This window comes from Hemiscyllium ocellatum, chromosome 3 (genome assembly GCF_020745735.1).
Source record: "Hemiscyllium ocellatum isolate sHemOce1 chromosome 3, sHemOce1.pat.X.cur, whole genome shotgun sequence".
Lineage (NCBI taxonomy): Eukaryota > Metazoa > Chordata > Chondrichthyes > Orectolobiformes > Hemiscylliidae > Hemiscyllium > Hemiscyllium ocellatum.
In genome coordinates this window covers 78,135,787-78,207,875 of record NC_083403.1, presented here as the reverse complement: position 1 = coordinate 78,207,875, position 72,089 = coordinate 78,135,787, and positions in this window count along the sequence as shown.

The following is a 72,089-nucleotide window of genomic DNA, read 5'->3' as shown; positions in this document are numbered from 1 at the left end:
GGCCATTCTGCCCTTCCAGCCAGCACCACCATTCATTATGATCATGGCTGATCATCCTCAATCAGTATCCTGTTCCCACCTTATCCCCATAACTCTTGATTCCACTGTCCTTAAGAGCCCTATCCAGCTCTTTCTTGAAAGCATCCAGAGACTTGGCCTCCACAGCCTTCTGGGGCAGAGCATTCCATACAACCAACACTCTCTGGGTGAAGAAGTTTCTCCTCATCTTTGATCTAAGTGGCCTACCCCATTATTTCTAAACTGTGTCCTCTGGTTCGGGACTCATCCATCAGCGGAAACATGCTTCCTGCCTCCAGAGTGTCCAATCCTTTAATAATCTTATATGTCTCAATCAGATCCCCTCTCAGCCTTCTAAACTCAAGTGTATACAAGCCCAGTCACTCTAATCTTTCAGCGTAAGATAGTCCCACCTTTCCGGGAATTGACCTTGTGAACCTAAGCTGCACTCCTTCAATAGTCTTTCCACAAATTTGGAGACCAAAACTGTGCACAATATTCAAGATGTGGTCTCGCCAAGGCCCTGCACAGCTGCAGAAGGACTTCTTTGCTTCTATACTCAGTCCCTCTTGTTATGAAGGCCAGCATTCTATTAGCTATTAGCTTTCTTCACTGCCTGCTGTACCTGCATGCTTGCTTTCATTGACTGACATACAAGAACACCTAGATCTCGTTGTACTGCCCCTAACTTGACTCCATTTAGGTAGTAATCTGCCTTCCTGTTCTTGCCACCAAAGTGGATAACCACACATTTATCCACATTAAACTGCATCTGCCATGCATCTGTCCACTCACCTAGCCTGTCCAGGTCACCCTGTATTCTCCTAACATCCTCCTCACATTTCACCCTACCACCCAGCTTTGTGTCATCAGCAAATTTGTTAATATTACTTTTAATACCTTCATCCATATGATTAATGTACATTGTAACCAGCTGTGGTCCCAGCACTGAACCCTATGGCACACCACTGGTCACTGCCTGCCATTCCGAAAGGGGGCCGTTTATCACTACTCTTTGTTTCCTGTCAGCCAACCAATCTTCAATTCATGTCAGTATTTTGCCACTAATACCATGTGCCCTAATTTTGCTCACTAAGGGGAGCAAATGTTAAGGGGCGATAGTTCTATTCTGTCTTGTCGGAGATGGTTATTGACTAGAGTGTGTGTGTGTGTGTGTGTGTGTGGTAGAATTGTTAGTTCCCACATCTGACAAAACTTGAATGTTGTCCAGTTTTAACTCAATCAGCATTCATGACTGGATGCAGCAGAACTATAGAACACTAAACCGATTGTAGAATTATTGGTTGTAGAATTGCATGGCTGTAGCTTTGATTGGCATACAAGTAGTCCTTTATTGTCACTCCTTCACTTTGCATTTTATGTTTATATATGCCTGGTACTGATCCTGGAATTCCTCATGAATCAAGATTTGTTTTCTCTGCTGCTTGTATGGTACAAAAATAATGTCACATCAACCCAAGTCTGAATGTTGTCCAGATTTTATTGCGTATTGGCAGGAACTGCTTCAGTAGCCTAGTATTTGGGACCGCTACTGAATACTGTGCTGTCATTAGTGAATGTCCCACTTTTAACCTGGTGTTAGCGGGAGGTCATGATAATGTGGCAAATTCAACCTGGTGTATAGAGAGTGGTGCTGCATGACAGAAACTTCCTATAGGAGAAGCTGGCTGCCAGGCGTGCATTTTACACTCTATGAACATACAAGGAAGGAGGAGGAGTAGACCATTCAGCCCCTCAAACCTGCTCCTTCGTTTACTGAATTATAACTGATCAGATCCACATTCCTACTGACTCCAAAAAATCTTCACCCAAAGCTCATCAAGGAACTATCTATCGTTTTTTCAAGAAGAGACTTCCAAGATTTACTGCATTCTGGTTTAAATGGACAACTTCTAATCTTTAGATAGTGACCAACCTATTGCCATGAGGTAACCCATCGATTTCCATGTATTAGTCTGGTAAACCTTCTCTGAACTATTTCCAGCATATTTGCATCCTTCCTTAAATATGGTGACCAATCCAGTTCATAGTACACAGGAAGGATGTTCCCAGTAATTGGTCAGTCCAGAATTAGGGTTCACAGTTTAAAGATATGGGAAGGCCATTTAAGAATGCGATGAGGTGAAATTTCTACACCCAGATAAAGTGCAATGTGGAATTATTTGTCATTTGAAATAGTGAGGCCAAAATATGGAATGTTTTTAAGAATCAGTTAGATATAGTCCTTGAAAGGATCAAACAGTATAGGCAGAAAGTGAGATCAGGGTCCTGAGTTGGATGATTAACCATGATCATGTTGAATGGTAGAACAGGATTAAAGGGCTGAATGGCCTACTTTTGCTCCTATTTTCTATATTCCAGTGTACTCCAAATGTGTTCTTCCAGTGCCCTATATGAATAAGCATATGTTTGCATTCCAATCCCCCTGCAATAAATGATAATGTTTTATTAGCTGTCCTGATTACTTGCTGTACCTGCATACTAGCTTTTTGCTCATGTTTAAGGACAGCTGATCCTTCTGTATCTCAGACCTTTGTAATCTCTAGCTATTTAAAAAATTACTTTTATTATTTTTCATATTGAACGGAACAGTTACACGTACATTAAACACCACTTACCAAATCTTTACCCACTCACTTAAACTATTAGTATCCTCTTTTCACAATGCACAAATCAAGTTGACTCTGGTCAAGATATTGCCCTGAGAAATGAATTAGTGAATGACTGTCACCTAGTTTATTGAGTTGTACTGGAATGTGCATGTTCTTTTTGTCTATGTATTAATATTTTAGCTTCCATTACATGCAAGGGCACCAAACTATAAGCTCAAATGCCAGTCCGAATCATGGTTGTCAGTGTAGTTCTTCATACACTCTGGATTATCCAGCAACTGCTGTCCAGTTGCATAATCATATCTAATATTAGACATTGTGCTGTGAGTTTAGAAAATGCAGGCTGCTTTGGTACAGTCAGTATATTTCTTGTTTATCACGAGCTAAAGTGATATGTTGTTTGATACCAGCAACCTCATAAATAGGCCACTCTTTGGGATGTCTTTGGGATCACACCAGAGCTGAAATTAAACACCACATTACTCATGTGTGTGTGTTAGGCAGAACACCATTTTAGCTTAAGGACCACATTCCATTTACGGCTAAGACTACTGACATTGCTACTGTCTAGGACACTCTCAAGGCTTTAGGCGATTCATAAGTCTGTGTAATATGCAGTGAGAAATGATCTGATCAGGGTAACTATTATCCTACAGGATGACTTTGATGTACTGTATTTCCGCATCAACTTTACAGGGTGATCAAATGGCTCAGGCCCTATTGATGAGTTTGCTGGTAAGACCAATTTTATAGCACACGGAACTGTAGTAATCTCTGATCAGACCATTGTTGATCCTCCTACTGGGCTTTCAACCAGTCAGAAGGATATCCTGAATTACTTTAGATGAGAAAAAAAATGCAAACTTCATGCCTTAATGGTACAATGTGAAGAGTATGCATTGTAAGCCCATATGAAAACTGGACCATATCCATTTCTCCATATTGTCTCTGGCCTCCATCTTCTGCCTTTACACAATGTTTGGGAATTCAATATAAAAAGGATATTATATGCAAAACCTGTTTGCTACAGTAGCACAGCTAGATTGAAAGTCTCCACTTGTTAGAATCATACCAGGTGCACAGGAAGATGGAGGTCAGCCATCTCAGTCCCAGAACATTTCTGCAGGATTCCTCAGGTAGAAATTTTAGGCCCAATCATCATCAGCTGCTTTTTCAATGACCTTCTCTCCACATAAGATCAGAAGTGGGGACATTTGCGGATGAGTGCACAATGTTCAGCATTGTTTGTGAAGCCTCAAATTATGAAGCAATCCATGTCCTAATGCAGCAAGAACTGGACAACATAGAGACTTTGGACTGATAAGTAGCAAATACAATTCATACAACACAAGTGCTAAGTAATGACTATTTCCAGCAAAATAGAATCTAACCATCCTCCCTTGCTATACAAGGTAGTACCATCACTGAATCCCCCATTATCAACATTCTAGGTGTGGCCATTGACCAGAAACTGATCTGAACTAGTCATATAAATACTATAGCTACAAGAGCAGGTCAGAGGCTAGGAATCCTGCAGAAAGTAACTCACCTTCTAATTCCCCAAAGTTGTTCACCATCTACTTGGTAAAATGAATACTCCTGCTGCAAATGTGTTGCTGGTCAAAGCACAGCAGGTTAGGCAGCATCTCAGGAATAGAGAAAGGGCTTATGCTCGAAACGTCGAATTCTCTATTCCTGAGATGCTGCCTAACCTGCTGTGCTTTGACCAGCAACACATTTGCAGCTGTGATCTCCAGCATCTGCAGACCTCATTTTTTACTAAAATGAATACTCCCACTTGCTTGGATGAGTGCAATTCCAACAACAAATAAAATGTTTGACACCATCTATGATAAAGGAACCCACTTGATTGACAGCAGTGTGTACCATCTAGAAGATGCACTGTAGATATTCACCAAGCTTCCTTGCACAGCACCTTCCAAACCCACAACCAGTTTCATATGGAAGAAAAAGGGCAGCATATGTTTGGTGACATCACCAGCAGCAAGTTTACCTCCAAACCACTGACTTGGAAATAGATTGTGTTCCTTCAATGTTGCTGGATCTAACAGTGTTGTGGGTTTGTGTACAGTAAATGGAGTGCAGCAATTTAAGAATGCAGCTCAACACCATCTTCTCAAAGGCAACGAGGAATCTTCATAAATTTTGGCCCAGCCAGCGACTACTATATCCCATGAGTGACCTTTTTTTTTAACAAACTCTTAAGTGATAGCTAATTGGCCATCTAAAGGTCTCAATTGGCTAAAGGCTGATTGGGCTGTTGATTCCTTTCCGAAGTCTGTAATGTTAGTGACAAGTCAGGGTGAATGGGCAAAAATATGGGCTGGCCATCTGGTTTATTTTAAGAGCACCTACCTAAAACATGACAGTGGCCAGTCTCTAAATTTCAGCCCATTCTATTGTAAAGGTCCTTCATGCCACCAATAGATTCAAATATGAATTTTCATGGTCTATGAGAAAAGCTGGTGTCATTGACTTTTGAATTCATAATTCAGGTTAATACCTGGAACTTCCAAGAACTGAAATTATTTCAAGAGAAAAGACAAAAATATTGACTTAAGATGGCCATAACAATCACTTGACCATACAGATATGCCAAATTTCGTGAACTAAAATGTACTAAACAATCTGGACTTAAACAAGAACTTTATCCATGCAGTGGTAGAATTGAAAATAATACCTTCAAACCAGATAATTAATAGTTAATTATTAATGGACATGACAGCAAGTAATTAAATAAACTGGAAAAGTATGTGGAAAACAGGCCTAATGCAAAAACAGCCTGTTCTGACTAAGGTGACTACACGACACTAAATTATCCATGAGAACTGTCCTGTTGAGTCATCACACAGAGCCACATGGAGATGTCTTTCTGGATAATGGAATGGTCTTGAAAAATATTGAAAGTACCATGGAATGGGGGTACAGCAAGTCATTTTAGATTTAGAGTAGTACTAATATCAGGGACATAGCCCGATTCAGTGGACTTCACCTTGGGCTGGCTTCCACAACTATAAGAAAACACTACCAACTTAAGGCGTGTGTTACTTATTTTCAGCCATCATCCCGGACTAGGATTGTGAATGGTGTTAGGAACCCTGAGTTCTCCTCAATGGCTGTTGTATATGGGGATCCCCAAAGGGCAGAAGGGCGAGAGACTCATTATCAATAAACATTAACTGTTTTACATAATTACTGCTATATCTATATATGCTTCATATATATTTGTACTTGTTTATATATAGTTTTACTGTTTAACATATATTTACTACTTAATATGCAAATTTATTGCTTAATATTTATTGATGTTTAATATATGTATATATTACCAATAATCAATGTGTTAATTTGGATTACTTAACCTATAGAGTATTTTGTTACATCCCACTGAATTCAAAGGCAAGGAATCCAGGCAAATGTTTCCAGAAAAGCATGAAAGCGTCCTCACCTCCTCTTTTGATTTACACCTTTATGAGAATGTTTACATGTTGGAGATTTACATACCTCCAACAATAAATATATCTTGAGATAATGATCTCAAAATTACTGTAGTAGATATAAAAACAAACATCAGAACACTAAGAACTTGAAGGATAATTGCAGTTTTATCTGCTGTTGACAGTCTAAAGCTGAATAACCATGGATTCAGGTTCTGAAACTATGTCTCAAGAACAGCAAAAACTCTCAAATGTATATTTTATCTTCTTTACGTATTTAATGTTATTCCTTTTTAACAATGTGATTGTGGTTGTGTATGTGTGTGAAAGAGAAAACGACTGCCTGAAAACAGTGTGCTTGACATCACACACTTATTATTGTTTCTCAAGGTTAGGAAGAAGACAGTAAAACTTACAAAACTTGATGCATATAAGTCTGACTCATCTTGTATATTGCAGAATGGACCTCCAGTACAAACAATATATTAATTTTCAAATATCACCAATATTTCCCTCTGGTTAGCACTCAAGAAATTGGCTTCTTACTGCCACAGTAGAAATTAGTTAACTACATTTTAATTGGTTCAATACGGCCTTGTGGTAAAAAGGTCATATATTTTTGTTGTGGCCAACTAAAGAGGATGGAAAGTGAAGAGACAATTCACCGTCCTCAGCTGATCACAGCAATAGATAAAAGCCCCAATCAGTAGATTGGTCATGTAAAATTACACTGCTATGAAAAACATCATGAAGCCAATGACTTTATTCAGAAAATATTCTCAGTTAAATTAATTTAAATTTGAAGAGAACACATTTTGATCTTTATTTTACAAACCACGTTTTAAATTGCTGCCAATATATTCCAATCTAATTTGTATCTGGTCAACTATAGTTGGAGCAGTATGGATAAAGCATGAAGTATTCTCTTGCTTATAAAAACATTTATCAAAACAAAGTATTCAAGTAAACCCAGCCCAAGAACTGAGTCCTTGTTTAAAAATAGATTATTTCAATTTTTAAACATACAGGCATAAGTTACACTGCACAACATTCTTCAAAATGGTGTTCATGCATACTTGTGAAATTCTTTCCTACAAAGTCATAAGCAGTGTCATAAAATCATACATCACAGAAACAGACCCTTCAGTCCAAATTACCCACGCTGACCAGATATCCTAAATTGAACTAGTCCTATTTACATGTGTTTGTCCCATATGCCTCTTAATCTTTCCTATTCCATGTATCTATCTAAATGTCTTTTAAACTCGTTAATTGTACCCACTTCTACCACTTCCTCTGATGCTCATTCCATAACTCACCACCTTCTGTATGGAAAAGCTGCCACTCAGATCCCTTTTAAATGTGTCAACTTGATAGAAATGGTGGTGAGCTCTTAGGCAAAAGTTCATGAGTTCAAGTTCATTTGTGAGCTTGAGCTTGTTAACTAGTGCAACACTAGTGAAGCAACGTGTCGTTGATATCCTTTGGACAAGCTTTTAAATCAATCATTCAGATGATGCTAAAAGTTCCATGGCAACTTTTGAAGAAGAATAATTAAACTGCTCCGGTTTACATTTTTTCCTCAACAAATGACATGGCTGTTGGTTAGAATTGGTCACTTTACTTAAATAATTAATTGTTTGAATTTTAAACATTTCAATAGCATTTATTGAGTTCTTCAAGTTTGAGTATTCCTTTCTTTATAATTAATTTAAAGATTATCCCTAACAATATGAATAATGTAAAAGGTAAGAAACAAAAGCAGGAGTAAGCTGTACACGCTGTGGCAGAGCATCATTGTTGATCTGATTGTTGATCCTTAACTCCACTTCCTACACATCCCCATTGACCTTTGACTCCTTTGTTGATCAGAAATCTAACTAATTCAGCCTTGAATATATTCAATTGCCCAACCTGCACTCAGTGTTTGCTCTAGTTTTCTTACTGATTGCACAGGTCTCTGAGGCCTAAGCACGGCAGAGATTTTTAGAACCAAAAATCAATGCAGTAACTGATGTGCAGGCATCAGTCACCGCCATGCTCAGAACGTTAGAGTGACTATGCACGTGCCCAGCTGCACAACTTAGTCGAGATGTTGCTTTCACTGCTCTCTTGGGTAATATAATTCAAAGATTATTGACCCTCAGAGAAGAAATACCCCCGATTTCTGTTTTAAATGGAATGTTTTAAATATTAAATCTGTATACTTTAGTTCCAGATTCTATCATAAAGGGAAACATCCTCTCAGCATCTAAGATCTTTCAGAATAGTTGATGTTCCCAAAGGATTGCCTCTCATTCTTCCAAATTCCAACAAATATATGTTCAGTCTGCTCAACCTTTCTTCATAAAACAACCCTGTTATCCCAAGAATTAATCTAGTGAACTTTCACTGAACCAGCGTCCTTTAGGTGAGGACCCTAAAATGTATGCAGTACTATAGATGTGGGCTCAACAATATCTTGTGCAATTTAAATAAGAGTTTACTACTTTTATAGTCTATTCCCCCTTGCAATAAAGCATTGCTATACATTGCTGTTTTGACTTGTAGACATTAATCCACTTTAGACAGATAAACAATGTTTAATCCCATTCCAGTCCACCAGGAATTTGTAAATTGTGATAAGCCACTCCTTAACATATTGCTTACGGTAAGTTAAGATATTCAATCAGAATTATTCAGAATTATTCATACAGTCTCCAGAATGAGACATGTTACATATGCTATTGCAGGCTAACAAGTGGTAATGACAGTTAATGAATGCAACATAACACATTGGTGATGCTTAAGCTGCAAAATAGAATAGAGATAACAGAGAAAAGCATGTTTGGCTTAATTAAAATTATTCATATTATTCAAACACTTTATGAATTTTGGACAGTTTCTTGAAGTCATAATCTTTAAGACACAATACAGAAAGGCAACTAGTTTAATCTTGAAACAAAATCTGGTCCTCTCAAATCATGGCCGCTAGCTGTTAAAAATTCATGTGAACAATAACACTCATATTTGCATTTAATTTGACCCTTTATCACATCAGAGTGTCACAAAGCTTTTCTTGTAGAATTAAATCTTGAATAGAAATTTATTACTTCCTTGGAAAAAGCTGAATTGGTGACAGCAGAAGACATCAGTTTACTGGCCTCATACTGCTTTCAGTCAGTCATAGTTTCAATAATATCTGAAACATCGCCATCTCTTTGTCAAATCATTTGTTTTTTTTAATTTGGTGACTAGGGCTCAGCTTTGGTGTTAGAGTATTCATAAGGCCAGTTGATCAATTTGATAATTTCAGGGTGGGATCTGTAAAGGTACATTCTAATTCCACGCAGTGCAGAAAGGAGGAACATTGAGAAGCATGAAAAACAGTACAGAAGAAGAAAAGAAGAATAATGACTTGAATTTGGGGGACAAAAACAAAATAGAAATGTAAAGGATATCACTCATCAACTAACAGTAAGATCAAGATCTGAGGTTGATAATGAGATTAATGCCAGATACTATCTGCCTGTGACCTCCAGCATTGATGTATTATAATACTACAGATCAGTATCTGTGCTAGTGCAAGTACTTGGTAGGCATGTGTCATGCTGGAGAAAGTATGAGTTACAATGAACAGTGTTGAAAAATGTGATGCTGGAAAAACACAGCAAGCCAGGCAGCATCCGAGGAGCAGGAGAATCGACGTTTCAGGCATAAGCCCTTCTTCCTGAAACGTCGATTCTCCTGCTTCTCGGATACTGCCTGGCCTGCTGTGTTTTTCCAGCATCACATTTTTCAACTCTAGTCTCCAGCATCTGCAGTCCCTCAAGTTCTCCTTACAATGAACAGTGCCAGGTTGAAGGAGAGATGATGCTGGAACTTCTCAGAAAAAAAAGGAACATTCACTTTCTAGCCAAAAATAAAATTTGGCAGTTTTTAAAAAAAAATCCATTAGTATATTCCATTCCTTTTTCCCAGAGTTGAAATGTCTCATGCTAGGTGCATGCATTTAAGGTGGAAGGGTGGAAAGTTCAAAGGAGATGGGAGAGGCACATTCTTTGGCCAGAGAGTGGTAGGAGTCTGGAACGCGCTGCTGGTTTGGTGTTAGAGGCAGATACAATGGGGTATTTAAGGGACTTTTAGCTAAGCACATGAATATGCAAGAAATGGATCAGGAGCAGGCAGAAAGGTTTAGTTTAATTTGGCGTCTTGTTCGGTACAACATTGCAGGCTAAAGGGCCCATCCCTCTGCTGTACTGTTCTATACTATACTGGCTGCCAAAACTCTGCCCAGTCAGGGTTAGTAAATTCATACTTTCATATGCACTTCCTATACCTCTGATATTGTTTGGGTGGATGGAGAATCCACCTTCAATTATGGCCAATAGCAAATCAGGAAAGAGACTGGAACTTGACAGCCTCTGTTGCAGGCCTTTCTCTGCACATCTTCACTGTCATTGGGTCAAAATCCTGGCATTCTCTCCCTAATGGCATTGTTGGTTAACCCACACCAGGTCGACTGCGGTGGTTCAAGAATGCAGCTCACTGTCACTTCTCAAGGGCAACTAGGATGAGCAATAAAATGCTAAATCCAACATCCAGAGCCGTTGCCCACATCCAATGAATGAATAAAAAGAATCTTGCCAAAGGTACATCAGAGATGTACCAACAGAACCACATATTATCGTCCTCATTACTGTATTTGAAAAAATATATGTCTGAAAAATTGCTGTAAATTTGTTTTCTTTTTGAGCTGGGTTTTTGCCTACATTTTGTATTATTATCCATTATGTAGAACTCTCTCCTTCATGGAATGTGGGCTTATTTTCTCTCCATCTCCTGACACATCTCCTCTCCCAAAATTTCGTTCTTACTATTTGGGGAGCACTTGGGCATCTGGTGGTCATTAATTTCTGTGCACTGTAGGATATGTGTTCTCTACTCTCTCCACAGCATTAACACAAAACTAGATTAGTCAAATCAATGGAGAAGAGAGAATTAATATATAAAGTACCTTATTGGTTGCAAAGTATAGACAATTAAAACAAGATGCCAGTAGCTGATTTTTCTGAAATACCAATATTGAAAGGATTCACATATTTTAAATACATTTACGAATCCATTTTACTTTGTCTCAGCCCAACAATAAATTAGGAGGTTCTGGATACTATAATTTGAACTTTAGATTGCTTCACTATGATCAAACCATTAATTAGATAAATCCAGTCATGATTTATTGATGTTAGGTCAACTTAGTAACCTCTGCTGAATGATCAGAAGCTCTCCAAGCTTGCTAGTCATAAATTAGCTTCTCATGTAAAGTGTTGCATCAGTAAAAGCTGTTAGGACAAAGTGGATGTATGATATATATTTTATTAAACTCAGTGTTTGCATTCATATATATTCTAGTGATTTGAGATTTGGAAAACATTATACAATGTATTTTAATCTGTAAAGTATAATAGGAATTGTCTTCAGATTAAATTAACAACTGCAATATATTCCAGGAAGCTTGATGAAATAAGTACAATATCAAAAAATGATCTTTGATCAGAAGAATTAGAATCCATATAGAGTCATAGAGTTATACAGCATAGAAACAGACCCCTCGGTCTAACTCATCTATGCCAACCAGATATCCCAGTCTGACCTCGTCCTATTTGCTACCATTTTGCCCATATCATTGTAAACCCTACCTATTCATATACCCATCTAGATCCCTTTTAAATGTTGTAATTGTACCTGCCTCTGCTACTTCCTCTGACAGCTCATTCTAAACATGCACCATCCTATGCATGTAAAAGTTACCCCTCAGGTCCTTTTTAAATCTTTCCCCTCTCACCTTAAACCAATGTCCTCTAGTTTTAGACTCTACCACCGAGGAAAACAACCTTAGCTATTCATCCTAACCATGTCCCATATGATTTTTAAAACTTCGATAGAGTCACCCCTCAGTCTACGATGCTCCGGGAAAAAAGCCCCAGCCTATTCAGCCTCTCACTACAACTCAAAGCTTCCAGACCCAGCAACATCTTTTTGAATCTTTTCAGCATCCTCTCAAATTTAACAACATCCTTTCTCTAAAATATTAACTAGAAATGTACACAGTATTCAAAAAGTGGCATAACCAATATCCTGTACATGTGTATGTTTTAAGATCTCCAACATCTCTGCTTCTGTACTATTAACTCTTCTCAAGACATCAGTATTTATTTCCCCAAGTATTCCATGTCCTTCTTCACTGTAATTTCTGATGCAAAATATTCATTTAACATCTCATTCATCTCTTTTGGTTCCATGCATAGATGGCAATGTTGATCTTCATGGAAGTAAAAACCGAAACAACTGCGGATGCTGTAAATAAGAAATAAAAACAGAAATTGCTGGAAAAGCTCAGTATGTCTGGCAGCAACTGTGAAGAAAAGTCAGTTAACTTTTCGGGTCTGATGACCCACTCCTCAGAATTAGGCAGTCACTGAGGAATGTGATATGGCTGTGGAAATGGGTTTTAGCAAATACCTGGTCAAACACCAGGAGTGACAGTGAAATTAATGTCAGTGGGCAAGACAAAAAATTGGAAACAAAATCCTATCGGACAGAGGGGAGCAGAACTTCTTCAAGTTGGGCATGTCTCGAAGAGATGTGGCAGTGAGTTAAATACTAAATGAAAAAACAAAAGAACTGCAGATGTTGTAAATCAGAAACAAAAACAGAAGTTGCTGGAAAAGCTCAGCAGGTGTGAGGTTCTCAGGAAGATTCTCAGGAAGGTCACTTGACCCAAAACATTAACTTTGATTTCTCTTCACAGATGCTGTCAGACCTGCTGAGCTTTACCAGCAATTTCTGTTCTTGTTTTTGATCTTTAAGGGACCCTGTTCTCTCCCTAGTTACTCATTTGCCCTGAATGTACCTATAGAATCTATTTGGATTCTCATCAACTCTATTTGCCAATGAATGGGGGAAAGAAATAACAAGGGGAAGAAGACATTGGTGGGAGTATTCCATAACAATAGCCATTCAGGTGTACAGAGAATGGGTCAAGAGATAATGAAGACATGTAACAAAGACAGTGCATTCATCATGGGTAACTTTAATCCTGATCTAGACTGGAAAGATCAAGTTGGCAGAGGTAACTATGAAGAAGAATTTATACAGTGTATTGGGGCAAAATGTTAAAGACCAAACCAGGGTTCTGGTTATTTTAGATCTGTTAATGTGTAATAAACCAGGATTAATAAATGATCTCAGAATAAACGATCCCTAGGAGCAGTGATCATAAAATAGTAGAATTTAGCATTCACTTTGACAGTGAGAAACTTGGCTTTAAAATAGTGGTGCTGAAATTAAATATGGGTGATGACAAAAAAATGAGGTCAGAGTTGGCTGGAATGGACTCGGAAAGGAGTTTAGCTGAACAGACAGTGATGAATATTGGTGGAAGTTTAAGAAAATAATTTACGAGTTCATGACTCATATCAAAGATATATCCCAGTGAGAATGAAGGATTCTGGGAAGGGGATAAAATAGCCATGAAAATTAACCAAGGAAGGTAAGGATTGTATCAAATCAAAAGTATGTAAAAGTGCATTATGTAACAAAGGTTAGTGGTAAGCTGAAAGATTGGGAAAGTTCTAAAAAATAACAAAATATGCGCAAAAAAATAATAAAGGGAGAAAATAAGCCTTGACGGGGTACTGGCAAGAAACATGAAAGGCAGTATTAAGAGTGTCTTTAAATATATAAAAATGAAGAGAGAGGCAAAATGGTCATAGGCAGATTAGGAAATAAATGCATTAACTATCACTAGAGAAAAAGTGCTCGAGAAACTAATAGGACTAAAGGCTAATAAGTCCTGGGTCCTGAAAGGTTGTTTCCTGGGATGTTAAAAAAAAGACAGCTACCAAGATACTGGATGCACTAATAATAATTTTCCAAGAATCCTTGGATTTTGAGCAGTCCCACAGAATTGGAAAGGTGCCAATTCAGCAGCTTTATTCAAAAAGGCATGGAGATTGCAGCTAACCAAAAGGTTACAGTTGGTATCTAACTGATCATTGACCACTCATGATATTGTTATTGGACCAACATTTTTAATTCAATGACATTCATTCCGATGAATGGAATGATCAGACTGACGTGATGCTTGCTTTTGATTGCTTTTGCTGATTGTGTATTCACTTAAGACTGAGGGTGTTAGAAAATTTTTCCGATTACCTTCTTTGAATTCTTCATGCTCATCAGAAAACTGGAAAACTTACAATTTTAGGGAAAGTCTGATTTGGCACTTTAAATCAAAGCTGGATCCAGTGAAATGCTTTCTCAGAAATATTAAGCTGTGTCATATGTGTAGTACAGAAACTGCCCACATAAGCCACCACCCACCCTTCTTCATCTAACCTTATTATATTCTGTAAGCATTCTGTATCACTTCCATCAGCTCTCATTAAATATCCCTCTGCTATTTACTCAACACTCGTTGAGGTAGTGTGTTCCACATTCCAACCTCTAGCTAAGAAGGTTTCTTCAGGACCTCTAATTTGTTTTTATTTATAACTGCTGGTTTTGTTCTCCTGCAACAAGTGAAAAGATATTCTAGTACATTTTTTTTAGATTAGATTCCCTACAGTGTGGAAACAGACCCTTAGGCCCAACCAGTCCACACCGACCCTCCAAAGAGTAACCCACCCAGACCCATTTCCTTCTAACTAATGCACCTAACACTATGGGCAATTTAGCATGGCCAATTTACCTGACCTGCACGTCTTTGGACTGTGGGAGGAAACCGGAGCACCCGGAGGAAACCCACGCAGACACAGGGAGAATGCGCAAACTCTGCACAGTCGCCCGAGACTGGAATCTGACCTATTGACTCCTTTCATTACTTCAATAGGAAGGATGTTGTTAAACTTGAGAGTGTTCAGAAAAGACTTACAAGGATGTTTCCTGGACTGGAGGGTTTGGGCTATTGAGAGTTGCTGAATAGACTGGTGCATTTTTCTAGGCGAAAGTGAGAACTGCAGATGCTGGATATTAGAGTGGAGAGTGTGATGCTGGAAAAGCACAGCAGGTCAAGCAGCATCCGAGGAGCAGGAAAATCGACATTTCGGGCAAAATCATTCTGAGAAAGCATTCCTGATAAAAAGCTTTTGCCAAAAACGTCAATTTTCCTGCTTCTCCTGCTGCCAAATTGGAGCGTTTTCTCTCGAGTGTCAGAGGTGCATGTGTGGGATCTGGAATTCCTTGACTTCAGGATAATGAATCTAAGGAATCAAGGCTGTTTCGTTAAGTATATTCAAGGCCGATGTGTGATTTTTAATTAGTTATGGTATCATGGGCTATATGGATAAGGCAGGAAAAGTGAAGTTGAAGATTATCAGATCAGTCATGATCTCATTGAATGGCAGAACAGACTTGATGGGATGAATGTTCTACTTATGCTCCAGGCCTTTGTGTCAACCATTTCTACTGTCTGCACTTTGTTTCCCACACTTTAGTTGGACTGGTTCCACCTCCCATGACTTGATTTGCTAGCTACTTTTTGATTGTAGGTGAAAGTGAGGACTGCAGATGCTGGAGATTAGAGTCAAAAGTGTGGTGCTGGAAAAGCACAGCAGGTCAGGCAGCATCTGAGGAGCAGGAAAATCAACATTTCAGGCAAAAGCCCTTCATCAAGAATGAGATTGTGAGCTGAGGGAATGGTGAGATAAATGGGAGGGTGGTGGGGCCAGGGGAAGGTAGCTGAGAGTGTGATAGATGGATGGAGGTGGGGTTAATGGCAATAGGTCCGAGAGTAGGGTGGTGCAGATAGGGGGGAAGGAAAATGGACAAGTAGGGCAGGTCATGAGGGAGATGCTGAGTTGGAAAGTTAGAACTGGGATAAGGTGGGGGGAGAGGAAATGAGGAAACTGGTGAAATTCACATTGATGTATTGGGGTTGGAGGTCCCAAGGCAGAAAATGAAGCGTTCTTCCTCCAGGCATCGGGTGTTTAGGGAGTGGTGATAGAGGGGGCCCAGGACTTGCATATATTTGGCAGAGTGAGAGAGAGAGTTGAAGTGTTTGGTCATGGGGCGGTGGGGTTGGTTGGTGCGGGTGTCCCGGAGATGTTCTCTGAAACGCTCTGCAAGTAGGCATCCTGTCTCTCCAGTGTAGAGGAGACCACATGTTTGGCTGTGAGGTCCTTAAATAAGATCCTCTGTGCCACTACCAGGACCGATGACATCTATATAAAATGTAGCCCTTGTGTTGTCATATTTTTCTAAATACCAATAGTAAGATTTAGAATCTAGCTATACGTTACACATAGTTTGTATTTAGGTCTTTGACCTTTTCAAATAAGTCGTTGGCTTGTACAGAGATGATAAATTCACTGCATGTGTTCACATTAATAACCCTGTATCTGGCAGAGATCACTGCATGCAAAAAAACACAGTGGGCTGTTGGGTGAGGGTGCCACACAGTCAGAGTTATCTGCTGGAGCCTGTTTATGATCATTATTGAAGAGGAATAATCTGAAATTCCTTTGACCCATCAATTTGTCAAAAGACTTTTTAGGAACTCCCAGGAGATTATAAGGGTCTAATTCTCCAGCCCACTTGCAGCATGTTGAATGGGGTGGACTTTTCTCTCTATTTATTATTACAATATTAAGATAAAATGGAAATGAATAAATTCTGAAAATATGAAATGAAATGAGTAGAGAAAGTACAAGAAATAAACCCTGGACTCTTCAGCATGTGTAAAGAGAATATATAGAGTGATCTTTTGGGTAGATCCTGATTGACATGTCCATTGTGTATTTGCAGCATTTTTTGATACAATACACAACTGTGAATCAAATAGCAAAAGAAAATTCAAGACTGCAGTAGATAAAGCACAGTATCTCTACACACCTCAGAGCAAATAAATGATGTCAGGCAATGAGGATTACGATTGATGCTTTATGTGGCCGCACTGAAATGTAAACCTGAACTGAAAATATAATTCGTTCCTTCATTGCAGTGCAGATTTAGTATTTAACAATGTTAGTCAGCACCAAAAATTCACAGCTTACATTTCAGCATTCACTTTTGGGCTGTGTTTCACATGAATAAGGTCATCCTTTCCATTTAGACCATTCTAATAAACTTTGTTAATATTTTGCTAAAAATTACCAAAACTGTGAAACGTTGATTAATGTCATGGACTAGGACATCCCGAGGAGCTGACTTCGCTCTGCTATGGTAACTTTGCTGGAAGAGTGACAGCATTTTCAATCTAATGGCTGGAAAAATGCACTTGCTTAAATCTTGCAACTTGTTGGATTGTAATTGGCCATTTGTTTCAATGGATAACTAGTGACAATAATCATGAAAGGATTGAGAATGAGAGGTCACACATTTAAAGTAATTAGCATACAAGTACAAGTAATATGAGAAAAATCCTTTTCACTCAAAGAACTGGAATGCACTGCCTGAGAGTGTGATGGAAGCATACTCAATTGATGGCTTCAATTCAAGAAAGAGTTAGATGTGTATTTGCAAAGGAACAATATGCAGGTTGACAGGGAGAGGGCAGAAGAATGGTACTAAAATGGACATATGGTATAACATTGTAAAAAGAACTTAAGGAGTGTTAGTATCCTTAAAAAAACAAAACCAACTCAAAAATGGCTGAAATGCTTTGATCCTGAAAGAGACAGAGAAACCACTGGAACCTCTACATGTATCAAAGGAATGTACACTCAAGAAGGGCAAAGGGAGATTGTACCAGATCAAATCATCAACTTTAGAAATAAAATTGAATAAGATTGAGGAGAGTTATAAAATCATCTTAAAAACTGCCTAAAATAATTGAGACTTCACAGATAGGTTGGGGATGAAATAACTCCACAGGGGTCTGTATCCTGTCACCAATTCTCCCTTTATTTACACATGTAACATCCTTGACACTGATCTCCCTTAGACCCAGCTCTCAGAGTGAACAGAACCTCTGACACTCCCATTTATGTGTGTCAGACAGGGCTCCATGATTGGATCAGATTAACAGCCCCAATCAGGATAATCATATTCTATGAGTCCACCTGACTAACCCCATCACAATCATCACAAACTTTTTTTATTGTTCATAACTAATTCTCATTTTTCAGTCTCTTTAACAGGTACTACGAATAAAGTATCATCAATTGATTGACATTTTCTTTAGATGTACTTAATAGTTGAGCTATATCTCTTCAAATGAATTTTGAAGAACTGAATGCCAAGAACAAAAACAAACTGTATAGAAATATGAGTAGATCATTTGGCCTTTTGAGTCTGCTCTGCTATTCACTTTGATTATGGCTGATCATCCAACTCAGTATCCTGTTTCTCTTTTCCCTCTCTTTTCCCTCTTTATTTCCTCTAGCTCCAAGAACTATATCTATCTCCTTCTTGAAAACATTTGGTGTTTTACCTCAATCAATTTGGGTGGCAGAGAATTCCTCAGACACACCACTTTCAGGTTGAAGAGATTTCTCCTCATCTCAGTTCTAAATGGCCTACCCTATATCTTTAGATTGTGACACTTGGTTTGAATTCTCTAGTCATTGGGAACATCCTTCCATCATTTAGGTTTCTACGAGATGTCCCCTCAATTTTTTAAAAATCTAGTGAATATAGTTTAGCAATTTTGATTCCAGGTCAAAAGTTATTTGCCACAATCCAGAATTTTGCATTGCATTCTGTGAGGAGTGTACTCTGCAGCAATTTTATGAAGCTATCATCAACTCATGTTATTGCATGTACATCTTTCATGTACAACTTCATTAGATTTTGACAGGCTTCACAAATTCTGATATTCACATTTGTTTTAAGAACAGAAATATTTATGAACAGCATTAAGTAGGGACTGTATTTGGTGAAACTACTCCCTGTTGTTGCATCCTTTTGACTTCTGTATTTATCTTTTTCTGTAGTGGGTGCAGCATGTTTCTTGCAGTTAGAAGACAAATTGGTTTTGCATTTGACATCTTATTTCACCTCTGCCTGTCTCTTAGTTGGATAATGGGTGGCACTGGAAAAGCACAGCAGGTCAGGCAGCATCCGAGGAGCAGGAAAGTCAACATTTCAGGCATAAGCCCTTCATCAGGCCTGAAACATCTACTCTCCTGCTCCTCGGATGCTGCCTGACCTGCTGTATTTTTCTAGTGTCACCCTCTTCAAATCTGACTCTCTAGTATCTGCAGTCCTCACTTTCTCTTAGTTATTAGAACGACACGGTGGCACAGTGGTTAGCAGTACTGCCTCACAGCACTAGGGTCCCATGTTCAATTCCAGCCTTGGGTGACTGCCTGTGTAGAGTTTGCACATTCTCCCCATGTCTGCGTGAGTGGGCTCCGGTTTCTTCCCACAGTACAAAGATGTGCAGGTTAGGTGAATTGCCCATAGTGTTAGGTGCATTAGTTAGAGGGAAATGAGTCTGGGTGGGGTATTCATCGGTGGACTGGTTGGGCCGAAGGCCTGTTTCCACACTGTAGGTAATCTTATCTAAATAATGTTATACTTAAGTGTACCATGAATGCTTAGATGTTTGCTGTTGATCCATTACTACACAGAGTGCATCTTCACAAGTTTCAAGGCCTTGTCTTTCTAAGAAGTGACATTTTCAATGGTGAGACCATCCTCACCTTCCCTGTATTATCCCAATCCCACAGAGATTGACTCTAGTGAGCATTGTGCAATAACCTCTTCGGTAAGAAGACATGTATGGTTAGGAAAAGTTTAGATTTACGCACATTGAGCAGAGAGGTGTCAAGGAGCTGAAGTAGTGAATCTTGGCATCAGGCTAGTAGAGCGAAGGAATGCTTTTATGGTCATGCATGAAATTAATTGTGAGAAAAACTATCGCATAACATGTTGAGGTAGAGCCACTCTTTATTTTGTGATGGACTGCTTTAAGACATCTTCATGCCTATAATGGACATGGAAGTAAAGGGAGTGGTCAATAATTTTCTTTACTAGCCCTGGCAAGATTTTTGTATTTCCTGTTATGCTTAATGGTGATCTCAAAGTAATAAATCTAGTTCTTAATGCCAGTGCTACCTCCATCGTCAGCAGGAGTATTCAATTATCTATGCAATAGTGCACAACTGCAACATAGGACTTTTTATACTTTGAACATGATTGGAAGCATTGTTTAAGTTGTTGACAGCAATGAGTTGAATTTTGCATTTAGTACAATAGGTCATAGTTCAAATCATCAATTTAATGTTTTCCATGTGATTTGGTAATTTTAAAATGCTAGTAATATAGTGAAACCATTATAGATAGTTAAATATTATTGAATACACAGTATTATTTGGATCTTAACACAATGTGATTACTTGATAAAAAAATTATTTGTGCCTCAGGTTGAGGCTTCATACTAAGCACTATGGTACAAGAGGACTTGGGTTATTGCACGCATGTGTGTTGTTTGGAGAGAGGGTTTTTAATGGCACCATAAATGTGCTTTCCTTCAAAATATCTGAGAGGGAGTTCTGGATGTGGCTTAACTCTGCCCAGTTTGGACAGGTTTCAAACTAAACAGATGTCACAAGTAATTTTTCTAAATGATTGGTTGTTGTACATGTGCTTTTATTGCTTGTGTGAAAATATTTGAATTGCTCTGGAGGTTTTCTTGTCCTAATCTTACTTTTGAATTCTGGAAGGGGAGAGATCTCTTCCTCAAGTAGTTACCGTCTCAAAGGAAGGTAAATTATTAAGGGAAGGAGGTGATGTCATGATAATGTCACTAGATTGTAATTCAGCCCCCGTGGCTAATGATCTGGGAATATGGTTTCAAATCCTACCATAAGATTAAACTGAATTGAATGGTTTAATAAAATGTTGGCAGAAGGACTTATGCCCAAAACGTCAATTCTCCTGCTCCTTGGAAGCTGCCTGACCTGCTGCGCTTTTCCAGCAACACATTTTCAGCTCTGATCTCCAGCATCTGCAGTCCTCACTTTCTCCACAATGTCAACCACGTTAACAGAGTCGATGGTTTCTGAAAGGAAACCTGGTTCACTAACTTGCTTTGAAGAAGGAAATATACCATCATAACTGGTCTGATCTGCATGTGATTCCAGATCCATAGCCATATGTGGTTGACTGTTGACTGCCTTATAGCTAATTAAAAATTGTCTCCAAATGGTGGTCCAGCTAGCAACACCTGCATCCTGTGAAAGAAATAAAAAAAAATTAGAATCATAGGCCAAATGTGACACGTGCAACCACACAGCAAATCTAAAATAAAGTCATTATGACTAAATTATGGAATTTAGTCTAGTAAATACATGCCAGCTCTCTTTAAAACATTCCCGTCAGTCTACTCTTCGGTTCCTTAGTCAAAAAGGTTCTGAATGGGTTAATACTGAGAAATGCAATAAACACCACTATTGTGATATACTATGGGCAGAACGGCACATGATCTCGGAAGATTAAGGACTATGATCCATGTCTATCTTACTGTCTGTAACAATGTTTCACATATCAATGTAACTTGCAAGTGATTGCTGTCATACAATAAATCTTATTCTGTACTGGAGCATCTTCTAGTTCGACCAGTAAATGGTTTTCTTCCAAGCAGGCACTGTAGATTCCTATATTTAAAGAGGATGGTGGCAACAAACATATCCCCGGTGAGATGCTTACTCAATTTAACTATATACAATATGGTGAACAGCAATGCAAATTAATTTTATTGCCTCATACCATCTGCCAGTATCAGTGGAGATCTAAAGATCTTTCAGCATCTTCAGGTTTAGCATTCCCTGCTCCTGCAGACAGTCAGCCATCAGGAAGAACTGACCATTTTAATAAACTCACAGATGGAACCTCATGGAAAGATTTGACAAGAAGGAATCTGTGATCAGTAGTAAAAGCATTTCAGGCACAGGTAAGAGATGCATGGCAGCAAGAGGAGAATTGGTTACTTCAAAGCAGGTACAATGCCTGACAGTAACTTGTAGGAAAAGACGCGAGTCGGGATTCAACTGAAGGATGAACAGAAATCAGCAACTCAATGAGTAAAGGAAAACCCTTAAAAATAGTGTAGTATTTCAGGCTGGGAAAATGAAGTGAAAAGTAAAATAAGTTAAAAAATCAAGTCACGATAGTCGTAACACAGCCCAGGGCTGCTCCCTCATTAGAGAGAGACAACTGGTAGTTGTTTAACCTGAGGCTCACCACTCCTCAGGGGAAGAGAAAGGTTGAGAAGGAAGGACCTTCATGGTAAGTTCAGACGGTGCAGAAATTGAACTCGCATTGTTGGCATTACTCTCCATTGCAAACTAGCCATCCAAGCTAACCAACCCCCTGAGATAAGTACTTACAGCTCACATAGAGCTTTGCTGCCATGGTGGGTGGGTGCTACAAGAAATGGTTATAGCAAGGGAAGACAATACTTAAACTGAGTAAACATTAACTAAATTTAAACTGAGGTTACAGACCAGAGATGATGTGAAGCTAAACCTTAAAGGGATAAAATGGCAGATTAGATGAAGCTCCTGATTACCATTTTATCATCTATTTTATTTCCATCATACAGTTATGGTTCAAACCTGGTATAAAATTTTAAATGGTAATTTTATTTATTCTCCATTTCAGAATTACCAAAACTCATATCCAACATGAGGTTAGCTATGGCATAGGCCTGGTGCTACACAGACATGGCCGAAAAGCTTTGATCCTGAGAAAGGCAGAGAAACGATGGAAATCTCGACACATATCCAAGGAATGCACACTCAAGCAGAGCAAAGAGAGATTATACCAGACCAGATGTCCAACTTCAGAAAAAAAAATTGAACAAGTTTGAGGAGGGTTGTAAAATCACCTTAAAGTCTGCCTGAGACCATTGAGACTTTGACGGGAGGTGGAGGGATCAATAAAACAGTTATTTTATTGCTCATCAATGAGTTCTCATTTTTCAATCTCTTCAACTGGTATTCTGGATAAAGTATCAGCAATTGATTGACATTTTCCTTGGATGTACTCAGTAGTTGAATCATATATCTTCACATGAATTCTGAAGCACTGAATGCCACACATAGAAATATAGAGAATAGAAATATGAATAGATCACTCGGCCTTTGTTCACTTTGTTCATAGCTGATCATCCAACTCAGTTGCCTATTCCCATTTTCTCCCCATGCCCTTTATTCCCTCTAGCCCTATAAATCCTATAAGTTTAAAAAAATCCTGTGAGAGTAAAAAACATTAATATGAGACATCCTTTGTGCATCGTTGAACAGTATAAGAAGTTTTTGTAGGTTGCACATAATAATCTCTAGACAACAATGATCCTAAGTCTATGAACAAATGCTGAGCAACAACATTAGTTTATCATTTAAGGAAAGTTCTCTAGCTTTTTGGGGGTTTTCTTTGTAATTTTCTATCCAAAGTATTTAACACCCTGTAAGAACATACCCAATATAATTTGGCAGGGAAGTAAGATGTTCTCAGTCTGTAAACATTAGTACAGTAAGCAATTGCACTCTTTTGAAGTACACAAATTAACAGCAGTATCTATCAATGTTTGCAAATTGCAAGATGTAGTTTGTGTGCAGTAAGATACGTTGCTTCACAATGCTTCCTATTAAAATATGATGCATATTGTACAATGAAATCTCTTCAGTGCTATAGCGATTCACTTTATTGTAAAGCAAGACTTGTAAATGTTAACTACTTACAGTTCTGACAAAGTTTACTTTTCATTTTATCATTATATGAAGGGAAGTTATATTCCCTTCTCAAAACACTCGATGGCATGCTATTAGTGATGGCAAAGATAAAAAAAATCTTATGCTTGCACGTTCTGTCATTTTATTCCATTAAAATCATGTTCAAAGCAGGAAGAACTTATTGAAACTATGGGGTGAAAAAATTATTCAGGAAAACTGTTAAAGAAGAGGAATACATCTCTGAAAGCTATCAATAACAGATGTCATTCAGTAAAACCATGATTAAAATGAGCATCAGTTAGCAAAGCTGAGAAATTTATTCAGGAAAACTGTTTAGGAAATTTGGAATTTAACTTGGAATTAAGGTACAAAGAAGACATAATAGTACTGTATTTTAGCTATGAAATCGAGGAATCCTCTCTTTTAGCTGAAAGAAGGTGGGAAGCTTTCAATTTTGAGCTGTAAGATGTAGGGAAATCCTCCAGGACAGCTGCACAAAGCAGCAGCGTGATTATTACAATAACATGAAAACTTTCTAAGAAAGGAAAATAAATAATCATATTGAAAAGACATAGTATCAGAAATGATATTGCCAGGATGATTTAGTTTCAAAGATGGGTGAAATAAAACTGAGTTGAACTTCTTGAAGAAAATGGTTCTTAAGATACAGACCAGCTCCCAAATTGAATACTAGATTAGAAGCTGAACAGTGAATACGTTTTTCTATATAATCAGGAATACAGCTGATGATGTATAATTTGTCAAGATGTAAAAGAAGCAACAGACACTTCTGTAGAAGTAATGAAAGCATTTGAGTCTTTCTTTAATTTTAAAACAAATAAAATGATTGGAAGAAGAAGTCCTGAATCTTGCTCATTAAGGCTAAAAGTCTGTTTCTTTGAGACGTTTGGAGATTTTTTTCATCACAAAGCTTTGCAAATTTTCTCACCACAACTTACTAAACCTGCCTCATTTATTACCTACTCCACCAAATAGTGCTCCCCTCCTATTCAATTATAGCCCCATCTTACTGTGCTCATTACCAGGATATTTGATATTCTTTGTGCTGGAGCATCATTAAATGTGTTGTGTACCAGGAGAAGTGCTGTTAATCAGGGCTACCTAACTCCATTAACGGCATTTGTCTCAGATCGGGCATACTGAGAAAATTTGGTGTCGTGCTTTGTGGCAGAGGCTGAGGTCCTGCTGGACAGAGTAATGCAGAGGCGTGATATTCCCTTTCTCCCCGAGGACCGACACTGGAGACCACAACATCAAGCCATGCCATCTGTTGCCAGTCAGGTTAACGCAGTCTGGAGGAATACACAGCAATGTTGAAAGAAGGTCAGTGACCTTCTCCATTCTGCCAGTGTTGGTATCACCACCTTCCCTTCAATGCCTTACACTCACTCTGCATTTCTACTGCACTCCCATCTTAGCAATACTCCTGCTTTGCAATTCTCATGATTTCCTGCACCTCTTCCCTCAGTCTTACCCCACAACCCCAACACTACTAACCCTGTATACCCTTCACGCTGCCTACTCACTTGTTTGGAATACCTGCCAATATGCACCGAAAGTAACAGCTCTGCCACCCACTTTTATCTCCTGTAATAGATGCTTCTCTCTTATCCCAGGAGGAAAATAGGCCACAGAAGAGCAAAAAGAGCCAAAGTGGGTGGTAATCAGCTGAACTCTGGGCCGCCTATGTGATGAACATCTAGATTCTGATCACCCCGAATTGCAGTCTGCCCATGTTCAAGCCCCTGAACTAGTTTTGGAGGCCGCCCTGAATTATTATTCCAGGATCTCTCGAGCAAAATCTATCACCCATAGTATAACTGAGGCCTGCTGACAACCATGATAAAGTCTCCCAGTTTTGTGTGCAACCTCTTAGACCGAGGATTGCTCAGCAACAAGGCAAGCTACTATTTGTGTGACTGCAGTAACTAATAAGGCAAGGTATGGATGTTGCTGGGATGCAGGTAGACCCTAAGTGAGCAGCGCTATGAGAGCAAATGAACAGCCATGAGTTGAAGTTTGGTTCAGCCTTGTGAGCTGGGTTCCTGTGCCTGTACTCATAGTGTCCCTGCTGGAGTGTTTCAATACTTGTTACTGGTGCATCCTGTAGTGCAACTCTATTCTTCTGGAACACTTGACAAGGATACATGGACAAGTACTGAGATGGTCATGAGCTATTGCCAGATGACATTTGCCAATGTCCATGGAGGAAGTGTACGTGTGGCTGGTGCCAGTAGATAATGCTCTGGTGTGTGATTTGATCATAAGCAACATGGAGGTTGTTTGGAGCAAGCAGAGAGCTGATTCCACCAGGTATTACACTGGTTCCCTTGTCAAGTTTTCCAAGGTTGTATGGCAAGTTTGGTGAGATGGGCTGAATTTTTTTTTAAGTTATAGTCACTAACAAGGTATTTAACAAATGGCAATCAGTATTAAATTAGCAAGCTGCCCTGCCTAGTGAGAATCTTGTCTTGCCACTTGTCAAAAGCATAGAAGATGGCATTGAGATGTGCCTCAAATCTACCAGACATCTTGCACCGTCCCCTTCGATCAGACCCATATAGGTTTCCACCCAAGGTCTGTTATATAAATATATCTGGGAAGTAGTTGCTAATATGTCCTAAACTATATCTAGTTATTTACAAGTGCCTCTTCTAGTTTGACCGGTAAGTGATTTTCCACTACCATACTAAAACAAACGGGCCCTGTAGAAACCTATACTTAAAGAGGATGGTGGCACCACATGGTGAGATACAGACATGTTTGGCCACAGATACAACACACTCCACTTCTCTATTCTTTTAGCCAAGTAAGTTTATTTCTCCTATTTTTACATTCTTTTTCCACCTTGCTTCATATAAAGCAGAAATTAAAATGATTTGCGCTTTTGTTGGCTGACTCCAGAGTCCTTTTAAATGACCTGCTGTTAGGCAAAGGTACCTAATGTCTGTTTCAGGCAAATACCTCCAAGGTATGACAGCTGCTGGCTTCCACTTTGGTAGCCAGTGCACATTCGGGGCAAATAATTGTCCAAGGCCCCCATCCAAAATTCATTCCACAAACACACATTTGATTTCAGACGGAGTGCATTACATGGCTTGGTTTTGCTTCGATTGTGTCATTATAACAAACTTCATTCAATGCAATATAACAAATAACAGAAGGCATAGGCATTTTTATTATCAATAGTGCAAGTAAATGTAAATGACCAAATTATTTTTATCTTTTATAACATTTAGTTGTTGGGTAGGACGTTCTATATACAAAAACATAAATGTAAACAAAATTGTCATTCTGTTTCATATAAGTGAAATGAAAATCTTCCATGTCCCTTAATTCTCACAACTGAATCCAAAAAATTAAGAAAATTGGTTCAAAGCACAATCTAACTGAAGTCTACTTTTTAACCATCACTATCACATTTGACAAATAAACTGTTTCAAACTACATAGAATTCAGCCTCTTTTCTGTACCTCCAAATATTTGCTTAGAAAAATTTAACAAAATCCATTTCGGAATAAATACTTTGGGTAATTTTTTTTTGCAAATCTTAGCTGCCTGTCAATCTCAGGAATTTTATCCATGATCCCGAATGAGTTTTCTGTGCAATTTTATAGTGCTCATCTCATTAAGGGTAAGTGCCATTATCCATGTGCCATCAGTCTTTAATAACTTAATCCGAATGCACAGACAAAAAAAGAGCAGGCAGGTTTGCCAAAGAAATTCTGTAAATTGGATCAAAGCTTGGACGAATCCACCAACACCAGCTGAATTGTGCTGGCTGGAGAATGCATGAACCTGGTTATTTCCATGGGACAGATTGACAACTGCTAAGGGAACCCAGGTCCAGAAAAACACTCACTGACTGCTGGAGTTTCATGGAGACATGTACTCCATTGCTGTAGCCATTGCAGGTCAGCACCAATGGCAAGGCAGCCAGATGAGCAGGGATCTCAACCTCATTCCAGCTGCCCATCTCTTCACAAGAAGAAAGGCTGGTGACAGCAGGCATCCAGGTGGAGGAGAGCACACTTACAGGGCCCTGAGAAGTCTCCTATCAAGGCTCTCTGTCCCCTCTATCTCCACTGTAAGTGTGACTTTAATCCTATGGAAGTTCAAGTCAACAAGGGTGGTCTGGTATCTGGCCAGGACACTCTCAGCATGTCTGGGCCCTCTCGCTACAAATACAAGTGATACACATGGGGCATTTTGTGATGCCTTGTCAGATATCTTAAATCTGTAGTGTGTAAGTGCCTGATTAATGCAATTGTCCTTTAAAGGGCATTACAACATTTACAAGTGGAGCCTGTCACTGCAGAGAAAAAGGAATCCACTTACTCTGCCCACTCTAAGCATGCTGATGGCCATTTTCCATTTTCATTGTGATTTTGTGATAAAGGGGGAGCTTGCCGAGATTGACTTGGAGACTCAGCCTGTCAATCTACATGACCCACCCTCAAACTTTCATGCACTCTTCCGCGTTGCAGTCACTGTCAATCCTATCAGGTTCGAGAGTACCCATATTTCTTCACAAACCTTTTATTTAACCCATCATCACCCCAATTTAACCTGAGCCCAGGCTGACAGCATTGTAATTCCAAACATTGTGAGGCACTGTCCTGCCATGAAAGCCAGTGAGGTGATAAACATTGATGATACTCCCCAACAATCTCCCAACCTCACCCCCAAGACCTTATGCCCTCCTATGCTCTATTATCTTCCATCGTTATAAAGTGAGTTGTCCCCCTTCACAGTAATTGTCCACTCTGAATCCCAGCGTGTTGCCATTAATCCTCAGTCTTAACTTGACCAAAGCTCATCCCTCATCCCACCACAGCAGTAACTTCTAATAATCAACCATCACTTGTGCATTGAGTGACCATGGTCCACCCTCTAGTCTAACTTGGAATGTCATTCCAACTGATGACAGACTAAATCGCTAAATCGCTAGAATCAGACTCATCAGTCACATAAAGACCCACAGAAGCAAGGATCAAGATCAGTGACTTGGAATTTCTTAAATAGACAATCATTCTTATTCGTGGATAATTGCAGATGATGTCTCAGACCATTCTGTGGTTAGCACTGCTGCCTCACAGTGCCAGAGACCTGGGTTCAATTCCTGCCTCGGGCAACTGTCTGTGTGGAGTTTGCACATCCTCCCGTGTCTCCGTGGGTTTCCTCCGTGTGCTCTGGTTTCCTCCCACAGCCCAAAAATGTGCAGGTTAGGTGAACTGGCCATGCTAAATTGCTCATTGTGTTAGGTGAAGGGGTAAATGTAGGGGAATGGGTCTGGGTGGGTTGCTTTTCGGAGGGTATGTGTGGACTTGTTGGGCTGAAGGGCCTGTTTCCACACTGTAAGTAATCTTTTCTAAAAAAATCTCCACACAGCTCTATGACTGACTTATTGTTAAGCCATTGGACTCATCCTTCTGAAGATATTCTGAAGAAGGGCACTGGATCTGAAACACTAACTCAGATTTCTCTCCACACATACCATCAGATCTGTTGAGATTTTCTAGCAAATTCTGATTTTGCTTATGATTTCCAGCATCTAGATGGCTTGTGTTTTTTTTTCATGTAATGAGATTGATCTCTGGACCTTTGTCACCCAAACCAATGACAGACTGTGTCCAAGTCTCTGGACTCGATCTGATTATGTCCTTGTCAGAGCATGACAGTAGTTCCCACTGTCCCTTTGACACATGACCATTTGAATTAAGCGCATGCAATTTGTTTGCCTTGGAAGCTGTTGGCATATGTGGTAGGTATGACATTGGCAATGATCTACATCTAGCAAGCTAATCTACCTGTGGTCTGAAAACCAAAGTCAAACTGAATCTCAGAACCTTGATTATATGAACCCTCATGGACAACGGACAAAACAATAGCCTGGAATGAAGAACTGACCTTGTTGCCTGTGAACACAGGCACTTCAACATTGATCTCACTGCTCTGCAGGAGACTGGAAAAGTAGGCAGCGGAAAGAAAGTGTCTGGACAGTAAAACCAGAGGATCCACCTTGAGCACAAAGGAAAAATTTACTTCAAAAAACCTCTAAACTGCAATGTAGTTGTTGATGAGGACATGTTTTAGGAAATCCCCAACTCCCCATCAAAGGTAATCTTGGATTTCCATTGAGTGTGGCAGAAGTTGAAGTCTCCATTAGAAACATGAAGAATGGAAAAATGGCAGGAGTAGATGGGATTCCAGTGGAGATTTTCAAACTTGGAGGAGTAGAGTTTATACAGCATCTCCATCAACTCTTCCTGAAAATCTGAAACAAAGGAGAAATCTGTGCCGATTTCAGGTTTGCTGCCATTGCCATTGTCTTCAAGAAAGGAGACGAAGTGGACTGTGGGAAATACTGAGGATTCTCCCCACTCTCCATCACTGGGAAGATCATCATTTGAATTCTCACTGGGTATCTTCTCCCAGTCTCTGAAGAAGTTCTTCTTGCAAGCTCGTGTGGCTTCCAACCAAGCTGTGGAATTATGGACATGATTTTCATTGCTTGGCAACAGAAAGTGTAGTGACAGGATCAACATCAACCACTCTACCTGGCCAAGACTTTTGACTCAGTCAATCAGGAAGTGCTAAGGAAGATTTTGTCAAAGATTGGCTGTTCATAAAGATTCATCAACATTCTCCATCTCTTCCATGACAAGATGTCAGCAAAGGTCCTCACTGACAGTAATGTGACAGAATCCTTTGAGGTCAAGACAGAGTCAAGCAGAAATGCATCATTGCCCCCACCCTTTTCTCCATCTTCATTACCATCATTCTTCACCTTGTCAAGGACAAGATTCCCAGTGATGTGGACATTGCTTACAGGATAGGTGGAAATCTTTTCAAGCTCAAGCAGTTGAAATACAAGAAGAAAATGTCTCTGACCTTATCTGGGGACCTTCACTTTGTGGATGACAAGGTCATCTTTGTGCTCTCTAAAGAGAATCTTCAAGCCTTGTTTAATGCCTTTGTGCAAACATACCGAAGAATTGGTCTCATCCTCAACCTCAAGAAAACATTAAATCTTTTACAGACTAATCCTAGGTCAAGTTCCACTCCATCTCTCCATTAAGATCAATGGAGAAATCCTCTCAATCCTGGAACATTCCCCTTATCTGGGAAGCTATCTCTCATCTATGCAGAGATTCAACATTGTAACCAATCTATGAGCACCACTTTCAGACTCATAAGAATGAGAATCTTCAATGACTGTGATATCCATGCTGATATCAAAATCTTTAGATTAGATTAGATTACTTACAGTATGGTAACAGGCCCTTTGGCCCAACAAGTCCACACCTACCCGCCGAAGCGCAACCCACCCATACCCCTACATTTACCCCTTATCTAACACTACGGGCAATTTAGCATGGCCAAATCCTTGTGCATTAAGCAGTCATCCTTGTGACTTTTCTATATGGTTCCAAATCATGGACGGATGTATAGATGCCACCTTAAAGCCCTTGAGAAGTACCATCAATGCTGTCTGCGTTGGTTTCTCTCCATCAGCTGGGACGACAAGCATACTAACATCAGTGTCCTTGAAGCAGCCAATAGCACCAGCACAGAGATATCAATTATCCAAAACCAACTACTCAGGGCCAACCATGAGCTTAGGATGCCTGAGTTCCAATCACCAAAGTAAATATTCTTCAACCAGTTCAAGGAAAATACTTGAACAAGAGAAGGACAACGGAGGCATTTCCATGACTCCCTGAAGGGTCTCCTCAAGAAATGCAACATAGATGTCAACACATGAGATACCTCATTCAGAATAAACTAACTTGGAGGAGACTTCTGTATGAAGGGGCACAATTTTCAAGAATACCCAGCAGCGAAAGTACAGAGAAAGAACTGGAGAAAGGAATGCCAATGATCTCAAGGTCAAGGACCAATTCCATTTCCTGGAAAGACCTGCCAAATGTTTGGTCAGAGATGAGGCTCTAGAATCAGACTCATCAGTCACATAAAGACCCACAGAAGCAAGGATCAAGATCAGTGACATGGAATTTCCTTAATAGACAATCATTCTTATTATGGATAATTGCAGATGATGCCTTAGACCATTCTGTGGACACACTTGTTCTGGACAAGTCACATTATTATTAATTCCTGTGAAAATAATAAAAACCTCAATCAAATCATCCTTTAGCTTTTGATGTTTAAAGACTTATTTGGCCTCGAGTTTGTAATTATATTGTTTAATTTCCCTTGGAAGCCTGCTAATACACTAATAAATCTATCCCTCATTCATTCCAAGGTCAGTAAATGCTTTCCAAGCAGCCATGCATGGGACTGTGCACAATTCTCCAAATATAATCGAACTAGGACTTTGTAAAGCTGCAACATTTTTTTCCATCTGTTATATTTTGACCATCTAGTTATAAAACCTTACATTTCATTAGCCATTTTGATTTTCCTGTCTCACATATTTTAGTGACCTGCATAGGAAAGCAACCATGGGCACAAAATTGGATATTCTAAGTTAATCCACAGCTGGAGAAATTGTATTTGACAGAAAATTGGCCAAACTGCCAGCTACAGAGAATAGTGGAAACCAAGGTGAAAGAAATCACAAAGGTTTAGGGGGAACCAGCTACAGTCTGAAGTTTCTGTATTGGAGAAGTATCAATCTGACTTCCAGGACCTTGACCTCCAGCCCCTGTCTGAGGACATGTACTATATACCTCCCAGCATGGCAACAATGAAAGGACTTTGTAGCCGATTGGATACTCTGAACCCAGCTCATAACCCCATTGGTCAAAGGCCACAGAACATTCTAGGTCTGGGGTGAGGGGGATAAGAACACATATCTGGAAGCCATCCCCTCAACAAAGACTCACAGTGTAGACTCATGGCAAGACTCATGGCAGACGACTGTGCGGCAACCCAAGAAGATGCAGGAGATGATCCACCCTGACCTGCGAGATCCACCTACTTCAGAGATGAAGGAGATTCCAAAGGCACAACTCAAGCACATTGATCATTGCAGATAATATACTTTCTCAGATGATAGAGCTTGATAAGAATTAAATATTGTGGAAATTTGGGAAATACTCGTGTTGTTTTTGATAAGGAATATTTTATAAAAAAAATTGAGTTGAATTCCAAATCAAATTCTGTGTCCATTTCTCTGTCTTCCTGACAGGAATATTTAGGTGGAATGTTTTTACTGCATAAACTAGGCCGTGTCCAAAGAACAGACAAGACCTGTGTATCCATTGTTAAGGGAACTTTTGGCATTGGTTAAAAATAAAAAGCGTAATTAAAGAAAATGATTTGCTATTCAATTTGAAAGGAAGCTATCAAATTCGCAGCAGTACTTGTCGTGCCCTGACTTGATGAGTAAGTGTATGGCTCCTGGTGTTATCTTTTCCTTTAATTAGAGGAAAGTGCTGTCAAAGGCACCTGCAAAAAAGCTCTTGAAATTATAGCAACATCCTGCCAGGATTGAAAAGCAAGTAGACCTGCAATAAAGTCTGCAAATTTCTCAGCACTGTGCAACAAACGTAACTCTTCCTACCCAGGGCCCAGGAGATTGCATGTACAAGGTGATAACAGTGGGTAGCACTGCTGCCTCACAGCGCCAGAGACCCAGGTTCAATTCCCGCCTCAGGCGACTGACTGTGTGGAGTTTGCACATTCTCCTCGTGTCTGCGTGGGTTTCCTCCAGGTGCTCCGGTTTCCTCCCACAGTCCAAAGATGAGCTGGTCAGGTGAATTGGCCATGCTAAATTGCCCGTAGTGTTAGGTAAGGGGTAAATGTAGGGGTATGGGTGGGTTGCGCTTCGGCGGGTCAGTGTGGACTTGTTGGGCCGAAGGGCCTGTTTCCACACTGTAAGTAATCTAATCTAATCTAATCATAACCACGAGGATACATGCACTGATGGCTGAGATGGGGTTTATGATGAAGATGGATGGATGAGGTCTACACTCTAGCAGATATTTTTATGATTACTAATGTAGAAAAACAATAGTCAGGCATAAACTTTGAGTTCTATTGACTCTGAATGATTATGGAATGGTTTAAAAGCAGTAATAAGCCAACACCTTCTAAGTCACCTAGCAGCAGAAAGAGGAATTTATGGATAACCACTGACTATGCATGATATCACTGGGGAATGGAAACCTTTGCAAAAGAAGACTGCGTATTTGGTAAGTTACTGATAGAAATTTGTGGCTCTAGGGCTGGATACGTAAATGTATAGTGACTCTGGAATGTAATGTGTTGTCAGGGTGCATGCAGGTGACTAGGGACAGAGGCGTGTGAATGCGTCTACAGATGGTGTTCACCTAGGAAGCCACGCCAAGTAATCCAGAAAACCCTCTTTGTGATCCATAACAGATATTTACCCCATAAATTGTTCATGCTTTCAGATATGCAAGTCCATGAGAGGAAAGAGAGAGGAAGGAAGATTGGGAGGGGCAATTTCAAAGTTTTCTGATGACACAATACTTGAAAGAATTGTGAACTGTGAGAAGGACAGTTTAAAACATAAGCAAAAGTTGGTAGAGTTGACAGATAAGTAGCAGATGAAGTTCAATGTGGAGAAGTGTGAAGTGATCCACTTTGGTATAAAGAACAAGGGGAAACAATATAAAATAGAGGGTTCTACGGTGAAGGGTGTGCACTTATTTAGAAACCTCAGTGTATATGTGCATAAGTTATTAAGGGTGGCAGAACGGATAGAGCGGGAAAAAGACACACAGTATTTCTCGGCTTCATTAACAGGACATATAGCCCAAGAGAAGAGGGGTTTTACTGAACTTGTATAGGTTAGACCTCAGCTGGAATAGTTTTGAAAACTATGAGGGATCTAAGCAATTGTTAGGGAGAAAGTGTTACACTCAGAAAATGATTCAGAATGAGAGAGCACGGTTTTAAAGTATTTTTCAAAAGAAGCAAATGGTTAAGTTTGAAAGAACATTTTCACTCAGCAAGTAGTTAGGGTCTGCAATGCACTCCTGGAAACGTGATCGAAGTAGGTTCAACTGAGGTATTCAAGAAAGCTTTGGATGATTATTTCAATAAAAGAATGTGCTGGTTTCTCAGGAATGGGCAAGATGTTGGTACCAAGTCAAAAATGTACAGAAAGCCAGTGCAAACACAATAGGCTAAATGACGCCCATCTGTACCAGACCAAGTCTATCATTTACCTAAGGAGCAAAGAGAAAATAATAATGATGACTTTCTGGTTCTGCCTGGATGGAGATAGATGGAGTCAGAATCAATTTGTTAATGATCAATCCAGACTTTTCATGGTCACCAATACTGATACTAGAGCTTTATTCTGCATCTATTTAATTATTTTATTAATTGAATTCGAAATTCCTAGCTGCTTGGATGCATTTCAGTATGCCTGGTCATGTGTGAACTGAATATTAATTAAGCTGAAATCTTTTTTTGTTCATGTAGGTATATTAGGGAAGCTTTGCATTTAAGTGAACATTAGCACTTGTAGTACACTAACTGGCTTCAACTGCAAGGCTGATGAAGGCTGTGCCCTCTGTAAACATGATAGTGGTCATCTGCTTGATTGATGTAGGCACAGCAAATTTTCTGGAGAATCTTGGAAGGATTTGGCAACCATAAAGATTTCAAGCTGTGGTAACCTTCACTCTCATGGAAAGATTAATCCAAGTGTTGGTCAGCAACATATGGTGCAGTCTGAAGTAGTCTGTCTTGAGAAGTGGAGGTGTGAAAGACAGTCACCTGTGCCATGTCCAAGTTCATGTGGAGAGGTTCATAAAGACGAATGATATGGTAGTCTTAGTTGCAGACAAATACCGCAGGTGTGTATTATCTCTCATTGACTCAGCTTCTTTATCAAAATCTTGCAGGGTTCCAAAAAGAGCACACTGCTCACTTTATCAACAAATTTGTGGAGCAAATGTAACTGCTAACACAAAAAGTGGGCCAGCTTCAAATGGTTACATTTTTGTTTCAAGCCAACTTGAGAAGGGAATCCTATTGCTGTTAAAGACCCCATTTCATGGGAGTGAGTCGAATATCAGGACATAAACCTTTTCTGAAGATGTAACATTAACATGGGATTTGAATGGGATAGATTACTCAACATTAATGTGCCTATACTACAATCTCTTGCTGTCCTCTGAAACAATCAAAACGATCTTTAGAAGTTGCTTCAAGACAGCATATTTTTGTACCACATAGATATATTGAAAAGAAAAACCAAAGTATGTAAATTATGATGTCATTACAATAACCGCCAGTGTAAATGTCATGAATTGGACCTGACTTATTGCAGAGCTGTTCGTTTGCTCTCTTATTGCTTACACAACTTGTGTTATCAATGTCTTATATTAACGTATCATGTACTGTTTTGACACTTTAGACAGAGACTGCAGCTCTCAGTCCTGCCATTTTTAGGTACTCTTTTACTCAGACACACAAGCAGATAGATTGTCATGCTTGTTAGTAGGGGTCTGTCTGAGTCATGAGAGCCGCCTTATTGAATGGCATACCAAGACATAAATCTAACACCTGTAGCATGTATGAGCTGGGTGCACAATGAACACAGCATATTTATTCAACCAAAGGGGCCGTGTTGGAAAGTGGGTGAGGGAAGGGGGTGGGTGGGTGGGGGGGAGGGGGGGAAGGGGGGAGGTGTTCATCTTCAGTATAGCCAAGAGGGGAAGTGGCCATCTGTCAGCAGGGCAGGGGTTGTGTCGGGGTTGGAAGGGTGAGTTGGGAGTGAGAGGAAGGAGATGGGGAAGGTTCCAGTTTCATCCATCACAGATGTAGTCCACACAGTCCAGGGGTTTTGCCAGTGTCAGTTCTCTGCTTTGCTCATTTTTAAAAGATTGGGAATGGGTTATGTGCAATGAAACCTGGATGTCCTTATTCACTAATATCTGAACATAAGCATGCCAATGCAGCAAGTGGTGAAGAAGACAAATGGTATGATAGCTTTCATAGCAGGCTGATTCAAATGCTGGAGCAGGAATGTCTTGGTGGGATTAAACCTGGAGCATTGTGTGCAGTTTTGGTCTCCTTATTTGAGAAAAGAAGTTCTGGCCATGGAAGGAGTGCAAAGAAGAATTACCAGATTGATTCTGGAAGGGTAGACTAATGCATGAAGGGAGACTGGATCAGTTAGGATTATATTCACTGGAGTGTAGAAGATTGAGAGGGATCACCTCAAAACTAATAAAATTCTAACAGGATGAGACAAAACAGGAAAACGTTTTCCAATGACGAGGGAGTCCAGATCTATGGGTCACACTCTAATGATACACGGTAGGTCATTTAGGATTGAGGTGAAGAGAACTTTCTTCACCCAGCCAGTTGTGAATCTGTGAAAGAAGTTTTTGAGGTCAAAACTTTGAACGTTTTCAAGAAGGAATTAGATATACTTATTAGGGCTAAAGGGATCAAAGGGTGTGGGGAGAAAGTGAGAAAAGAGCACAGAGTTGGGTGATCAACCATGATCATATTGAAATGGTGAGGCAGCCTCAGAGGGCTGAATGGCCTATTGTTCCTCCTATTTTCTATGTTTCTATACTACGGCAACTGTCTCAGTACAATTCCAAGAAATGTTCGGCAGTCTGTCCTGAAGGGTCAGCCCAAGCAGTTGAAGGAATCATTTACTTTCAGTCAAGGAGCTGTCAAACCGTAGTCAGGAGTCTGATCAGTGATGTCTAGGGCCTGCTTGTCAAAGGCAGTCAGAGGTCTGAGGTGAATACAGTCCTGGGAGTCCATCCATCAGTCTCAAAGAAGGGTACAAGGAGGAGGCCTACTGGGGCAGCAGAGGATGCCACTGCCAGAAGGTGAGTAAGCCAAGGCTGGAATTGATGGTGAAAGCAGAGACAGTTATAGAGATGTGAATAAGGATAGTGACAGGAAGAAGCTCAAGCTGGAGTGTGAATGGGAAAGAAGAATTTGCAAACTGTGTAGCAGGGGAAAGGGGGGGAGGGAGCTGTCGCTGGGAACAGTGATGTAGTTTAGCTCACTTGGCTGGGCAAATGGGTTGCACTGCAGTCTGATGCCAACAGCATGTGTTCAATTCCCACACTGACTGAGCTTGCCATGACTGGCCTTCCATCTCAATCCCTCCCCTTGTTGAGACATGGTAACCCTCAGGTTAAGCCACCACCAGTCATCTCTCCCCTTTGGCAGGGGCAGCATGGAGGAGCAGAGTGGATAATTAAAGTGTAATGCCAGTGTTAGGAGGGCATTTGCGGATGAAAGAGAAAGTGAGGACTACAGATGCTGGAGATCAAAGTCAAAAAGTGCGGTGTTGGAAAACCACAGCAGGTCAGGCAGCATCTGAGGAGCAGGCCAATTGACATTTTGGCCATAAGCCGTTCATCAGGAAGTAGGGGAGGAGGGGGCTGAGAGATAAAAAGGAGGGAGGTGGGCCGGGGAGGAAGGTAGCTGGAAAGGTGATAGGTAGATGCAGGTGGGGGTGATAGCAATAGGTCAGAGTGGAATGGAGTGGATAGGTGGGGAGGTAAATGGGCAGGTAGGACACCTCAAGAGGGCAGTGTCACATTGGAGGGTTGGATCTGGTTTGAGGGAAGATGAGGAAACTGGTTAAATCAACATCGATGCTGTGTGGTTAGAGGGTCCTAAGGTGGAAGATGAGGCATTCTTCCGCCAGGTGTCGGGTGGCTAGGATTTGGTGGTGGAGGAGGCCCAGGACCTGCATGTCCTTGGTGGTATGGGAGGGGGTGTTGAAGTACTCGGCCACAGGACAGTGAGGTTGGTTGGTGTAGGTACCTCAGGGATGTTCTCTTAAGCGTTCATGTGGTGATTCTCCCCATGCAGGTGATGTTTTGAAACGGGTTTTCTAGATAGTAAAAAGTAATCGAAGCTTGGGGGTGATAGGGATACCTGGTTGCCAGGTGCATGCCAGTTAGCATTTTCCATTCTCTAGGTGTATAGTCCTGTGAGACAATGTCTGAAATAATGCCCAGGATGGGCAGAGTACATAGTGGTTTATCTGAAATAAAATGATTAAGAAATGTACTGCTGGTCCTCCTGTGGCAGAAACAGAATGTGAGTCATATAGCTTAACCCGAGACTATTGGAATTGGTGTCATACCAAATGGCATTCCTCAAAAGGAAAGTACAAACTGTATCAAGCTACCAATCCATCATCTGTACAGTATATACCTGGACCAAATCTCTGAGCTAATAAAACAATGATGGTGTTCTCATATTTAGTTAATGTTTTCAGTCCAGACTATCATAATGACCCATGAGCACAATTTCTCTTCATTAAGAGTACTCCCTGCACAGTTTGGAGTGGGAGCATCTGAAATAATGAGCAGGTCAATTCTTCATCTCAGTCCTAAGACACAGAGATAAGAATTCCTTGTTTTGGGAATTAATTCCCAGCAATATGTCATGTCTCCTTCCAGCAAGTGCCTTTTACTGACAACTTTCCTTCTACATAATTCCATTAGTTATAATCTGAAATCATTCATGAACTCTTGATGAACTTTACACTCCAGTAACATAAGCAACTTTAAAAGAAAAAATTATATTTTATTCCAGGATTTACCACATTCTACTCAGTCGTGCTTTATCTTATTTTCCCCAAAAGTTATTTGCTAAATCTGCATTTTAATGTATCAAAATCATTCCAAATTTAAATAGTTGTTGTTGGCTGATATTTTTTCTCTTATAATTAGTTAGAAAGAAATTCCAAAATTGTTCTTATAAGGCATAGAAATAACACAGATTGTGTATGCATTTTTTGTTGCCTTCCTAGAATGCCTCTAAATTCCAGGCAACTGTTTCCTTTAAATGTTGTAGAATACTGTCGCAATGAATCTTAATATAATTCATTATTTCTTGGACTGAAGCTTTGCGGTATTAAAATGTCTGATTGTCATGATTAACTGTGTTTACAGCAGTTCCCCTTTTCTCAAGTATTTTGTTTCAGAATGTAAGAAACGACCTGAGTGGGTGAAGGCTAATTCCTTTATTTAATCAAAAAAAGGTCCGTCCCTATGCTGAGAGATTGAAAGCCTGCAGGTAGGCACTTAAATTCTTGGAGCTGTTGGAAATCATGGCCTGAATTTTCTGATTCGAGAGTGGTGCTGGAAAAACACAGTAGGTCAGACAGCATCCGAGCAGCAGGAGAATCGACGTTTCGTTGCCTGACCTGCTGCGCTCTTCCAGTACCACACACTCAACTCTGATCTCTAGCATCTGCAGTCCTCACTTTCTCCTGAATTTTCTGATGACCAGATGCTTATTTCTGCAGTTTAGATAAAAGTTGCAGTATCAGGATTCTGTAGAATCACATCATACTAGACTTCAAAGGATATGCTTGGAAAATTGAAGATTCTGCTGGGAAATTCCCCTGAATTCAGAATGCTCCCCAAAGGTCTGCATTTAGATGAGAAGATTTGGAGGGTTATAGAGTCATGGAGATGTACAGCATGGAAACAGACCCTTCGGTCCAACTCGTCCATGCCTACCAGATATCCCAACCCAATCTAGTCCCACCTGCCAGCACCCGACCCATATCCCTCTAAACCCTTCCTATTCATATACTCATCCAAATACCTCTTAAATGTTGCAATTGTACCAGCCTCCACCACTTCCTCTGGCAGCTCATTCCATATATGTACCACCCTCTGTGTGAAAATGTTTCCCCGTAGGTCTCTTTTATATCTTTTCCCTCTCACCCTAAACCTATGCCCTCTAGTTCTGGACTCCATGACCCCAGGGAAAAGACTTTGCCTTTTTATTGCATCCATGCCCGTCGTAATTTTGTAAACCTCTATAAGGTCACCTCTCAGCCTCTGACGCTCCAGGGAAAACAGTCCCAGCCTGCTCAGCCTCTCCCTATAGCTCAAATCCTCCAACCCTGCAACATCCTTGTAAATCTTTTCTGAATCCTTTCAAGTTTCACAACATCTTTCCAATAGAAAGAAGATCAGAATTGAACGCAATATTCCAACAGTGGCCTAACCAATGTCCTGTACAGCTGCAACATGGCTTCCCAACTCCTATACTCAATACTCTGACCAATAAAGGAAAGCATACCAAACGCCTTCTTTATTACCCTTCTATCTGCAACTCCATTTTCAAGGAGCTATGAACCTGCACTCCAAGGTCTCTGTTCAGCAACACTCCGTAGGACCTTACCATTAAATATATAAGTCCTGCTAAGATTTGCTTTCCCAAAATGCAGCACCTCGCATTTATCTGAATTAAACTCCATCTGCCACCTCTCAGCCCATCGGCCCATGTGGTCAACAGCCTGTTGTAATCTGAGGTAATCCTCTTTGTTGTCCACTACACCTCCAATTTTAGTGTCATCTGCAAACTTACTAACTGTATCTCTTCTGCTTGCATCCAAATCATTTATGTAAATGACAAAAAGTAAAGGACCCAGCACCGATCCTTGTGGCACTCCACTGGTCACAGGCCTCCATTCTGAAAAACAACTCTGAAGTTAAGAAAACAACTACTTGGGAAACCTTAGATAATTAAAGACCTAATCCAGCTACTGAGCAACTATTCAGTTGTAGCCCCAACTTACCACAGTCCTCCTGCCATGCCCCAACCTCCCAACTACACCTCCCTCAGACCTGACACCAACCAGACACTGACCATCTCAAATCCCCCTTTCTACTTCTGGGAACTGACACAGCCTGCCACCAACCTCAAATGGCATCTCTCCAAACATCCCTCTCCCACCCTTACCCCAACATCTCAACATTTGGGATCTACCACCTCCATATTCCATTATCAGATCTAACATAGCCACTCCATTGGGGATGACACAACCCCACCCTCCTTTTCCTTTCTGGGGTCACGATGCACTGTCCCCCAATGTTGTACCCTAACTAACCCCCTGGCCCCAGCCACAGATATTGACATCCCCTTTGACCACCACTATACACGGGTCACAGCCCCCACCTCCTTCACCTTATCCCCAACTCCTGATCCAGAGAATCAGCAGCCCTACCTTATCTTTGGACCCAATGCCCTTTCCCCTATCATAGAGTCATACACCTCATGGAGTTGGCCAACAACTCACCGGACCCAAAACCACCTTATTCCCCAGGGATCCAACCCTATCTTCCTTGCACTGCAGGCTTTTCCTCTCCTGTTTCTGTTCTGGACTTGACTCCACCACCCCTACCACTTACTCTGATTGATCTTAAACACTCCACTTACCTTGCCCCTTACCATCTTACACACTGGCACTCTACTCACCTGGCACCCATACCATCCAACTCATTTGGCACTCGAATCTCACACTTACCCTATCTACTTGCCATTTGACAGCAGTTTGCCTTCCCCTGACAATTCTACACAAGCGATCCATCAGAATAGAAGTGTAGCTTTGTGTTTGTGAAAGACTTCTGTATGGAAACTCCAGTCAAGAATATGGAGCTCTAGCATCGCATAAAAAAGGAGCAGAGTGGCCTTCTGTGTGGGGTTGCCACTCTTAGGAATTCTGATTTGAAAAATGTTGCACTGGAAAAGCACAACAAGGACAGGCAGCAATCTTAGGAGCAGGAGAGCTGATGTTTTGGGCATAAGCCCTTCATCAGGAATGACACAAATGCTCTGCTTTTCCAGTGTCCCACTTTTCAACTCTGACTCTCCAGCATCTGAAGTCTTCATTTTCTCTTAGGAAATCTGACCCTTAGTTGCACTTGCAATGACTTGTTAAAAAACACAGCAGATTAATTTTGATTCAGGCAGAATGAGTGAATTCATCCAACCATTTCTCATAATTCAGAAACTTGAAATTTTATAATGCCAAATATCTAAACAAGTTGTAAGAGTTGTGTAATCACTTTAAGATTCCTGCTAAATTAATTCTCTGCTAAAAGGGGTGAGCAAAAGATGCTGTGCATAAATAGTTTCTCGTAGGAGGAGAAATAAAACCCATATGCTTTGTTTTTTTTAAACAAAGGAAAACCTACATCCCTTCTGGATTTTTTTTTGTTTCAAACTCTTTAATGTCTACTTTCTCAGATTTTCGAACATATTTCCATTGTTTTTAAATTACACTTCCAATGTTTTGAATATCCAAGATTTCCTTTCTCTCTTAAAGTACCAATTCACACGAATAAACATTTAATATGAGCAACAGGATCATGAAGAAGGCATTTGATATGCTTGCCTTTATTCGCCAGTGAGTTGAGTACAGGAGTTGGGAATAATGTTGCAGCTGAACAGGACATTGGTTAGGCCAGTTTTAGATTATTGTGTTCAATTCTGGTCTCCCTGATATGGGAAAGACGTTGTGCAACTTGAAAGGGTTCAGAAAAGATTTACAAGGATGTTGCCAGAATTGGAGGGTTTGAGAAATAGGGAGAGGCTGAATAGGCTGCAGCTGTTTTCCCTGGAGCATCAGAGGCTGAGGGTTGACCTTATAGAGGATTACAAAATCATGAGTGGAATAGATAGGGTGAACAGCCAAGGTTGGAGGGGTGGTGGAGGGGTGAAGGTGGGGGAGTCCAAAACTAGAGGGCATAGGTTTAAGGTGAATGGGGAAAGATTTAGGAAGGACTTAAGAGGCAACATTTCATGCAGAGGGTGGTGTATGTATAGAAGAGCTGTCAGAGGAAGTGATGGAGGCTGCTACAGTTACATTATTTGAAAGGCACCTGGTTAAGTATATGAATAGGAAGATGTAGGAGAGAGAGATGGGCCAAATGCTGACAAATGGGACTAGATTCATTTAGGATATCCGGTCTGCATGGACGAGTTGGACCAAGGGGCTTGTTTCCATGCTGTGCATCTCTGACTCTAAACCTTATCATCCAGAGTTAAATGCTCATCCATACATTCAAAAATATTTGGAAGTTCACTTCAAAATTCCAAACTGGATAACGTAAACTTAATTTTGAAGGTAAACTTTTATCTAAAATTTTATTGTCAAACTAAATGTAACATAAGATAGTGCACCTTTTTTTAAAAGATAAAGGGAAGATGCACACCGTTTGTCTCTAATCTTCTTCCTTCAATTGACTTTCATGCAACTTTAATTTAGATCTGAAAAAGAGGTGATTGCTCTGAAAAAAACCTTTAACATTCTGACTCCAAACAGCAGTTATTAGCAGCCTTTCACAGCCATAGGTATCTCCCATAAGAGACAGAACACTACAATTCACAGAAATAGTTTAAGCAATTTGCACTCACTGTAATTCTCTTCTATCTGAGAGAATTGTAATAACAGAATAAAATCCCAACCGTAATTATTTTACATAAATGCACAAATTAACTTTACATAGGTCCACTCAGTAATCTTATTCACAATTTTATATCTCCATGGAACTTAGAAATATGAATTTATGTAATGAGTTATAAACTCAGAGTACAAAATGTATTGCCTGATCAGAAGCTCCAGGGGAAATAAATGTAGTTTAAACAGGTTTATAATCTCTAGTACATTATAAATACATATTAAACAACCGTTAACAATTAAGGAGGTTTTAAAAATACAATAGCAAACTCTAGAATGTGAACATTTGATTTAGTAACAGTAACACTCAAAGATATTACATTAACAACAGAAAAATATATTCAACAAAATGCACAAATTGAGCATTTCATGTTCATACAGAAGTTTGTTTTCTTTTACTTTCTCTATATGCTGTACCTTAAACTTTATGTTCGCCTTCTGATTTATTTTCTTACTTTCTCCCAGCCATTTTCTTTTATTCCGAGATTTTCTGTTTTATGTCTCAACTTGTAGTTTGGTGGAAGAGAGGGGTACAGAATGCTTCTTTTGCAATCAAGCAGATATGGAGCAGGGATATAGTGTTGCTGAAAAGGAAGCCGGTCTATCCTTATCTCAGCAGTTATCTATACCCGGTGACTGTCGAATTTCTCTTTTAATCTGAACATCCAAAATCTATACAGAAAGTGATCTTCTCCTCCGTGAGATCTTTCAACTGTTTGTCTTAATACTTCTCTGGCAACAATCAACTTCTGTGTCAAAATCTCACTTTTCTTTTATTTTTTGTGAGTTCTTTGCTGAGCTGTTATACCGCAACTGAAGTAGCTCTCTGCATGCAGACTATATGTACCGTACTGTTGCATGATGTCAGTTGGCACTACAGCTCCTAACTCTGCAGTACAAACCTGTGACTTGAAACTGTGTATCCCCAATCTTCCTGCTGCAGTTCATTTTCCTGAGTCAGTCTTTCTACCCCTAATTTCTCTTACTGGCACATATCAATGCAAGATTTATGTAAAATCATTTTACAATTCTCCCATTTCCCTTTCACTTGTTTATCTCACTGTTTTTTATGCATGTCTGGAGCCCATAATGGATCCTTGCCATCCTTGATAATTTTACTGACACCCTACTCATTTTTATTTAGCAAAAATACAGCACCCTCCCGAAAGTTACTATGTGCTTTGATTAATGTAATGTTTAAAGTCTGATAGTTCTATCTTCCGGAACAGTCTTCCTATTTTACCCCACCGGTTCTCTAGGAAACAGTCTTTTCCAGTTTTATCCTTCAGCCATTGAAACAATCAATTCCATTACCTGAAAACAATTACGGGATGATCTTCTTGCTTAGACAGGGAACTGAACCATGATCGTGGCATCACAGTGTCTGTAGTTACTGTATCCACAAATCAGATCATCAGTTGTTTGTTTCAAACCTCCCTACCTAATGAGTGGTAAGATAAGCATGTCCATATATCATCTGATGTCAACTTTCAATCCAGTGTCACCAATTGATATCATGAGGACTTCACTTGCTGCATCAAATTCATATGGTGTAAACATCTACCTTAAGTCTGGGGTTCAGCAAACAAAAATGCATTCAGACGTACGCTAGGGTTAAGATGCCCTGGTTACCCAGAAGAACTCTTCAGAAATACCAAGTTTTCAGCATACCTTATAATTCACAACTCATAGTAAGGTCTCCTTTATCTCAATCTCAACCTCACGTCTGTTGGTTTCTAAGGCAATTCAACTTCTGTTAACCCTCATTGCTTTGGTCTGTGTAACAATGGACAATTGTTACCACAAAAATCAAGCACATCTATAGCAATTGTACACTTTTATTTTTAATCCCATAAATGTTCGCCCTCCTCATCCCTACTTCATGAGGCAAGCTTGAGCAAGTTGAGTGTAATCTTACCGGAGTTTAGAATAATGAGGTGATCTTATTGAAATGTATAAGATTCTGTGCTGGAATCTTAGTCATATGTGATGAGAAACAAATATCCTTCCAGTTCCTCCAAATCCTCTTCATGTTTTTCTTCTGCTTGTGTGATATTGAAGAGTTAATTTGCTCTGCTGAACTGCAAGAAATTGAATGCGGTAGGGTGGTGTGTCTTTATCTTATAGGTGGAATGTAAGAGGTTTACATTCTAATCCCTTGCTATTCAGAGATGATTTACATTTTCATCCCCTATTCAGAAATCAATAAGAACATGATAGTTGAAATTCTGACTACTCCCTGTATTTAAAAAAATACAATTCACACCAAGTCTGGCCATTAAGGGATGATTTGCGTTACATTGTTTCTAGAGGTGAGGTGGTCACTGCATTGTGTCTTGAGTGGCATGTGACTGTGAGGGAGTGACTGGAGGTTGTCTTGTGAGTATTACTAACCAGGATGTAAAGATTTTGTATAAAGAAAGGCCAGTTTCCTTTGTTCCGAGAGCTTCCCTGAACATGCCTTGCAAGCATGGCAAAGAGTGTTCAGGGTTTCTCCAAAGCTTGTATTGGACTGTGCTGTGCTTAATAACTTTTGCTTGTACACAGAAGTTGGCATGTTGCAGTTGCACCAAGTGTGTAGGGATCTCAGAAAAAAAAAACTCAACACTTGTGCACCTCTATTGTGCTAAAACAAAGATGAGAAATTAATATTTCATGTATTTGAAATCATACTGCACAATGAGTTTTAATATTTTCTGGATTTATTTTATCACTGGCATTTTCTTTTCGCAAACAAATTCCTGATATTGACATACAGATTTTATTACATTTCAACTGTGGTAACGATAAAATAAATTTCAGTTGGAACTTTTTTTCATGGAATGCTAGAATGTTACTAAGCTCAATTAAGAAATATAATGCAGATTTCATAAAACACAACATTCATATAATGAAACTTTATGATGCTAGGATGAAATTTACACTTTAAAGTAATGCGATTCATTTTGGAATGTTGTAACATTTATTAGCATCATTTCTCTCAAGGCGATATAGCATAAATAAAAATTGTCCTCCAAACCTATGTATCATTCCTATGAGGATCTTTTCATCCAAAGTGGTCGTTCAAACGTTAGAGGTAGTTTCTCCCAACAATTAATCTTAAATATCTGCTAAAACACCAAGATGGTTTTTAGAAATATTAAAAAGAATACGTTTGTTTTTAAATTAACCCACTACACAGTTTTCCGAATTAAAGTCTTTTGATAACAAGGATGTGTAATATTTTAAAAGAATATTTAAGTGAAGTTAATCAACTAAGAGCTGCTATTACATTTCGATGTTTTCTATTAAATTCACCATCAAAATCAAATAGCTGATGGAGAGCTTTGGCGTAATTTGTTCTTCATCACCTGATGAGATTTCCATGCTGCTCTTACTGGTTTTAATCAGTCTCCAAGGTGATTGTAGTTGTCATGGTGATATATTTGTTTCCATTACCATGTAGCAGTCTCTATAGAACAACATATATGCATTGAACTATCAGGTGATGAATGCAAAATTGAAATCAATTTAATAAGTTATAAGATACCAATGTTATAAGGTATAAGATACCAATGTTAGGGAAAGTACATACCACACAGGAAGGTATCCATCAATATTTCTTTTCCATAGAATAATACAGCACACCAGGAGGTTATTTGACCTATTGTTTCTGTGCTGATTCTTTGCAGAGCAATGTAACTTGATGTCAGCTTTCCTTCCATTGTCCTGTAAAGTTTTTTTTTAACAAGAAGAGGGAATTACAGAGGATGTGGTGCTCAAAAGGACGAATAGCATTCACATCACAGCAATGGTGAAAAGCGAATGAAAAGGAACCAGGAACATCGGTTCGTTCACCACAACTGAGAAAGGGATCATGAAGGACCCCGTGATCAACAGGAGGAACAGTATCCAACAGAGGGCAGTGGTAAGAAGTGACAGAGGAGAATTCTGGGAGAAGTCAGCTCTCTTACCATGACAGAGAACTGGATTACAGAGGACCAAATATCAAAGGCTGAATTGGAAAGAAAGTAGCCAATGGGTGACTCAATAGTTCAAGGGATGGACAGTCTAGTTTGCGACCAAGATCACGAGTCCCATATAATCTGTTGCCTTCCAAGTGCGAGGATTCAGGATATATTGGAATATCTGACCAAATGTTTGGAAAGGGAGAGTGAAAGGGAGAGGACTTCAGAAATGTTACCTGTGCCATGAGCTTCACAAGTTAAGCAAACAAGATAAATAGATGACATGAAGGCTGCTGTAGAGGGAAGGGTTTAGATTTTTGGGATATTGAGATCACGTTTGGTGTCACTCTCACCATTTTCTAATTTGGTAAAGACAGAAGCAAAATATTCATTTAATATCTCTGCCTTATCCTATACTTCAGTGAGCATTTTAGATTAGATTTTTTTTAGATTAGATTACTTACAGTGTGGAAACAGGCCCTTTGGCCCAATAAGTCCACACCAACCCTCCGAAGAGCAACCCACACAGACCCATTCCCCTACATTTACCCCTTCACCTAACACTGTGGGCAATTTAGCATGGCCAATTCACCTAACCTGCACATGTTTGGACTGTGGGAGGAAATCGGATCACCTTTCCATACTTGTTCCTTATGGCCCCCATTCTATCCTTCACTATCCTTTACCATTAGTATATTTGAAGAACACTTTATTATTTGTTTTAGCACAGCCTGTGAAAATGCAAGTGTCAAGCAACTGAGCAATATGGTGATAGATAAAAAAGAGGTGATTTTAAAAAGTATCTGATAAAGGAGCAGCGCTCTGAAAGCTAATGCTTTCAAATAAACCTGTTGGACTATAACCTGGTGTTGTGTGATTTTTAACTAAAAAAGGGCTGTTAGCACTCCAGGTAGAAAAGTTGATTCGGGATGCATCCTAGATTTGTGAGAGAGGTAAAGAAGCAAATTGCAGAGCCATTGAAGAAAAGTTTCCAGGCCTCTCTGAACTCAGGATTAGTTCCAGGGAGCTGGGCGATTGTGAGTGTGACACCCTTTTTTAAGAAAGGGGCAAAGAATAACCCTGGAAACTACAGACCTGAGCGGTTACCATCAATATTGGGAGAGCTGAGGGAGGTCATAACACCTGATAAGGTAAATATACCCTATGAGAAAAATAAGTTAATGACAGTCAATGTGGCTTTGTCAAGAGCAGGTCATGTTTGATAAAATTGTTTGAGTTCTTTGCCAAGGTGACCCAGGCAGTGGATGGGTTAGTGCTGTGGATGTTGTATATTTGGATATGGTGCCTCATGCCAGGCTGGTTAGAAATGCTTGGGATTGATGTGTTCTTGGCAGCATGGATTAGAATATGGCTAAAAGAAATAGGAACAGAGGGTGTGTATAAATTACATTGGATGGCATGTTGAAAGTGGTGTTCCCAGGGATCAATGTTGAGACTGTTGTTTCTTTTGGATATATGTAAACGACTTGGAGATGGGTGTTGTGGGCAAAATCTCTAAATTTGCATACGATACTAAGCTATGATGTGGAGGAGCTGGTTTGGGACTGGGGTGAACAAAGTTAAAAATCACACAACACCAGATTATAGTCCAACAGGTTTGTTTGGAAGCACTAGCTTTCGGAACGCCACTCCTTCAGCAGGTGGTTGTGGAACAGGATCATAAGACACAGAATTTATAGCAAAAGTTTACAGTGTCATATAACTGAAATGATACATTGAACAAGCCTAAATTGCTGTTAAGTCTTTCATCTTTTAGAATGAGTTGCAGGTTTCGGTTCATTAATATGTAATTACCAGAACATCTTTTGAGTCATATTCTGGAGATTACTTAAGATTTTATATTTTAAAAAGTGATATCTCAGCTCAGACAATGCATTAAAGGTGTGAGGTTAGAGTCTGTCGGTATCCCAATCTTGAATCAGTCTGGTTCTATTTCCAAAGTGGAATTTATAAAATGTTATCTGGATTGACTAACTGCAGTTGTGTGCTTTTTGAGCAAAAATAGAATGTATCTGCAAATATAATTCTGTAAATGCAAATTCACCCCGTGGACTTATATGAGTGTACGCACATGCATGAGAGTGAGAGTGTGAGTGCGTGTGAGACAGTGTGTGATTGGATGTGTGAATGCTTGCTAAAATGTGAGTGTGATGGAGTATAAACCTGTGAAAGGGGGTGTGCATGGGTTTGCGTGTGGGTGTTGTATGTATGTGTGTGTGAGAGAGAGCGTGCATATGAGAGAGGGTCTGCATGAGTGCTAAGCTAGGAAGAATAGTGAATTATGGGAATGACATTGAGCGACTTCAGAAGGACATTGACAAGTTGGCCAAATGGACAGACATCTGGCAGATGAAGTTTAAGACAGAGAAATGTCAGGTAATACATTTAAATAGAAGAAACAGGAGAAACAATACCAGCTCAATGGTACTATGTTGAGGGGAGTACAGGAGCAGAGGGACCTTGGGGTTCATGTCCATCATTTTCTGAAGGTAGCCAGACAAGTTGAAATAGTTATTGAGAAGGACTATCAGCTGCTTGGGTTGATGAATAGAGACTTAGAGTAAAAAAGAAATGACATGATGCCATAACTCCTGCAATTCATTTGTACATTTGGAGTACTGTGTTCGGGTTTAGGTACCTTATTCAAGGAAGAATGTTAAAACTCTGAAGGGAGTCCAAAGAAAATTAACAAGAATGATAACAGGAATTCAGGTTTTTTTTTCAAGGTTAGAGAAATTGAACTTATTCTCTTTGGAACAAAGAAGATTATGAGGTGAATTTCTTGAGGTGTTCAAAATCATGAACAATTTTGACAGGTAAAAAAAGGTTATTCTGTTTCCATAGATGGTATGTCAATAGCTAGGAATCACAAATTCAAGAATTGTCAGCAAGGAGTGAGATGAGGAGAAACTTCTTTACTCAGAGCATTGTTAGGATTTGGAATGCACTGCATTTTTAAAAATTCATATACATGATGAGGGCATCACTGGTTAGGCCAGCATTTACTGCCCATCCCTAATTGCCAGGAGGGCAAATAAGAGTCAACCATGTTGTAGTGGGTTTGGAGTCACATATAGGCCAGACCAAGTAAGGATAGCAGTTTCCTTCCCTAAAGGGCATTAGTGAACCAGATGGGTTTTTTCTGATAATCAACAATGGATACATGGTCATCATTAAACTCTTAATTCAAGATTTGTTTTTATTGAATTCAAATTCCACCATCTTCATAGCTGGATTTGAACCCTGGCCCCCAGAACATTATATAGGTCTCTGGATTAAGAGTCCAGCAATAATACCACTAGGTCATCGCTTGTGAGAGTGGTTTCAAAACAGAGCTGAATATATATTTACAAGTGATAAACTTAGAGGGCTGGAGAATGAGTCTAGCTTGATAGTTCTTTCAAGAGCCAGTGCAGATATACCTTCTATACTATAAATTCAATGATTCTGTAAATGTTTATCCAATTTCCTTTTTAAAGTTATTATTAAATGTACTTCCTTTTCCAGTGATGTATTCCAGTTATAGCATCTAAAAAAAAGAAATGTTTCTCCTCATTCATGTGTTTCTTCTGCCTCTTAAATCTGTCTCCTTTGGTTACTGAACTTTCTGCCACTGACAGAATGGTTTCCTTACTCAGTGTATCAAACCTGTTATGTTAATGATAATGGTGTAACAATTAATTGTTCATCAGGAATTAACTTCATGAGTTTTTTTTATCCCTTTATGGGATATAGGTATTTGCTGCACATCCCTAGTTGTCCATGAACTGATTAGCTTTCTAGGTCATGTCAGAAGACAGTTACGAGTTCACCATGTCAATCTGCATCTAGAGTCACACTTAGGCCACACTAGGTAAGGTTACTTGTTCATCATGCAAACTAATGCTAAAATAAGGGACATCAAGGATAATAAGGTACACTGATCAAATTGTTTCTCAGTGCTTATTGCTCAAACTCACAGAAGGCCCTAAGTTGGTCATTTTTAATGCTGAACAGTGCCCAGTATATCTCAGATTACCCGATATGGGTAATATGTCTCAAACACTGAGCAACAGGTGAAACTAGATATATCATGCTAATACTAATGTATTTGCCAATGAATCATAACTGTCTTCTTGTGCAGTATAGGTACTGGTTTTGCCCTTGAACTTGTATTCTTGTGAAATGTCCTGGATGAGTGCAAGATGAAAAGTTACCACAAAATGTGTCCTTTTAAGCAATATTCAAGTCTTTTTTCAATGAATATTTAGTAAGATTTTATACATGTTGTCAATGCCTCTTTTATCACATGGCTTTTACTTTACTAACACATCCATTACTCACATAATTTATCTAAGTTTATAAACTTTTCCATAACTAACTAAACACCCTCAGCAAAAGCTGATTTACATCATCAAAGAACTCAGTCAAGTTAGTCAAATACATGCTGGCTTTCATTTACTAATTTATATTTTCCCACACTTTATCCCAGATTGTTGCTGCTTGAAGTATTCCCATCATCAACATTACATTGATTGGTTTACAATGTTTGTTTTATCTCTGTTCTGATTTTTTTTGACCAGATTATAACAATTGCCATCTGTCAAAGCAAACATTGCGGTCAGTACCTCGACAATTTTCATTTTTATTCCCCTTAGAAACCTTGAATGCATCCCACACAGACAATGATCTTTCTATTTTGAGAACTTCCAATCTTTTACGTACCTCCTCTTTATTTTTATGCAATCCAATTTCTTCATTATTTCTTTATTTTTTGAGACATTGTTAGCATTCTCTTATTTAATGAAAATGGATACAATTTATTCAAAAAGTGCTAAGTTAGTACCTCAACCATGCCTTCTGCTTCTCTTAGAACCAAGCCTTGCTCCAAATCAACCTTACCTTTAATTTTCTTGCACTTTTAACATTTGTACGCTTATACCACACTTATAGTCCTTTCTGTATGTCAGAACATAAGAATATCTAATTATTATTGAATCAGTTCATATACATTCACCCTGCCTCTGCACTTTCTATTTTCATTTTTTTTTAAGTATTCAGGTTAGGTTTCTATTATTTAATAGCCTGACATTTCTCATAGCCTTTATTCTCTGTAATTTTATCTGTATAGTCATTCAGGAATCCTAGTTTTGGTTGGCCTTCCCTTCTTGTGGGGATCTTTAAACAATCCCCAAACTATTTCCTTTTTGAAGGGCTCCCCTCAATTCTTACTTTTTTAAGCTTCAACAAGTGTATACTATTGTAGAACATATAACTTCTTTTGCTATGCTTTTGTTCAGCATTTTTTAATATAAATGCTATTGTCCTTTGGGACCTTTCATATATGCACTATATGATTAGTTGGTTAATTGATCATTAATTCATTGAACTTTCCAAGTTAAAGAGACATATGTAACTTGTTATGATTGCACATTGTTACTTCTAGCTCAATAAAGTATGTATGTAGTGGAAACCTTTATGGCATTATTAATGCTTATAAGTCTATTTTCAAGTTATGGCACTTTAAACTTGATTTTTTTTTTGATTTGAATGTTTTCATTTTGGCTTTGGACAGTTTCAACTTGATTTTGTGCTGTAGTAATCATTCCACTCATTTCAATTCAGAACATGCAACAGCAAGAAACATCTAAGAAGAGTTTAAATTACAGATAAAGGACAGCTTAATTCCAGGATTATGCACATCTCAGAGGTACACAAAGGAACAGGAATTTATTCTTATTGATATTAGAGGATGAATGCTTCACACCTTTCTTTGGCAATCCTGGCTATTTTGGCATGTATTAGCTGGTTACTTAAAAAGGTTCTGGATTATTGGTGCTGGAAAAGCACAGCAGTTCAGGCAGCATCCGAGGAGCAGTAAAATCGATGTTTCAGCCAAAAGCCCTTCATCAGAAATGGGCTTTTGCCCGAAACATCGATTTTACTGCTCCTCGGATGCTGCCTGAACTGCGGTGCTTTTCCAGCACCAATAATCCAGAATCTGGTTTCCAGCATCTGCAGTCATTGTTTTTACCTACTTAAAAAGGTTCTTGGCCTGCTTAAATAGCAGGCATGAGCATATCATACATTCCTCCAATATTATTGCAAAGTGTAATCTCCAAACCTGAATATTAAGAAATAAAAGCACAAAAAGACAGTTCTATTTCAACATACTTGAAAAACTCTCAGAAATATTCATGCAGGCATTTTTATAGACTTAATTGGGTCACTGGAATCCTTGCTACAAGAGCTGAGTCTAAATACCAAATTCAACTATTTCCTTCTCAGATGTTATGTTTTATTAGTTATTTCTGCAGTTATTTGTAGAACTATGGAATGATTGGCTGCAAAATGCGTGTCTTCACCTATACAGCTTTGTTGGAATCTCTAGGCATTTGTGTCCATGGTGATAATTCATGCTGGATTTAGTGTGGTGGATAGTTGCAGATCTAAGAATATTACAAAGCCCAGTGGGTTGATTTTATGCCTGTTTGGTAATCTGGCATCTTGTGACTGCTCTTAGAAAATCCCACTCTGGGTGTTCAGCCACAATTAGGTACTATTTTCCTGATAGCAAATTCTGACCTGTGATTATCACAGCTGGATTCTTTTACACAACTGGAATAAAAACATGAAGTGGAGTTACCTTCATCACTGGCATTTCTGCATTGTTACTGGGTGTACTTCACTCCATAGCAATTATAAGTTACTCTCTTGAAAATCTTTAACATGCCCTGACATGGACAAAGAGACAAGTTTACATTGTCCTGAAACTTTCAGACAAAAATAATGGTTTACCATTTTGAGCTTTGCAGATGTATCAAGCAATAATAATGAAGGCCTCTGGTCAACATTAGTTCACACTTGATAATATGAATATTATGATAATATGAATTATCAGTACAATGTAATCTATTAGCATTTTGTTGGAACCTGTATGTCAAGATATTCGCAATATGAATATATTATGATTAGCAGAACCCCTGGGACAAAGGAGTGCTGCAGATGTCTGTTCATTACTGACTCCGTTCTAGTTGGATTCAGGAGAAAAACATGTCATACTACTGTCCAATCCACTCCACATCAGAAAAGGCATTTATAAGTAAATAATGAATCAAATCTTAGTATGGTTGGAGGAAATATTCAAAGATTTTTAGCACCTCCCCCAAGTGGATACATTTGTTTTTTTGTGGGATGTAAAAATTAAATGTTAATTGTGAGTAGAACCTACCCATTTTTGCTTCTACTGGAAATCAATGACAAACTCACTTTCAGAAGCCGCGTGCATATCCAAATATTTTAACGAAGCTGGGTGCCTCTCACTTTATCTCTTTTTCACAACTGCTCCTGGAAAGTGACCCTTTCCCGCACCACTTGTAGCTGCGATTGCTTCCTTCTAAGTCTCCAGAGTTTTGCTTCCCCAACCATTTAAACAGTTGTGTTTCCGAGTGAGTATAATGTTGAGGAAAACATATTTGAGACTGAGTTATACATACGTAGAGTCTTAGAGGTGTACAGCATGGAAATCGAGCCTCCACTCCAAATGATCCATGCTGACTAGATATCCTAAAATAATCTTGTCCCATTTGCTAGCATTTGGCCCACATCCTTCTAAATCCTTCCTATTGAAATACCTATCCAGATGTCTTTTAAATGATATAATTGTAGCAGCCTCCACCACTTCCTCTGATTGTTCATTCCATGCACACACCACCCTCTGTGTGTAAAAGTTATCCTTTAGGTCCTTTCTAAATCTTTCCCCTCTCTTTTAAACCTATGCTGTCTAGTTTTGGACTCCCCTATCATGGGGAAAAGACCTTAACTATTCAACCTATCCATGCCCCTCATAATTTAATAAACCTCTATAACGTCACCCCTCAACTTCTGACGCTCCAGAAAAAAAAGCCCCAGACTCTACATGTAACTCAAAACTTCCAACCCTGGCAACGCCCTTGTAATTCCTTTCTGAACCCTTTCAAGTTTCACAACATCTTACCTACAGAAAGGAGAACAGAATTGAATGTAGTGTTGCCATAACCAGTGTCTGGTACAGCTGAAACTCCTTTACTCAATACATTCGCCAATAAAAGCATCTAGGTAAAAACAATGACTGCAGATGCTGGAAACCAGATTCTGGATCAGTGGTGCTGGAAACAGTTACAGGAAGCAGGTGGCATCTCAATAGTTCCAGGAAGCAGGTGGCATTGCTAAATGAGCAACATAATGTCAGCCAAATATGCTCTCAACAAATGAACTGGAGATGCGGGACAAATCCAATGAATACATGAGGATGGGCAATGAAGCGTCAATCTCAATACCACCTGATGTAAGGCATAAAGGCCTGTTTATCCCACTTGCTATGCTACCTCATTCATCAAGTACATGAGAGCCTTGATCCTGAGGACACCCCTGGCTGCAATCTGGATCCCTGCACATCTGTGGTTTCCCTGAAAAGCCCTAAACGTCTTTGACTTAACTGAGCATTGAAAGAATGGTTTAGGATCCTGCTGCCAAAATTCTGGGAGAAAGATGGCCCCAGATTTCATTGATGTCTCACTGCAGGCACTCTTTCAGGTTGTAAGGATAAGGCAGGAAGTTCAATTCCCAAATTACAAGGAGAATAGACCAGCCTACCTGACCAAGCCAGACTAGGCAGAGATAGCAGAGGAATCAGCAGCTATGGGTAGCCATTCCTCCCTTGCTATTCTCCATAAGCTTCTCCTCTTTGGAGTTTTCACGTTGCTTTCTGATATGATTGGTACATAGAAAGGTATGAACGCCATAATTATAGCAAGGTGAGGCAGCAGAATCATATGACTCATGACAGCACCTCAGTGCGAACCAACTGTCAGTGCTTGCTGACTTTTACCATACCTCTGGAGACTGGTTGTCTGGAGGAGACATTTGAAATTAACATTGAAGACATTCATTTGTTTTTGGTCTCCTTTCATTCCTTGAAAATGGAGTCCCAGGTAGGCAGGGTGGTGAAGAAGGTATGCTTGCCTTCATCAGTCATAACAATGAGTCTGTGAGATGGGATGTCATGTTGTGGCTGTACAGGTCATTGGTGAGGCAATTTTTGGAATACTGCTTACAATTCTGGTCTGCAGTCTATAAGAAGGATGTTGAGGGGGTGCAGAAAAGATTTAGAAGCATGTTGCCAGGACTGGTGGGCATGAAATAAAGGAAAGGTTGAACCGGCTAAGTTTTTTTCTCTGGAGTGTAGGATGCTGAGGAGAAAGTGAGGACTGCAGATGCTGGAGATCACGGTCAAAAAGTGTGGCACTGGAAAAGCACAGCAGGTCAGGCAGCATCCGAGGAGCAGGAGAGCCGACGTTTTAGGCATAAGCTCTTCCTGAAGGAGTGTTTATACCTAAAAAGTCAATCACCTGCTCCTCGGATGCTTCATGACCTGCTGTGCTTTTCCAGCGCCAAATGTTTTGACTGTAGGACATTGAGGGGTGACCTCCTTATAGAGATTTATAAAATCAAATGGGGCATGGATAGTGTGAAGAGTCAAGATCTTTTTCCAAGGCCGAGAGAGTCCAAAACTAGAGACCATAAGTTTAAGGTGAGAAGGGAAAGATTTTAAAAGGATCTGCGGGGTAACCTTTTTACGCAGAGAGTGGTGCCTGCATGAAATGAGCTGCCAGATGAAGTGGTGGAGGCTGGTACAATTGCAGCATTTAAAAGGGATCTGGATAGGAGTATGAATAGGAAAGGTTCAGAAGGATATGGGTAAAGTGCTGGTAAATGGACTCGGTCTGATTGAGATGTTTGGTCTGCAGGTATACGTTAGACCAAAAGATCTGTTTCCATGTTGCAAGACTCTATGACTCTATTTCCTTCACCTAAAGAGTGTTTGGACTTTTTAGTATATCTGCCTTTTCACTTATTTCCAGATTTTGAGTAATAGCACATTTCCAGTTTGAAACATCATTTGTTCTCATCTAACGTTAGTGCCATTGAAAGGAGCCATCTTTTACTCCTGACAATAACTCTGACAACTTAGTTAAAAATCACACAACACCAGGTTATAGTCCAACAGGTTTAATTGGAAGCACACTAGCTTTCGGAGCGACGTTCCTTCATCAGGTGATTGCAGAGGGCTCGATCGTAACACAGAATTTATAGCAAAAGTTTGCAGTGTGATATAACTGAAATTATACATTGAAAAATTGATTGTCTGTTAAGCCTTTCATCTGTTAGAATACAGTGATAGTTTCACTTCTTTCATGTGTAATCACAAAACCCCTTTTTTAAAAGTTGCATTCTCGGGTTAGCCGTTAACAATAGTGCTAGCTAGACAATATGTTGAAGGTGTAAACATATTGTCTAGTTATTCTGTTTAGATTGGAATATTATTCATTGTATTCCAGCAGCAAAGGACTCCTGCTTGCACTAGACCTGGAGGCAGGAAAACCTACTTATCAGTGAGGCAGTGGCGGCAGCAGAACCAGGAGCTCCTGGTTGGACGGCACATGTAGATCTAGCACAGAACTCAGCATCGGCAGCCGGTCACTGAGGTGGACCCAGCAACAAAGAGATGGTGCCTGAAGAATGGGGACTCTAATGTTGGAGGTCCTGGCACAGGCAGTGAAAAGGTGTCAGTGTCGTTGGTGAGCTGGGTCAGGAGTCATGGTGGAGGCAGTAAGATGAAGATGGACTCTCTTTCACCGATATCTTTTTATTCTTAAATTATTTAAAATGGGATCAGATTGTGGAAACAGTTGAAGCTTTTCACTGTATTTTACTGTGTTGGTCATTGTAGAGTACAAGTGACAATAAATTATTGTTCATTCATTCCTGGGAAGTTGATTTATCCCAAATGGAATTTTCTCCATCAATAATTCATATTAAATTTTCCGTATTCCCCAATTTGGGTATCAGATATCAATTTGTGTGGCATTTTCTTTTTTGCTTCATTGCTAATGCACATCAGGCCAAGCTTATAGTTAACATCTCATTTATCTTTTCTTTTTTCTTTTCCAATTAGAGAAATATTTGTTTTTTCCTCCTGACTGGTTGTCAACATCAACTATCCAGTGTTAATTATACAGAACAGTGTGGCCCTGCTTCAAGTTTATTTTAAACAACTTATAATGTTTACATTTATGGTTTGTGCAATATACCAAATTTCAGCCTGCCACACCCATTAGAACACAGGTAAAAACTATATCACTCAGGCAAGGAAGCATCGAATAAATACCAGGAAGATTGATATTGTATATTGCACTCATTTTACTATAAATCCTAACTTATCAGGCAAGGATTCCTTTCTAATTCTTGGTGTGTCAAACTATGTAAGTGAACTGAAACCATGCAAGACAATATTAGTCAAAGATTTGTATGCATAACTCTGTGCAATTGTTTATCAAACCCATTACACATTTCTGAAACTATAGGTACTGACAGTCAGACAAGAGCTTTAGTTCAATCTATACATAAATCCTCAATCAAGGTGGTCAGTACAAGGACATCCAAAAATAAACAAACTTTTGCATTGTGACTACAGCACTGCAGCTAATTGACCTGATTGAGAGGTGCTGCAAGGACCATCTGTGACAAATTTACAACATGCAGAGAGAGAGAGACCGAAAGTGACACAAATGTAGAAGTTCTCTAAATACCAATATGAACTGTCAGTTCTGTGGAAGACCATGTTGACCTGGCATCAGAATTTTCAGTCAGGATATACAAGGCAATTAAATTACTTACAGCTTGGACATCTTCAAATATCAAGGAATCTGCCACTATCAGTAAACTCAAAGTTGTTTCTAATGACCAATACTATCATCTTGTCAGATTTTTATGAAAGAAATTAATGTATTAAGCAAAATAAATTCAGGCATCCTCAATGGAATTAAGAATCAACAGAAGAATAAGTCTATCCTTAATTGATACAAAATTGACGCATTGCCTTACAGATGTTGTTAGAGTATAGATTGATTGGGAATTTGAATAAGCATCTAATACGGAGCTGAGATTGCTGTTTGGCTCTACTGAGCAACATTTCCTGAAAAGGTTGTTAATACCATCAATAATGTCACTGAAAAATTTCTAGAGGTCCGACATTACCATCACCACAACTCATTCATTAGATGTCAATAAAATGAATTTCACAAAGATGCACCATCTACTGTCAGACTAATTATGGGAAGGGACCTGTGATGTGAATTATTCTGTGATTAATCACCAGACAAAAAACCGTTAATGTAATGGTGCTCAATATAATCAAGTTCAATTTGAGAGAATAAGCATATAATAAATAAGAGCACGAGTAGCGGATTTGGCCCTTCTGATTGAACTAATTTGACTGGGGGGGGAGCCAAATATATAATGACTACATTTGCCAAAGACACCAAGATATATAGGAAAGTGTATTATCATAGCTATAAAATCCAATTCATGGACAAAGTTAAAAATCACCATCTGATGAAGGAGCAGTGCTCCAAAAGCTAGTGCTTCCAAATAAACCTGTTGGACTATAACCTGGTGATGTGTAATTTTTAACTTTATACACCCAGTCCAACACCGGCATCTCCAAATCATAATAATTCATGGACAATCTCAAAAATACAGAATTTTAAATCATTTAATCACAAAGGAGAGTAATTGATAGTCATGGTCCATGTTGAACTCAGTGAAATAGGTGAATTATGCTTGAACCCTTAGGGAAAGTGTGTGAGGAGCTAAGCACTGAGTTAAGAAACAAGTTTCAATAATGGTAATTATTATCCTACTTCCTGTGTCACTGGAAAATTAAGGAGGTCAGTTTGTGGCTCCATGACTTGTGCAGACAGACAGATCAAATTCTTGAGGTACTGGTATGAAACAGAAGCAATATCATTTCACAAGATATAAGGTAAATGCTAAGAGAAGATTGAATAAATATGCTTGGGTTTATATAGATAGTTACGACAAAAATTATTTGAATAAAAGCAGGATGCTTAACTGACATAACAAGTTAAAAACCACTACCTGAAGAGAAATGGCAATAAGTAGCTATGAATTATTGAGAAATAGTAAGAAACAGTTTATTATGTTATGGACCAGACCAAGAGAAGAAATGTCGACAGAATGAATCTCACAACAGAGAGAGAACTCAAGCTTTTTACAGCAGCAGAGAAAGCATTGTATCGAGTAGCCTCAACTCCAAAGCTCTAACTTCAACAAGAGAAACCAAAACTAAAACTCTGGGCCTGTGTGAGCCAGATTCCACCTACTCATGCTTTTTCTCTAATTTAAAAAAAAAATTCTATTTACTCTGTTTTCCATGGAACAGACACCTCACCACCAAGTTGTCAATACTCCTCTTCAAGAGAACCAAGACAGGACAAAACCCTCTTAAAGGCACATATCATCACATATACAAGAGGCAATGGGTACAAAAGAAATGGCAAAGCCGAGAACCAGAATAAGGAATAAAATACAATGTTGAATACTGGGGTTGTGAATCTGTCAAAATAAAACTGAAGAGTTAAAAGTGCTTATTACTGTGGAGTAATATGATCTATACACAGTAATATAACAATTAAAGTTGAAATGGGCTTCTTGAAGGAAACTTCTAAAATTGATTGCCTTAACCTACTTTGTTAGTCAAAAACAGCCTTAAAAATATTCAATGCCCCTGTTTCCATAATTGTTTGGGGAAGATTAATTCCACAGATTCATAAACTCTGAGTGAAAAATAATGTTCTTCATCTTTGTCATCAAACCTTTATTTCTAAATTCAATCCACTAATTCTAGCCTCCCCCACAGGGGAATTATACCTTGGCATTGACCCTGTCAAGTCTCCTGAGAAGCTTACATGTTTCAATAGATCACCTCATTCTCCAAACCTCCAGTAGAGACATGCCCAGTCTATCCAACCATTCCTCGCAAAATAACCCACTCATCCCAGGAATCCATGGAATAAATTTACTCTGTAATTATGTTCTTTCTTAATTAGGATAACAAAAACTGTCCACTGTATCCTACATTTTGTTGTAGAAATGCCCAGTACAATCTAATTGAAATAATATGTTGTATTTTTACTCGTCCTGCCATAGTGGACACATTCATACTTTCACACATTAGGTCTGTTTGCCAAATTTAAATTCACTCCGTTAATTTATCTCTAACCATTTGCAGACTCTTCACGTCCTCATCACAACTTACCTTCCTACACAACTTTGTGTCATCAGCAAATTAATAGTCATGCATTCAATCGAAGTTATTAACATATATTGGAAATAGTTGAGGCCCCAACAGAGATCCCTATGACATTCTGAACATATATTTTGCCAACCAAGAAATCTTGTAGCTGTGTTAACATGCTACACACGACATAACAAGCTCTTTATTTTGTTTAATAAACTTTGACATGCTAGCTTGTCAAATCCTTGTCTACAGATTCACCTTTATCTACATTTCTTGTTAATTATTGAAAGAACTTTAATAAATGATTCAAGAAGGATTTCTCTTTAACAAAACATTGTTGATTCTGCTTAAGCACAGAGTGATTTTGTATAATGCACTGCTATAACTGTTTAGTAATAGAGCTCAGAAATTGCCCTATGAAAGATGTGACTGGCCACTGGTTCCTTGCATTCTATTTCCCCAATTTTTTGAATAGAAAAGTCGCACTCATTATTTTCCAACTTGAGATCATTCCTGAGTGTAGGGAGTTTTTCGAAAGCAAAACAAATGTGTCGACTATTTCAGTGGTCATTTATTTCAAGAAATTAGGATAACATCTATTGGAACCTGGAATCTTGTCAGCTTTGAGTTTTAATAGTTTTTTCAGTACTCTGGTGACTGTAATTCCTTTTAAGTACTTGCCTCCCTTTACCTTTTAATTTACAAACACTTCTGGGCAAAAATGTAAGAAGGTCCCAAGAGTTTGCACTAAGACAGAATCTATAGTTTGGAAGTTGGGAAGGAAAATGATACAAGTTTGTGTATTACATTTTGAATCCTGTTGTATACGTGTGAGTTACAAGTCTTTTTCCCACAGGTTTGGAAAGCAATATTTTCTACCAAGTGCCGATGTGCAACGTGTGGTCTGATCATACCTACTTCCAGTCTATACTAAGAGTAAAACAGAAGTATGCCATTCCCCAGTTTTGTTTTCTTCAGTTTAAGGATCAAAAAATGCCTGTTAAAAGAATGTAGAATGGAGGTTATCGTTATAAGAAACTGTTTTATTTATTCAGTCGTTTGTTTTACTGTTAGCAAATTAAAATTCTCCCTTGTATGCATGAATGACTCATACTAGAGGCAGTGCTTAGTTAGAAAGCAAACACTAATGGCTTTAATGAACTCCCAAATGACTCAGTAGAGGATGTCTTTTCTTTTATTGTTAATGATGTAGCTATCTCAGGCAGTGTACCCTCAGGCACAATACTAATATTGCAGCTCAAATTCCAAATGCTCAAAGCTCTAGTTTTGACCTAGCTGTTCAAAAATCCATTTAGAGTCATAGAGATATACAGCATGGAAACAGACCCTTTGGTCCAACCCGTCCATGCCGACCAGATATCCCAACCCAATGTAGTCCCACTTGCCAGCACCCGGCCCATATGTCTCCAAACCTTTCCTATTCATATACACATCCAGATCCCTTTTAAATGTTGCAATTGTACCAGCCTCCACCACTTCTTCTGGTAGCTCATTCCATATACATAGAACATAGAACATAGAAAAATACAGCGCAGTACAGGCCCTTCGGCCCTCGATGTTGCACCGACCGAAGCCTACCTAACCTACACTAGCCCAATAACTTCCATGTGCTTATCCATGCCCGCTTAAATGACCATAAAGAGGGAGAGTCCACCACTGCTACTGGCAGGGCATTCCATGAACTCACAACCCGCTGAGTAAAGAATCTACCCCTAACATCTGTCCTATACCAACCTCCCTTAATTTAAAGCTGTGTCCCCTAGTAACAGCTGACTCCATACGCGGAAAAAGGTTCTCACTGTCAACCCTATCTAAACCCCTAATCATCTTGTACAGCTCTATCAAATCTCCCCTAAACCTTCTTTTCTCCAAGAGAACAGCCCCAAGTGCCTCAGCCTTTCCTCATATGATCTTCCTACCATGCCAGGCAATATCCTGGTAAACCTCCTCTGCACCCGTTCCAATGCCTCCACATCCTTCCTATAGTATGGCGACCAAAACTGCACGCAATACTCCAGATGAGTCCGTACCAGAGTCTTATACAACTGCAACATGACCTCAGGACTCCGGAACTCAATTCCTCTACCAATAAAGCCCAGTACGCCATATGCCTTCTTCACAGCACTATTTATCTGGGTGGCAACTTTCAGAGATCTGTGTACATGGACACCAAGATCCCTCTGCTCATCCACACTATCAAGCAGCCTACCATTAGCCCAGTAATTCATCTTCTTGTTACTCCGACCAAAGTGAATGACTTCACACTTAGCTACATTGAACTCCATTTGCCACCTTTCTGTCCAGCTCTGCAACTTATCTATATCCCGCTGTAACCTGCCACATCCTTCTTCACTGTCCACAACTCCACCGACTTTCGTATCATCCGCAAACTTGCTCACCCAGCTTTCAAGCCCCTCCTCCAGGTCATTTATAAAAATGACAAACAGCAATGGTCCCAAAACAGATCCTTGTGGAACACCGCTAGTAACTGCACTCCAAGATGAACCTATACCATCAACTACTACCCTCTGTCTCCTTCCTGCCAACCAATTCCTAATCCAAACCTCTAATGCACCCTCAATGCCATATCTCCGTAATTTTTGCAGTAGCCTACCATGGGGTACCTTATCGAACGCCTTGCTAAAATCCATATACACTACATCTACTGCTTTACCCTCATCCACCTCCTTAGTCACCTTCTCAAAGAACTCAATAAGGTTTGTGAGGCACGACCTGCCCTTCACAAAACCATGCTGACTATCCTTGATCACATTATTCCTATCCAGATGTTCATAAATCCTATCCCTTACAATTCTCTCTAAGACTTTGCCCACAACAGAAGTGAGACTCACTGGCCTATAGTTACTAGGGCTATCCCTACTCCCCTTCTTGAACAAGGGGACCACATTCGCTATCCTCCAGCCTTCTGGCACTATTCCTGTAGACAACGATGACATAAAAATCAAGGCCAATGGCTCTGCTATCTCCTCCCTAGCTTCCCAGAGGATCCTAGGATAAATGCCATCAGGCCCAGGGGACTTATCTATTTTCACCCTTTCCAATATTCCCCAGACCTCTTCCCTACATACCTCAAAGCCATCCATTCTAATCACTTGTGACTCAATATTCACATCAGCAACAATATCCTGTTCCTGAGTGAATACTGACGAAAAGTATTGATTTAGTGTCTCTCCAATCTCCTCCGCCTCCACGCACAACTTCCCACTACTATCCTTGACTGGACCGATACCTACCCCAGTCATCCTTTTATTCCTGACATACCTATAGAAAGCCTTTGGGTTTTCCCTAATCCTACCAACTAAGGACTTTTCCTGTCCCCTTCTCGCTGCTCTTAGCTCTCTCTTTAGATCCTTCCTGGCTACCTTATAACTCTCAATCGCCCCAACTGAACCTTCACGCCTTATCTTTACATAGGCCGCCCTCTTCCCTTTCACAAGGGATTCCAATTCCTTATTAAACCACGGCTCCCTCACAAGACCCTTTCCTCCCTGCCTGACTGGTACATACTTATCAAGGGCACCCAATAGCTGCTCCTTGAACAAGCTCCACATATCATTTGTGTCCTTCCCTTCAAGCCTATTTTTCCAATCCACGCATCCTAAGTCATGCCTCACCGCATCATAATTTCCCTGCCCCAGCTATAACTCCTGCCCTGCAGTGCACACTTATCCCTCTCCATCACTAGAGTAAAGGTCACCGAGTTGTGGTCACTGTCACCGAAGTGCTCACCTACTTCCAAGTCTAACACCTGGCCTGGTTCATTACCTAGAACCAAATCCAGTATAGCCTCACCTCTTGTTGGCCTGTCTACATATTGTGTCAGGAAACCCTCCTGCACACATTGGACAAACACCGACCCATCTAATGAACTCGAGCTATAGTTTTCCCAGTCAATATCTGGGAAGTTAAAGTCCCCCATAACAACCACTCTGCTACTTTCACTCTTCTCCTGAATCATCCTCGCAATACTTTCCTCTACGTCTCTCGGACTATTAGGAGGCCTGTAGAAAACTCCTAACAGGGTGACCTCACCTTTCCTATTTCTAACCTCAGCCCAGACTACCTCAGATGGCAAGTCTTCCTCCATCGTCCTTTCCACCGCTGTAATACTATCCTTGACAAGTAATGCCACACCTCCCCCTCTTTTACCCCCACCTCTGACCCTACTAAAACATTTAAACCCTGGAACCTGCAACAGCCATTCCTGTCCCTGTTCTACCCACGTCTCTGTAATGGCCACAACATCGAAGTCCCAGGTACCAACCCACGCTGCAAGTTCACCTAACTTATTTCTTAAACTTCTAGCATTGAAGTATACACACTTCAAGCCACCTTCCTGTTTACAGGCACCCTCCTTCGAGATCGATGCCATGTTCCTAACCTCCCTACACTCAAGGTCCTGTACCCTAAAGCTACAGTCCAGGTTCCCATGCCCCTGCAGAGTTAGTTTAAACCCCCCCCCAAAGAGCACTAGCAAACCTCCCCCCCAAGGATACTGGTGCCCCTCAGGTTCAGGTGTAGACCATCCTGTTTATAGAGGTCCCACCTTCCCCAGAAAGAACCCCAGTTGTCCAGAAACTGGAATCCCTCCCTCCTGCACCATCCCTGTAGCCACGCATTTAACTGTTCTCTCTCCCTATTCCTCGACTCTCTATCACGTGGCACGGTTAACAAACCAGAGACAACAACTCTGTTCGTTCTAGCTCTGAGCTTCCAACCTAGCTCCCTGAAAGCCTGCCTAACATCCTCACCCCTCTTCCTACCTATGTCGTTGGTGCCAACGTGGACCACGATCTGGGGCTGCTCCTCCTCCCCCTTAAGGACCCGGAAAACACGATCAGAGACATCACGTACCCTTGCACTTGGGAGGCAACATACCAATCATGAGTCTCTGTCGCCCCGCAAAACCGCCCATCTGTGCCCCTCACTATTGAGTCCCCAATAACTATCGCTCTACCTTTCTCCACCCTTCCCTTCTGAGCAACGGGGACAGGCTCCGTGCCAGAGGCCTGAACCTCGTTGCTTCCCCCTGGTAAGTCATCCCCCCCCCACAAGTATCCAAAATGGTATACTTGTTCTTGAGAGGAACGACCGCAGGGGGTCCCTGCACTGAATGCTTCCTCCCAGTCCCCCTCACTGTCACCCATCTCTCTATAACTTTCGGAGTAACTACTTCCCTAAAGCTCCGATCTATGACCCCCTCTGCCTCCCGAATGATCGCAGTTCATCCAACTCCAGCTCCAGTTCCCTAACACGGTCTTGGTGGAGATGGAGATGGGTGCACTTCCTGCAAGTGTATTCAGCAGGGACGTTAATGGCTTCCCTCACCTCATACATGTTGCAAGAGGAACATTGCACTGCCTTCGCTGCCATCCCTCTAAAAGGTAAACTTTAAAAAGAAAACTAGATCTAAAGAAACAAACAAGCAAAATGCAGCACTTACCTGCTTACCAGAACGGGTCTTATTATTAGGTTAGAGGAGGAGGGCGGGTGGGAGGCTCTACCCCTGTAGTGCCTCGGGTTCCTCGCCTGCGCGCTTTTATAGAAAAAAAAACCTTCCCAGGTAAGCTAGCGCTACACCAGCTTCCGGGTCCGCTAGGCGCTTAGAAAAAAAACTTTAAATTTTAACCGTTAAAAAAAACTAACTGGACTATACTGTGACTTCAAAAAAAATACCGCCAGACAGCCCTTACCTGCTCCGCCGAGAGAGTGAAATACGTACCACCCTCTGCATGAAAATCTTTGGTCTTTGGTCTCTTTTACATCTTTCCACTCTTATCCTAAACCTGTGCCCTCTAGTTCTGGACTCCCCAACCCAGGGAAGAGACTTTGTCTATTTATCCTATCCATGCCCCTCATGATATTATAAATCTCTATTAGGTCACCCTTCAGCCTCCGATGCTCTGGGGAAAACAGCCTATTCAACCTCTCCCTATAGCTCAAATTATCCAATCCTGGCAACATCCTTGTAAATCTTTTCTGAATCTTTTCAAGTTTCACAACATCTTTCCGATAGGAAGGAGACGAGAATTGCATGCAATATTCCAGCAGTGGCCTAACCACTGTCCTGTCCAGCTGGAACCTGACCTCCCAACTCCTGTACTCAATACTCTGACCAATAAAGGAAAGCATACCAAACACTTTCTTCACTATCCTATCTACCTGCGACTCCACTTTCAAGAAGCTATGAACCTGCACTCCAAGGTCTCTTTGTTCAGCAACACTCCCAAGGACTTTACCATTAAGAAACTGAATGCTCCAGGGTTAAGGTGGCGGGTCTTCGTCTTACCAGTGGAATGTGAAAGGTTTACATGGCCATTTACTTGCCATTCAGCGATGATGTACATTTTCATCCCTTATTCAGAAATCAGTAAGAACATTACAGTTGGAATTTGACTACTCCCTTCTTATTACAAAAAAAAAATTGCAATAGATTTCACCATTAAGGGATGATTTGCATTACATTAGTTCTGGAGGTGAGGTGGTCACTGCATTGTATCTTCAATGTGATGTGACTGTGGGGGGATGGCTGGGAGTTGTCTTGTGGACATTACTAGCTATGATGCAAAGATTTTGTATAAAGGAAAGACTGTTTCCTTTGTTTGAGGAGAGCTTTTGCCATGACCTTGTAAGCTCTGCGAAGTGTGTGTTAAACGTTCCTCCAGAGAAATGTTGTTCACAGCAGTTGGTGTATTGCAGTTGTATCAAGTGTGTAAAAAACCTCAGGAGAAAAAGAACTTACCATATAGAGGCAGAAATTAGTATATGTGGTGGGAACTCCCCTGCTATTAAAGTTGGGGTGGCAGGAAACTGGTGGGGTGGAGGATCCCACCAATATCTTCAATAATTTTGGGTTTGAGCTGCTCGCCTTGGGGCTTGCACACATCATTCTTGGCCTTGATTTTGGAAAATAATAAGTGCAATTGAGATAAAGTTTGAGATTTTTAAATTCCACTGTATTTGCCCAATACTCAACTATCACTTAGGCAATTCATCAAGAAAAACTCGAGATAAATACATTTTTGAACCACTGGAGAGGATGGATACACCTTCTCAAAGGCCACTAGGAATGGACAATAACTGCTGGTCTCACAGCCACTGATTTCCAGAGCTCATGAATGAACAATAAAAAAAAGTCTCCTTTCCTTTAACCTTATACAAAAGTTATTGTGATAGATCAACAGGACATCTCTTTATTTATCTTTTTTATTCCCAAATATCTGACTGTATTTTTTTCTTTTAAATTATGGTGGGAATTAAAAATGAATATATTTTACCCCAGTAATTTAATTTGTGTGATACCCCATTGTATGTTATGTTTTTCAACTGCTGTTTAGCAATCAAACAACATCCAGACGCAATAAAAGTCAAGCGTATAGACTTTGTGCATTTAAGTAGCACACGCTTGAAACTGCAGTAGCATATGCTAGTTTCCAGGGATGTTTCCATACTTGGTAATATACTGAGTTTCAACCTAATGTGGTTTTGGAATCTCATTGAAAGCACACTGACCCTGAAATGAACTTTTAAACTGTTTGTTACTTAATGACTTAAAGCAGAGTTTCGCTCTTTTGAATTGAGGCATCTTTTAAACTTTCTTCAAAGTTGTTTATAAAAAACAACTGCCCAGTCAGATAAAACATGCCAGCAGACATTAAGCAAGAATTGAACTTATTTTACATTCAAGTAAATGAGAGCAAATATTTTCTGAACTCTTTGGAATTTTAATTTGGGCTATGGGAAATCTCAAACCTGGGATTTGATGCAAATATGATTTTTCCCAAAAATCTTTCGGGAGCCCACCAGCCGTATTGATGAAACATTTGTTCTTGTAACAGTATCTAATTCAACCTTAATTAAACTTAATAAAACACGTCAATAAAATTATGCTATGAATTGCAATGGTCAAAATTGCTATGTTACATTTTCAATTTAATTTTTAGATATTAAATATAGTTTGAATCACTGTTTAATTTTTTTTCACTCTATTGGGATATGGATTTCCTGCACATAAGGTGTTTATTTTTAATATCTAATGTTCCCTGATTCCTAAGAATAGATTATTCCAAATCCTATTTTAAAACATGTCATTAAGGCACATGCTATATATAATAATCAGTTTCCCCTCTTGCCTTGCTACTGTTGTATTGAGATGACAGACAAGACAATGATCTGTGTGTATCTCCAGCATCTATTGACTCGTCTGCTAGATCTGGCTTTCCATGTCATCTCACTACTGTCATGACAGGGGATGCCAAACGCTAATGCATCAAAGACCTAGCAGCACTCATAGCCTTGGTGAATCCTATCAGTGTCCATTCAGAGCTTCTGGTACCTCATCCCCTTACTCCTGCAGCTGCACCAGCAAGTATGGCATTTCTTATGAGTCCAGAGCTTTCTTCTATAAACACAAAACGTGAAGATTTAATTTCTCTGTGGAGTTGAAGACTATATCCATGCTGGTGCCAGACCAGCTGCCCTTATGGGGAGAACATGAATGCATCCTCTCGAAGGACCTTGTGAGGGGTGACCAAAGACTGACTTGTACATTTTGCCAGGTGCTGCCATGCCAATGCTGCATCCTGACACTCTTGCCATTGTCTGGGTAGTCTCTTTGAAAGAAGCATAGAATCCCTACAGTGCGGAAAGAGGCCATTCAGCCCATCAAGTCTGGACCAATCCTCCAAAGAGCATCCCGCTGAGACCCAACCCCTGCGTAATTCCCATAAACCCAAATTTACCACGGTTAGTCCACCTTACCTGCACATCCCTGAACACTGTGGGCAATTTATTATGACCAATCCACCTAACCTAAACATCTTTGGACTGTGGGAGGAAACCAAAGCACCCGGAGGAAATTCAAGCAGACGTGGGGAGAACATGCAAACGTCACATAGACAGTCACCCGATAGTGGAATCAAATCCTAGTCGCTGGCATGTGAGGCAGCCGTGCTAACCACTGAGCCACCATGCTACTCTTCACCAACTCCCTGCCTCAAAGCATATTCTCTCATGTCTCAGAAGAAAGTAGAATTTTTGAACTCATCGTCATAGTTTGAAGGAAGGCACTGATGCATTTATAGCTCTGCAGTCACCCGTTGGAGAGGTAATTTACTGGGAGCTGATTTCCTCTGCATTACCTGTCCTTCCTTTCTTGATCAGATGCATAAGTCTCTTAATTTAATGCTTGTTACCCTGTAATTTAATTTCAAAATGAGCCTTTGAATAATCTGCTGTTAGGTGTCAAGGCATATTAGACATTAAAAGTGTCTTATAAATTATCTTTGAATCGACGTTTTCTTGGGAAGAGCACCTCCCCTTTTGCTCTTGCAGCCTGGAGACAACAGAGTCTGCTGGTATCTCCATGCCTCCCTTGTCACTGCACACTTTTGTTCAGTTGTTGAGCGTAGATAGTCAGATAGCAAGGTCCAGTGACTAGTCCAATAGGCTTTCAGTGAAACCAATCATCAGCAAATTATATTGTCCCAACTGATGTCTTGCTTCCTGGCTGAAATAGCATATACCTGATGCCACCTCCACATTAATTGGCTGTCTGAATTATGATCAGGTTTGACCAGGCAGAAGGGCACATATCTCCAGTGACCTTGTGATAAAATTCAGCCCAATGAAAATGGTGCAATTGATTTGGGCGAGGTGCTGTTTAGTTGAATAGATGTCAGTGACCGAGAGCTGTGAAGTACAACCGTGAGGTTTGCTGCATGTGAGATGAGGTTATGAATGTTAGATGTGAGTCATGACTGATAGAGATTGGCAGGTGAGTGATGGAAGATCAAAGATGGGAGATGAACTTGAAAGACATTGTAAAGTATGTCAGGGTAGAGGAGCAGCGGGTGGGACAAAATGTTTGAAGATATAGGGTAGAATCCTGGAGGGATAAAGTAAAACATTGGATGCTAAAAGTTTGAAACAAAAACAGAAATTGCTGGAGAAACACAGCAGGTCTTACAGC